This window comes from Ammospiza caudacuta, chromosome 23, assembly GCF_027887145.1.
Source record: "Ammospiza caudacuta isolate bAmmCau1 chromosome 23, bAmmCau1.pri, whole genome shotgun sequence".
NCBI classification, from domain to species: domain Eukaryota; kingdom Metazoa; phylum Chordata; class Aves; order Passeriformes; family Passerellidae; genus Ammospiza; species Ammospiza caudacuta.
This window is the reverse complement of record NC_080615.1, coordinates 1,787,817-1,859,490: the sequence shown is the minus strand read 5'-3', so window position 1 is coordinate 1,859,490 and position 71,674 is coordinate 1,787,817. Positions and strand designations below refer to the sequence as shown.

The 71,674-nt window shown below is 43.2% G+C and overlaps 1 protein-coding gene across 1 annotated transcript; it reads left to right on the top strand.

The window, feature by feature from the left end:
* The first annotated feature begins 35,830 nt into the window (after nucleotides 1-35,830).
* BARX2 (BARX homeobox 2) lies at nucleotides 35,831-68,797 on the top strand. Its single transcript, XM_058819140.1, has 4 exons — nucleotides 35,831-36,132; nucleotides 64,073-64,370; nucleotides 66,725-66,809; nucleotides 67,569-68,797. Exons 1-4 carry the CDS (start codon nucleotides 35,922-35,924, stop codon nucleotides 67,818-67,820), a joined length of 846 nt encoding a protein of 281 aa, XP_058675123.1. The 5' UTR covers nucleotides 35,831-35,921; the 3' UTR covers nucleotides 67,821-68,797.
* The last annotated feature ends 2,877 nt before the right edge of the window (nucleotides 68,798-71,674 follow it).

Below are 71,674 nucleotides of genomic sequence, written 5' to 3'. Positions count from 1 at the left end.
GGTTCTGGTTTCCATCAGCTGGCCTGGCTGTGCTTTGAGATGTTGATGTGAGATAACTGTATCTTTCCTTCCTTTACTTCATGTTCTTCTTCTTTTAAATATTTTTCTTGGAGTGAAATGATAAATATTTAAGAAATCAGTTGCATTTGGAGACTTCTTCTGAGCTTTGTATGTTTGTTCTGAGAAGATGCTGATGCCAAACAGTACTAGACTCTGTTTACAAAATAAACTGGGACCACAAGGAAGACATGTGAAAGATGTGTTTCTGTTCCTGAAAGCTGCTTTGCACTGCTGTAGCACCTTTCCTCCCCGTGTTTCAGGGCACAGCACAAGCATTAGTCATGGCTCATGCCAGATTTCGGGGATGAGTGAGGCAATTCCTGTCACCCTTCTGAGGATGAGTCTCAGGGATGTGAATAACCCAGGGACAAAGGCCAGTCCTTTCTGGAGCAGGGTTGTGGCTGCTTGTGCTAGGGGTGGTGAATTTGGGCTGGGGCTCCGAGATAATCTCTGCAGAGACATGAGCTGGTATGTCAGAATCCTTACAGTGGTTTTGCCATCAAGAAAAAAGCATGATCCTAAAAATATGACTACTTTCATTAACTTCAGTTTTGAGCTAATCTTCATTCCTGCTGGAAAAGCAAGTAACTGAGTTAGGATTGGGATATCAAGTGTGAAATCTTGCCTCTCTTGAAGCCACCAGGCACATTGCTGTTGACAATTGAAGTCAGACTCTTTCCCAAAAGCAGATATTAATGATAAGACCAAGAGATTTCATCCAAGTAACTTCAGTAGCAAATTTGGCATGTATCCCTGTGGGAGGAGAGATAAAGGCTCTACTCATTTACCAATATTCCTACTCATGTTTTCAGAGAATAAATATATCTTTTCCTGGCAATTGGTGTATTGACTCTGTCTGGCTCATTGCTCAGCTGGTCACTCTGTTGTGACAGGTTGTGCTCCATTCCCCAGTGCTTTGTTTTCAGACATCTCAACTCATAGTCATCAGATACAATAGATTCTTTTTCTCTGCCATATTTTCTAGCTAGAGTATTTGTTTTTAAATATGAGAATCCCCCTGACTCATGCAGGACAAACCCAACAGCCTATCTATATTTTTAAAGTTGCTTATCCTTTGGAAAGGAAAGGGTGTGGTGTTCACAAAATGAGATCTATCAGTCTGTGACTGGTTTTTGTACCTCCTACACCCAGGGACTGAGCCATGAGTACTTGTCACTGGTAATGCCACAGCTTGGTGCTGTTGCATGACGTTTTCTAAAAGCAGTGATAAACAGGAAGATAGCTAAACAATGGGCATGTCAGGTGTGATGGTGGTGTGTGCCTTGTGCATGGTTTGAAACAGAGTTCAGTAACTCCGAGATGGTGCTCAGGACTAAAAGCTCCTGGTGGGGAAGACTACCCAAGGTAAAACAGCTGCCAAATTTGAAAGCATCATTGGTACAGACCCATTAGCTGGGCAAATTACTGTACACACACAGAGCTCTGTGAATTCAAGTGACTTCTGTACTCACAAAGATAAGCATTCAGAGTAACTGAGATCAGATTTTTAATGAACCATTCATTTAGACTATTTAGCAAAAAAAAAAAAAAATAGCCTCCTCTGAATTGGTTTAGATTAAATAGTCACTGAATACTCAAAATGCTTGCAAACAGCAGTCTAAATTTGCAATATTCTGTAGCCTTTATGCCAAGAATTTTTCCACCCTTTAAAAATTATTATTATTCTGTCAGCCCTGTGGAGAACATTGTGTTTGGTCATATGAGGCAATGAGAAAGATTAGAAATGTAACTGAATAAATTGATTTTTAAAGCCTTGAACCTCAGAGTTTACAAAATAGTCTTAGTGTACACTCAGTCTCTTGGACTGTGCGTGTGTAAAGGTCAGCTGTGCATAAATACAAGCAGAGCAGAATATTACTTTCTTTTCCAGCCTGTCTCTTTGATGGTCAAATCCACCCAGACGAGTGCCCAGGCTGCCGAATGGAATTCTTCCAGTTATTGAGCTTCTCCTTGCGTGCAAATGTGATGCTGTGTTTGGGACAGAGCAAAACTGTTCTTTTGACTGCTTGCTTTTTAGTCCTTCTTTCATAGTGTCACAAATGTTCCTGGAGCTACTCTGCCATGCAGCATCTGTGAAATGAAGTGACTGGCTGGGTCAATCACAGGCTGTTCCTCCCAGAGCAAACTTCAGGCGAGCACATTCCAGCTGGTGACCTTGGTGCACAGGGAGGTGGGGGTGTGTTTCAGCTTGTTCTCACAATCCCTCTGAGCCTCTTGTGCTGAATTTGCTTGGAGGTTGCAGACTTTCAGTTCCATTGGTATAACCTGGGACAGACCCCCCCACCATGCTGCAGGATGGGTTTGCAGCACCAGTTTTCCAGGCAGCTGCAGGTACTGGCGTGGGTGGAGAACTGGCACAGCTTGCTCTGGTAATGAGAGCAGAAATTGAGAGGAGTTAGGGAAGCAGGGCCCTGCAAGGCTTAGTATTTGTGCACCTCTGTGACTTGCTAAACAAGTGCTCCAAACCTCTGTTTAGTAACTTGACGCTTGGGTATTTTTTCTGCTGAGAGCTGACACAGGGTTTGGGAGGTAGGTGTGAATTAGGACACACTGGTGCTACACCCGGTGAAGAAAGCACTGAGAAAGAACATGAATGTAAAGCATCCTGTGATGAGTAAAGATACCGGTGGAAGAAACACCAGCAAGGCCCTGGAATGCATTTGGAAAAGGATATCCAAGGAACTGTGGGATGGAGATCAGATGTAGGGTAAACCAGCCCCTGCCTTGTTTTTACAGAGACTGATTCAGTACTGCTGCTCCCCACCATATTTTGTGCAAATTCTGTTGTGTAATAATTTGTATATTTATGACTGTGTGTAGCCAGAGCTGCCTATTCTTATTCTTGTCTCTCCTGGAATTGCCTGGAGTGAGTGAATGTGGCAGATTGGAGCAGGCCTGAGGTTTAGCTACACAAGCTGGACAAGTATCCTGTAAGAAGTGCACTGAATCTTGTATTTTTAACTGTAGATTTTCTCCATCTCTAATAGAGAGTGGCTTAACCCCTGATGCAGGAGCTGTAACATCCAGTTGTTGAAATTATGATAAATGTGGCATTTCCTTATAACTGAATGTTTGCCATAGCTTGGCTTTGAGTTGGACTGCTGTAACCCTGAGCAGGTGGGATGAAGTCTTGAGGCTCCTTAGTTTGGCAAAATGGTAAGTTGCAGGATGACTTGGATGGGGGCCTGAAAACATCATGGGGAGGAATCTGGGAGTGAACTGCTGAGATGGGGACAGCTTAAAACAAAGTGACGGCCGTCAGGGTTGGAGCTGGGATGAGATCTGAACTCTGCCTTCCCAGCCACACCCACTGAGTTACATTCCTGCAAGAAGGGCAAGTGAAAGGAGGGGAAGTGAGGGGCTGCACAGAGCAGGTGTCAGAAATGGCCTCTGGTTGCAGCTGGCAGAAGCAGAGCTGCTCTCTGGAGCTGGGACAGACGTGTGGCATTTGAGGAGCCTCCAGGAGAGCTCGGCAGAGCTGTCAAGTGGGAACATGTCACACACCATGCAGATGCTTGGCGGGCTCTGGTTTATGGAAACTTGGGGATGGTTTTTCCCCTCACATGCACTTCAGACATAGCCAGATCCAAGGGAGTTTTTGGGGGGGAGGAACTAGTAAAATGCATAACAAAGAAAAAAGCTCTTCTGTCAAGAGGGCTCACAAGCAAGCCGGACAGAGCCAGACCTCATGATTTTGCTGTGTCTCACATTTCCATGTATTCCTTTTCTAAACTGTAACACTTCATCTGATCATCGTGTAAACCTGATGTGACAAGCTCACCCCTGCACTGTGGTGTTTGGGTTGGTTAATCAGGATGGGAAAATCAGTGAAACTTTTGCTGAAATCTTCAGTGAAATCTTCATCTACCTTAGAACTGAAGTGCTGGCGCAGCTCTTCTGCTCTTCTGTTGTTGTTTCAGAGAACTGATCCCACATTTAAGGAAAGAGGGATGATTATTTCTCAAGCTTTTGTTAATTTTTTTTCTTGTTAACAAATCTACTGTGAAGTTCAGGGATGGGTAGAACTTCCCAGCAGTCACAGTAAGAAAAGCCACAACTGAACCAAGTTCTTTGGCTGTGAACTTTCCAAAAGCTCAGGGTGGTTACTTACATCAAATGCACAAACTGAGAATTCCTGTCTTTATAGACTTACAACTAAGAGCAAGATTTTTATTTTCCTACACTCATCTCAGAGCTGGGGGAAGCCCAAGTTGATCCTGACTTCTGACAGCTGTATAATTACAATCAGCAGCAGTTGCTGCCATAAGATACTGGTGCTAAACAGGAATTAGTGTTGCATATTTATCCAGAGGATGAAAATATCTACAAATATCTATAAATATACTCAGTTATTATTAGAAGAAGTATTTAAATCTTCTAGTGCTTGGGTGTCCCAGATATCAACTGATGGAAGGGAAACCTCCTCTTGCAAATGAGTTGCTGGGTAATTTTTCACCACAAGTTTTGCTGCTGCAGGGTAGTTTTCATGGCAGGGCACTCATTTCAGCTCAACTATTCATCTCATCTTTCACAAAACTTATTTCACAAGTGTAAATGTTTGTGGCAGTTTGCCCATGTTATGTGACCTTTGCACAATGACAGAAAAGCTCTGGAAGGCTGCTGATGTTTTAGGGCACATTCTTTAACAAAACTAATTAATCTAGCACTATATCAATTGTTATTTACATATTTCATTATTTTTTATGGAAAACTACATTTGTTAACCCAAATACTGGGTGGTGATTTGTTTAAGTAAATAAATGATACTGTAGGAATTTAATAATCTTACAATGAAATGTAAGGGTCTTTTGAAGACAGTATCTCCTACTCTCAGCCCTCACAGGCTCCCTGTACCTGGCTTTGGGCCTCACAAAAGTTAACACAGAGCTATAAAGCTGAAGCCTTTAGAACAGCTCAAAACTCAGTGCTTACCTTCACAAAATTTATAGCAAAAACCTACTGAATTACTTAGCAATGATCTAAAATTTCACCCTGCCTTTTGCTGAGAGTCAATTTGTAATATTGCTGCAGTAGAAACCAGAAATCCCACTTATTTTTAAGGGCAGGCTGGACCTCAACACATAATTCTTTTAGACTTATATAGACATTATTTCACTTACAGTACTGCATAAAAACCTTAATCTGTAGATTAAAAAAAGGTTAAGGCTGCAAAGTTTAACCTGAATGAATGGAGTAGAAGAGAGTAGATAGAAAGCTCAGAATATGAACACTGAATTTAACAGCTTTTCAGTTTCAGGTTGATATTGATCTGGAGAGCTTGGCAGATACCAGGACTACAATGCTGTGAAAATTGCTGGTGTTCTGGATATTGGTATTAGCCACCCTGAAAATCTGAAATGGGAGAGAGAGAAGTCCTGAGCACCAACCTGGAATAAATTGTGAGTTAGTAGAAAAAGTTATAAGAGCCGAGCCCAAGAGATGCAGCAGAAGAGATGACACGTTCCAGCTTTCTGTCCCTACAGGGCACCGCAGTTCCAGGGTGAGTAAAGTTCCCCTGGAGAGACTTCTGCAGGAATGGAGCTGGAAGCAGCAGATTGACTGTTCCAGACTAGGGTGCAGCCAACTGAGCCTCCTTTGTCCCTTGGGCACCGATCAGGAATCCCAGATGAGGGGAGGAAACCTCACAGAGAGCCAGAGAGCTTCTGGGGCCAGAAGGGACAAGCTGGGGAGGAAATACCACTGGAAGGAAGGGAGAATTGAGGGTGGCTTTGGGCAATGGGTAGGACAGAGGAAGTATGAGAAATTAGCAGGGAATTTTGCTAAAAGGTTCCTTGGCTGATTGGAGAGAAACTGGCCTCGGGTCAAGTCTGCAGTGCTTTTATGTGATTGCTCTCCCTTTGAGCATCCTGGAATGACAGCTGGGCCAGGCACTTTGGCCTCTGGGCAGCAAACAAGAAAGGCATAAGAAATGTCCCTTCCAAGGACAGTTCCCCAGTATGTCCTTTACATGCCCGTTCAGGAGCTGTGAGTCTTTTTTCCCCCTTGATTCCTTTCTTAGGAGGTGAAGAAGAAGTGCACCCACCTCCCTGTATCTGCAATTTTGTTTAAAAATGCTGTATCATCAGTTGTGGAACTTTTTTGGAACTCATTTATGATATGAAAACTCTCTGGCTGTCCTTGGAACAGAGCCATATGCTACCAGCCCCTTGAAAATACATGTTGAATAAATATGTAGGTCAGAAAACAGAAAGCACATCCCAATTTATTTAGTAGATGGGAGTTTTGTTGCCTAGTGCTCTATCTCTGGGGCTGCTGATCAGTTTTCAAAGGTCATATGGTAATAGCTTTGTTCTTAGCTTAGAGATTAAGGAATGTCACCCTTTGCTTCCCAAAGGGCAGGTGCAGGTTATATAGGGGTAGAACTCAGGGGAATGGCCTTAAGATGGAGGAAGGCAGGGTTAGACAAGGAATTAAGAAGAAATTCTTCCCTATGAGGGTACTGAGGCCCTGGCACAGGGTGCCCAGAGAAGCTGTGGCTGCCCCATCCCTGAAAGAGTCTGAGGTCAGGTTGGACAGGGCTTGGAGCACCCTGGGATAGTGGAGGTGTCCCTGTCTGTGGCAGGGGTGGAATGAAATAGGCTTTAAAGTCCTTTCCCATCCAAACTATTCTGGGATTCCATTATTTACTGGCATTAATAAATAAAAATACCTACCAGGAGATAAGGATGAGGAGTGCCCTGAGAGAAGATTTGCTAACAAGCAGCGTCTTCAGAATCTCTCCCTGTTCTATAAATTGGCAAACGTATACTAAAGAGCTTCTCCACAGTTATATCAAACCAAAAAATAAGCCTGAAATCCTACTGCCCCCAAGCCTTCATTATGGCCCTATTTTCTTCCTCATCTTCCAGTCCTGAAGCAATTTGCCAGGGAGCTCCTCCTGTCTGGCTGGTTTGTGCTGACTGTCTTCCCCAGTTGTGCTCTCTGTAGCAGCCTCACACAACACTGAATGAAATTAAAAACATGTCTGGGGCTGACTGAATCATTCCTCATTAGCTCAGTGGGCAGCAGATTTAGGAGCTAGATTTGCAATGAGCACTTATTAGATTTTGTGTCTTCTGGAGATAGCTAATTTTTTTTAATCATCAGATTCCATGACTTAGCAGCATAATTAGCTATTAGACACATATACTCCATTCAAGAGCTGCTTTTAAATTTTTTTTAATCCTGCTTAATCTAGGAGACTTTCTTTTCTCATTTATAGGGGAGTTTTGCACAGTTCTTCTGACAAGTGCAAGATAGCCAGTGGGAGTGAGACCTGTAATTAATGCACTGAATGCTCAGTGTGAGCAGAAGGCTCTTGGATGAAGAAGCTCTCCTGGCTCTGTCAGGTGTCTGACAAGAGGACAAACACTGTTAGTCAGAATGGTGGAGTCTGTGATATGCTAGGGTTTACACCCTGCAAGTTCATTTAATGTAAGGTATTGAGGACAGGAGGGAAAATTATGTCTTTCCCTATTCCCCTGAATTTTGAGCAGTCACATGTGCTTGATTCTGCACTTTCTCAATGAGATCTGATTCACTGGCTTTCTAGTAACAAAAATAAATTGAGCCCAGTGTCCTGCCCCTTTTTGTAGGTGTGCGTGTGTTAAGGGGGTGATGTGTTAAAGTGGAGTCCAGCTGTGAGACCCTGAACTGTGGGAGGTCCAGATTCAACTGGGGGTGCCAGAGCAAATTCTATGAATGTGGTCACGTATCCTCACTGTGCTTTGGCTTGGCATCCATGAAAAGAACTTAGTAGATTCTGTGGTAAAATGAGAGCCCCTTGGATGCTGTAGTATTAGGGTGTCTTGTTGGTTTGTCACAAAATGTTAAGGGTGCTGGAAGCCTGGAGTGCGGATGGTTGTCCCTTTCAATTAAGTTCTTCTTTTATGTAATGCTACTTGGTTTATTGCTCAGGAAATATCCTTGTTTCTCAGCTCTCTGGCTACAATGGTACCTGCTATTTCTTGCAATTTACTTCGGAGGCGGTTTTCCAACTGCCTCGTGTTCTTGGATCAGATACAACCCCCTTTGATTCCTGTTGTCCTTTTGTCTTTGCTCACTTGGCTCTAAACAATTTGTTCCCTGAACACGGGCCCAGGTTCTCCACTCTCCCATGCTGCAGCAAACCAAACACTGCTTCTGAAGCAATTAGTTAGGAAGCATTGACACACACAAGGGGAATTAGGACTCTTGACAAATAATTTTTTCCCAAGTTTTGTCAAGGATTCTGTACTGCTTTTCCCAAATCTTCCAGTATTAGTTCCAGGACTGAGTGACTACACTTTGAGTGGTGATAGCACACATTATATTTATTTCCAGTTACCTGATCATCCTTCACTCCCTTGTAGTCACAGCACAGGCCACAACACCAGTGGAGCTGCCTGGGTCCTGCTGAACTCAGCTGGATGGATATCCCAGAAGACAAGTATGTCCAGATAGCCATGTTCTCAGGGCAAATAGAAACCTCACTTACTTGGTCACAAGACACTCAAAACATGGAGTGAAGACTGGGGCATTACTGGTACAGAAGGCTGCAGAGTCTGCAGCAGGCTGGCTCTTGAATCCAGAGGTGAGACCTCTACAAATGGTTTCCTAGCGGAGTTTGCCAGATGGAAGTGACCACAAATGGAAAATAATTAAGGTCTGAACAAAACTAACAACTGTCCTGAAGTCCTTGGTGTTATTTTGTCTTGATTCAGACTGAGTCCCTCTCCTATTTTATTGCTATATTCTGTGTCAAAAAGGGACAACCTCATAAATATATTTGGGCCAAAATGCTGTTTTCACTTGACTGTCGCACTTTGGTCCTCATTAACACTGACATGTCCTGGAAGTGGTTTGTGTTCACCCAGCAGCTCTTTCCTTGGCTTTATGGCAGATGTTGCACCACTATCTGAGTCTCAGACAAAAAAAAAACAAAAACAAAAACAAACAAAAAAAAAAAACCCCCAAAAATACCCACAGCCAACCACAAACAAAAAGACACACACACACACACACACAGAGAAGTAACTCTCAAGGCCAGGTTGGATGGGGCTTGGAACAACCCAGTCTAGTGGAAGGTATCCCTGCCCATGGCAGGGGGTGGAACTGAGTGAGCTTAGTGAGCTTTAAGGTCCTTTCCAACCCAAACCATTCTGGTGTCCAGTAGAAACTAATCTGATTGCTGAGATGGGGCTGTGAACAGGCTTTGCTCTTCTCTCTTGGATTATGCCAGTATTTTCACGTGAGTTGAAGTGCTTCCCTGCTCAGGTCAGGTCAGACCTTCCCTGCTCCTCTTCAGGTCTCTGCAAAACTACAGCAGATCCCATCCAATGATTATTTCCTCTAAGTTGTATTTAGCCTTAACAGCCTGAAAATATTTGTCATTTCTGATCTCTTAATATTGCTGAGAGAGGAAGAAAATTGTTAACCCTGTTTTGTAAATGGCCAAAGCTGCAGTGATTGGCTAGAGTGGAGCAGGGACTGTAATCCCTAATTCTAAATTCTCTATTAAAACCCTAATCCCTGGGCTATCCTTCTGCTTCAGGCATTTGGGATGGATGGTGTATAATTTATCTGAAGTGATGCGCCTGCCACTGTTTAAAGCCAGTTATTTTCCTTCTGTCCCTGTGTCAAAGTTGCTTCTTTAATTGCCAAATTCATCTTTTGCTGGAGTGATTAAGAATTGCATCTGATTGCATTTTGTATGTCTCTGTCAGAGTCTGTTCAAACAGTTCAACAAATTCCATGTAGACTCACAGTCTTGGGACTGATGAAGGTTGATGCCTAGACTGGTTAAAGGGGAAAAATCTGAGCATGTGGTTTCCAGCATTCACTGTCTGGTGAGAATCAAAACCTCTCCTCATTTGCCCAAGGATCCTAATTTTTTTGGATTTTTTTTTTTTAAAGGCAGAAAAACACAGATGCTTCACAGAGAATATAGATAGAAAGGAACAGCAGGATGGGGGGGATGTGGAAGTAGGTCAGATACATTGCAGACAAAAAAATCATTATAATTAGGAGAGATTAGGGAAGGCAAGAGCAAACAGCATCAAAAGAATCCAATTTATCAAGCCATTTAAACAAGACCATTGCTTGCAAAGTAAGTTCTCTATACTGTGCACAGACTTGGAGCAAAATGAGAGGAAGGGTGTCCCATGCTGTGTGTTTAATTTAATATCTGGTCTTCCCTACAGCCAGCCATGGAGGACTGAAGAAACCTTATTTAATTGTCATGAGAACAAACACTGCAGAACAGTTATCCACCCTCCTCGCTTGAGTTCTTTTAGATTTTTTCATTTTTAAGCTGCAATTCCCAGTTATGTGTGTAGGTGAAGGATGCAGCCAGGGTAATGGCAGTGCTTGCTGACAGCTCTCAGACACTGCTGCAGCATCAGGTGCTTTACATGAAATAACGATATTCTCGCCTCAAAGGTTGCATTATAAAAGGCAATTAGTAAGGGTGAAGTTATTTCATCTGAGGATATTAGAAACTTGACAATAACAAGTAGATTCTCTTGCTTAATTTTTCGGCAGCTAGGAGCCTGGGAGATGTGACCAACATGCTGTGACTTGGTCTCCTTTTCTCCCTTTTTTTTCCTAGTTTGATGAGCTTATCTGTCCCATGTACAATAACAGCAAGGAAATGGATTTTGATTTGGATGGGATTTGCTTGCCTCATTTGTATCAAGGCAGAAATGAACACTGAAAGCCTTAGCTCTGTAAAACAGAGCATTCTGCTCCGCCAGCATGATGGGTTTTTTTATGTACCAATAGGCCTTGATGTCATCATGGGCAGTGCCTCTTAATTTGCAAGAAACTCACAGCCTTTTGTAAGACAGGCTCTTTGTGGTAGGAATTCTGTTGCAACCTGGGAATCTGGGGCCTGTTTCTGCATAGCACTACTTTTGTTGATGTAGTGCTTTGATTTCACCAAGCTGGAGTGCTCCTTGCATGTTTTTAACACTGGCTTGGGTCCTCTAGACAAAAACCACAACCTCAGAGCTCTGTCATGTCAAATGTTTCTTAGCAGGAGCAAGCATTCTGAGAAATTTAAACAAGATGTGAACTTTTCTTAACAGTGGGTTAAATACTGGCTGAATGTCTTCCCAAATATCTGACTGCTGCTGCCAGGGGCTGTGGGCTGGTGTGCAGCCTGAACCAAATCCTGCAGAACTGCTGACTTGAGCCTGAGCCTGGAGAAGGTCTGGCCTCTTAGAAACTCTTAATTAACAGCACCTTTTATGCCACGCATTAGTTTCCCATTCAGGAGGAATTGGGGTATGAAACAAGCTGAAAGTTCCAAGGGGTGGTTGCCTCCACAGCTGAAGTTACAGCTGGGGCATCCTTAGCCTTCTGAGCTGAGAAGTAAATTCTTTCCTGGGGCTTTTGCAGCAATTTGGGGCAATACAAGCACAGACTTCGGTTACTGGCTGCCACATTGTCACTCTGACAGCGTTGCCTTTCAGGTTCAAGCACTGCCAGAACTCTGCTCTTTGTATAGCAGAAGACTGACCTTTGATGGAACTAACTTGATTCTCCTTTGTTTAGGCAATACAGTGAGTGTGTAGGGAAAATCTCACCCCAGTCCTGTTTTGGGTCTCCTCCAAAGTTTGGCATAAATGTTGAAGCAAGATATTTCTCTTTTCATCATGATGAAACTCCAGATCTTGATGGTTTTATGCATGCTGAAGGCTTCCTTCGAGTCTTGCTACCACAGCTTTGACTGGTTTAAGTCAGTCTGCAGTTTCTGCCTTCAGTAAAATGCTGGAAAATTACACCTGGTAAGATTTTAGTCCCTTATTGTTGTGTAATCTTTGCCTGACAATAGCAAGTAACTCAATCTCAGCAGTGTGTGCTCCAGCACCCTGTGAAACCTTGGGTATGACATTGCAAGGTTTAGCATTTTAAGCACTGCTTTGGAGTGCAGTGCTGAGGATTGATCCAGTCTGATGGTCTGTGGGCTTGGAAGGAAAAGGAGAGCAGCAGGCCATGAAGTACAACTGCTTCTTTTAAATCAGCACACTAGAAACACACTTTAATGATACATTGGAGAGGAATAAGGAGAAATTAGGCATTGCCACAATTGTCTGGATATTTGGACTCTGTTCCTAAATGTGTTACTAACTCCTGTGAAACCCAAAAGTGCTTTCAAACAATGAGATTTCCCATTTACAGAAACACTGGCAATGGTGTGAGGGTTAATTAATGATGAACACTGCATTGGTTTGAGAGCTGCTGGAAACAAAGGGCAAGTCTTGCCATTATTATTATTAGTAGTAGTAGTATTGTTCCATCTTTTATCTGTCAGATTGCATACATCTAGGCAGATGCCTTAAAGCATTATGTGCAGAGGAAAGCCCTCTAAAGGAACAAATTCCATTTTCCTTTGGCTTGGACTAAAATATCATAATTGTGTGTGAAGATGGGACAGCTATTTCTGAAAGTAGATACAAAAGGGTAGAAAAAAAGCTAGTGCAGCACTAGAAAAAGAAGACATGAGAGATAGCTTCATCCAAACTGATACTGAAACATAAATTATTCCCAAACTGGCCTTTTGAAAGTATGCCATAAACATTTAGACATTAAGGAGCTGTGAGACAATGGCTGTTGTTCCCTGAATGAAAATGTAACACCCTGAAGTCTGAGATATTAGCATTTACTGCTCTTCCTTTTTTAGCCTGTAAGTCTCAAAGGTGTTTCATGCATCAGCTGGACACACAAACTCATTTGGCTTTTTCAGGCAATCTTATCCAACTGATCTATAAACTATGTTTCAGAGGCTGGAAGTCTTGACTTGACTGTTTCTGTGGGAATTGGATATTAGGGCTCCTATGGGGATTCTATAGGGTACTTTTAACCTAATGTGAACATGATGAACAGAATTATACTGGTGATTAATGGATCTATAAAAGAGAAGTATTAAACCATGTTGCCCTGCAATATTATGAGTTACCTTTATACATTCTCCTTTCCTTTATCCCTCTCCAGGGCCTCATACAGAACTTTTTAGGCTCTTTCTTGGGCTGCCACCATTTGTTGCATTGCACTACAACAGCTGCGGCATATCTGCTGCATTTTGATGAAATTACTGGAACCGGAATCACCAGTGGTGCAATTATTCCTTATACAAATGATTTAATTACAGCAGTGTGATGTTACAGGGTTAATTAATTGTTGCTTATTAAGTGCTTTGAGACTTTTGAATGAGATGCTATGAATGTGCAAGGGATGATTATTAGTTATTAACAGCAATGCTCCCAGCTATTTGAAGGGTAAAAATAATTTCGTTTCATTATGAAATATTAAATTTGCAGTCTAGTCAGATGCATGGCACATTTCAGGTTGCAAGTGAAAAGCCAAGTATATACTTAGTAGTGACGCAGTGTGCCAAATTTGGCTTGTGGGAGTGGTTCCCATCAGTTCCCTTTGGAACAGAAAAGAGGTGGAAACGCAGCAGGTTGCAGAAACTGGAGGAGGGGATGGTGTGCGAGAGGTTCCTAAGATTTCAGTAAAATCAATAGGTAATGGAAGAATTTGTAGGAATATTGAGGTACAGGTGCTAATTTAATGATTTAGCCATGGTTTTTGAAGAGCATCTACTGCCTTCAGAGCCACCTTCTCCTTTTGAGGCTTTTTCCTAAAAATTTTCTCCACCAGCAGCAGCTTGTAGGCTTGCCTGAGCCCATGGACAGTGTATCTATGTGGAAAATCAGGCTGCCTAAGCTCTGGTATTTATCCTGGCACTTAGGCTGCAGTACTATGTCTAGAGAGATTTTTCATCGGTTCTCAAAATTTAATAACTCAGTGTGTCAAAATATGAGCTGTTCAATTGCTGGAATTCCTTTACTCATTTCAGAGAGATTTCTCTTCCCTTTGCTCCTTCTTGCTACACTTATTCTTTCTCATATTGAGGAATAAACTTATTTACTGATGCGAGAGGAGGAAGAGACAGACTTTTGTCCTCATGTTGCTTCCCATGGAGGAGCACAAAGTGCCTTTTAAGGCTTGTTTCCATACCTGGAAGTTCAGTACTTGTCTCCATCCCAGAGATGAGCCCACTGACCGGGGGTGTTTGTGTGAAGGTTCTGCAGTGCCTCAGAGAGGAAGGAGGAAAACACAAAATGAGTTCTGTGAATCCTGTGCCAAGCAAAAACAACTGACATCATTAAAATTAAAGTCTGTCTCTAGGAAATTATCATGGACATGGATAAGTAGCAGCTCTTCAGGATGCTGATCCATCACACAGGGGAGAACTGGGGAAGGTGTGAATACAGTGCCTTAAAACATCCCCTGAGCGGGGGAATCGCGGCAGTGGGGCTGGCAAGGGTGTGAAATATGGAGGGTTAGTGCCCACAGCTCCTGCTGAATTGCACTGGAGGGAGATCAAACATGGATCTAGGTAGGAGAGAACCAAAGGAGTTGCCAGAGGGTAGAATGGACCCCTGCAGCATGTTTCTAAACTCTTGAACTGTCTAACCAACTTCTAGATAGAGCTGGAGCCCTACAATAGAATGTCTCCAACTCCTGCACACCTTAGGTGTTTGGTTTGTGATTTTCAGTCTTTTCCCAAGTCCCTGTCACAAGAACAGTATTTGTCTTGCCAGCAAGATGCAGAGCTGCCACTTTTCTGCTCAGGTATTCTGTGCAGAACATTCTGAGCACCATGAGTCACTCTGCATGGCTGTGCTGTGAGCTGCATGCTTAATGCCTCCTAAGCTCCTGCAAGCCTTAGTCTTGCTCTGCTGCTGCTGTAGGAATGAGCTTCACATACCCAATGAGGTTCAGGAGTCCTGGACGCAGAACTGCCTGATCAGAGCTGCTGCAGAATACCCAGAAACCCAGAAAAATGTGTGTGGTCTTCAGTTCTGCTTGGGTAAAATCTCCTAGAAGGAAAAGCAACAGCAACAACAACAACAAAAAATTGCCATGTATCTGAGAGCCCTAGATGAAAGCACAGCTTTGGGGGTTTTATTTTGGTTTTTTGTTTGTTTGTTCCATTTTTGTTTTTTGTTTGTTTGTTTGTTTTTGGGGGTTTTTTGTGGGGTTTTTTGTTTGTTTGTTGTGGTTTTTTTGTTGTTGTTGCTTTTTCATCACTGCGCTGTGCAGTGTCCAATTTAGGACTGAATTGTGTCATCTAAGCAAGACAATTTTTAAGAAGTGTGCAAGACTGTCTAAATGGTACCTCCCAATGAACTGGCATTATCCTCTAGGAGGTTTTCACCAGTTTTAATGGACCTAGACCTCTTCCCATTCTCAATGAGCAAATATCTGGGTCTGTTCTCCAGCTTGATGGCTTCGGGGAGCTTAATTTTGTATGAACTGGCTTTATTATTTTGGTTTTATTTATTATTTTATTATTTATTTTTATGAAATGGCTTTACTTCCAGAGAGTGGAGATGTCTGTGAGTGTAAATCCCTTTCCACTTGTAGGAACTAGCTGTGTATAGTTTATGGGACACAAGGAGGATTCAGCAAGTCTGATCAGAGAAACTTCCTGGGGTGAAGCCTTTTGCTGTTTTTCTGTACAACAGCTGGTTCTGCTGGGCTATGACTAGGATTTGAGATACTCCTGCAATGCTGATGATGATAATAAAAATTTCCCACACATCATTAAGTGAATCAAGAAAAAAATCCACCAAAGTTATAGTTTAATCTTTATCTATTCTGATGGTGCAGGTAGGGATTTCTAACTTCAAAAGCAAGAGTGGGGAGGAAGGGCAATTAGGGCAAATTCCATTGAATTCCTGCTTATCTTAGGCTGTTCTGTAGTATGAGATATTGCAAATATTGTAGCAAGCAGAGATGTGCATTTGTCTCACTTACTGCAATAGCCCAAAAATGCAAATGCTTTCTATGCTAAAATTGTTTTGACTCTGGAGAATTGTTCTCTTCCCTGTGTTCTGCCTCTTTTGGACTCTGATTGCCTGTCAGCTAAGGAATGCTTCTAAGCAGAGACAAAGGGGAATGGCATGGTGCCCATCTTTGTGGCTGAAAGACCATTTTATTAAATCTTTCTGGACTGTGCATTTCAATTTCTGTTGCTGCAGGGCTCTGGAATCAGAGCCGCTCAGGCAAAAAGGCCTCCTGCTCCTCAAGGTGCCAGGAGTGATCTGAGGGGAATTAGAGTGGTGGCCAAGGCTTGTGCCCCAGGATTCAGCCACTGATTTTCCCACTGTGGGGGTGTTCAGAGACACAGAAATCCCTGTGGGGAGATGCTCGGTGGTCACGTGAGTCACCAGAGAAACGCAGCCTCAACAGACAAGGCGGAAAAGCAAATTGGTTTTCTACGGATGAGTTAGCACAGCGACTTACTAAAGATGATCTATAAAATTTGCAGGATCTGGTTAACTATTTTATTCATGAAACCATTCTTTTAATATTTGGCTCTTGCTCATGGGGTGGAAGGGATGGGGAAAGCATCTGCAGCATTATGAGCAGTCTTAGAGTGAGAGGGATCCCTTAGCAAGGTGTTGTGGAAGTCTGTTGTCTCCCTCCTGCTTGAGCCGGCCCCTCCACCCCAATCTCTTTATTCCCCTGCTTAGTCAGCAGGTTCTAAAACAGATGAAAGCATACAGCCCTAAAAATGCTGACTTCTCAAAGTACTGCACTCTGTCAGTCAGGCACCAAGGAACAGAAGTACTACCAACACATTCCTCATAGTAGACTTTAATCTCTTTCTGAAGACATACATGTAAAAGGGAAAATCATTTACAAACAGTGATGCTAAAATTAAAAGCTTAGAAGAAATAATTCCTTATTCAACCTGAAGTGGTTGGCATACAGAAGAAAGAGGAAAAAAGCAAAACCAGTCTAGTTTTTCCTTTTCTGAATGTATTACTTTTGTAAAGCTTGGATAAATCAGCTTGGTGTATTAACTTTCCAGAGTGGTGGATGGAGTGCAACCTGCAACCTGTTTTTTTGTGTCTCACTCCTCTTGAGAGCCTTTGCTCACATGTCACATCTCTCACAGTTTAGTATTCCTGGGCAGAACAAACTGTCAGCCCTTTACAGCTGGAATGGGAATAGGTCTTGAGGAATGGTTTCTGGTACTGTTTCCTCCAGGAGTCCCACTGGCATTCCCAGTGATAATAACATACTGCTTCTACTGTTTTCCATTCCATGAGCTGCTCAGGCCCCTTGGCTCAGGGCAGTCTGGCAGCTCAGTGGTGGAGCAGAGAGGAGATCTAAGGCTGCACATCCTGAACTGACTGCCCAGGAGTGCTTGGAATCTGTATTTGTATGTGGGACATTCAGCTTTTTGGATTTATTCCACATGAATTAGGGTTTGGCACTTCCAGCTGCAGAGAGAAGTAAAAGAACCTGGTTATCATTGATTTAATGTTCAAACTTTTTCTGCCTTTTAGAAAGGCTCTTTCTGTGTAACTGAGCTCCCTCGTTTCCCAGAGTATTTTAATTTTAATTGAATTTTAATTGAAGACTCGATTGTACAGTTATACAGGTACAATTGAGTACAGGTAATACAGTAATATTCAATGAAAAGGAGTTTTATCAAAGCAGAACAGAACAATATTGTGGGGGTTTTCTATTTTATTTGCTTTTGTTTTGCTACTTGTCTGAGGCACCAGGTGTTGCCTTTCCTGCTGCTGCCCTTCACCCAGTGGGCCAGGGCTATGCATGAACCACTAAACAATGAGTCAAGAACACTCTGTTATCTCTCTGCCTTCAATGGGAGCTTGTCTTTGATGCATCCTAGCTGAATAGGAAAAAATCATGCATATTCACTGTGGAACACTGCAGCCCAAGCCAGAGAAGGAGCCCAGTAAAAACCCAAACAACAAACCCCTTCTTTGAAATTCACTGATGTTTCTTACCTTCACAACTGTTTGAAGGACCAAAGCTTTTAAAGTCTTGTTTAGGGAAGGCACTAATAGCACCCGATTCTTCCAATAATGCTTCTTTAAACTGTTTTCCTGTTTTCAGTACAAAATCTTGAGGTCCTGTACAAAGCAAGGTCAGTATTCTTCCCTTTTCAGAACTGAGGAAACTGAGACACAGGCTGAGTGGATGATTAATGCAAGATCACACAGTGATCACACAGACAACTACAAGATGTCCTGCTTTTGAGCTAATTGATGCAATCTGAAATTCACATTATTTTCCATAACTGTCATGGTGTGGGAACTCCAGCCTGCATTGCTGTATTAATAGAGGAGCTGTTTTTTCCTGGTTTTATGGCAAAATGAGTCTGGGAGATCCTATGGATCTTTGGGGATGGCAGAGAGCACTTTTTGTAAGAATAAAGCCTTGTCTCACTGCTTTCCCTGGGTGACCTGAGACAGATTCTAGTCAAGAGCTCCAAAAGAATGCAGGGCACGAGCCCCTGACACACAGCTTAGGGTGTCAGAAACCATCCCTTGCTCTGGGCCTCTGAAAAATTGCAGAGGGACTGTCAGAAATGGAGGAATGGCTGGTGTGCAGGGAAGAGGAAGCTGGAATGGTGGGGGAGAATGAGAAGGAAGAGGGCAAGAAAAATATGTGAGCACAACACGTTCAAAGACATTCTTTGGCTTCTTCTGCCTCCTGTGCTGGCTCAGCCAGTGCTGGGGCCTTGAAGACACCTCTTAATCTACATTTCCTTTTCCTCTTTCACTGGGAATGGAAGCTCATGCGTAGTTGACCCTGCTCGCCCCCTCCATCCCTCTCCATTTCCTTTCCCAGAAGTGTCTCTCTGGGATACACAGCCATCTGGCTGTTTATTGCAGCAGGAGCTGAACTCTTAGATGTATCCTTTGGAATTTGGTTCTGGTTTAGTGATTTCTCTGCCATTCCTTTGCATTTTCCATACGTCTCATTCATGCCCCTGGAGCCAGTGCTGTGTGAGTGCACTCTATCCTTTTGTATCCCACGCATCCTTTTGTATTCCTCTTTGACCCAGAACTTCTCAACATTCTTGTTTGGTTTCTATTATTTTTACTCTATTTTTTCTCACGTTTCTCTGCTTCCTGTTAGCACAGGGAGCACCATCCCACTCTGAAACAGTGAAATGAGGGTAGGCATCAGCCTCCCTCCAGCTCTAATCCTTCCACCCTGGGTCAAGACAGTGACCTCAGAGGCGTTGCTGGAGGCGAAAAGGGAAGGTGCAGACGATTAAGAGGAAGTTCAGCTTTAAAAGCTTTTAAAGTTCAGCACTGGGATAATCAACAAGACTTCTTAGCCCTCTCCCTTTGTGCTATGAGTAAAATGCACAGTACAGTCTGCTTAACTCCTTCACTGCCAGAGGCAAAGGTGTTGGTAAAGAGATAGGGAAACAAAAGGAGCATCTTCCATGAAAAATCCATCTGTTCTGTTTTGGTAAGAGAGCACGAGATACTGAGAGTATAATGATGAAATAGAAGTCTGTCCTGGGTACTTTCATACTCTTTTCCTCTTCCAGCATTCCTCACAAGAGAATGTTAGCCATACAGCTGCTGGAAATCGATTTCTTGATGGGTTTCTCATGAAGGAAAGGATTGATACTGAGAATGAAATCTTCATTTGTGTCTGGTGATGAGATAAATTATGCCTGAACCTTTCTCTCACAGATCAATTCTCTGATTCTTAGGGATGTCCTGTGCAGGGCTAAGAGTTGGGCTGGATTATCCTTGTGGGTCCTTTCCAGCTCATATTCTATGATTCTCTTAGAATGTTGTTCTAGGCTCTTTCAGTATGTAAGAGTTTTCCCTTTTCATTTCATTCCTCTTGCTGTAACAGTGAACTTACCGTGGTTGTTTCCTTGTGCTGGACGCCATCAGGGCAGGGCTGAAGGTGCAGCTGATGCTCCTGTGCCATCACAAGTGTTCCATGTGCCAAGGAGCCCTCAGGGCTGGTGTGCTGGGGTGTATGCTGAGGAGGTTGAATAGCCACTGAAAACTTAACAGTGGCAAAGGATATGGAATAATTAAACAACTGTGTCTCATTGCAGCTCATGGCAGCTTCCAGATGCTGCTGAAAATGATTCCAGATGTGTTCTTTGGAAGCTCTGGCTGTTGAGAGCACCCATGTCTTGGGAGGGTGAGAACACATCCTCTTCCCAAGATGCACGTCGCATCCCTGCCTTTCTCCCTTAGACATGAGAGGTCAGCAGCACTCAGAAATACATCCACAGGGCAAAACATTTCCCTGTCCCTCCAGTGCCTCTGGCATTCTGAGAGCCTACAGATGTGCCCAGCTGTGCAGTTGAGCAGGGCACAAAGGGTTGTCTCTGCCTGTCACCTGTAAACCCTTTTCCTTGGGCCCACTGTGTCCCATAGTGGAGACACGCAGACCAAAGCGGCCTCAGTGATTCTCTCGTCTGTCAGCACAGGGCAGGAATTTCTCCTGGTTCGCCGCATATCCTTGGTTTTCCTGGCCTAATACCTCCCCCTGCTGTTTCCTGGCTTTCTGACACTCGGCATCCAGCCCCATCCAGCTCTCCCCGCTCCTGCGGGTAACTCCGGTACCTCCAGAGCTCCGGTGGGGCGCTGGGGTGGCAGAGAGCAGGGCCGGGACAGCGGCTGAGGCTCATGGGGCGGGAGAGCGGCTCTAAGGGAGACCGTGGGCTTGGCTTGAACGAGCTCCGAGTGGGGAAGGACTCAGAAGTCAGAGCTCAGCTCTGGGAACCCCAGACTCAGGAGCTGAAGGCCACTCTGGTACTGGCTGCAAGCACTTCTGTGTTTCCTCACCTTTAGGACAACACCATCTCCCCATCTCCCTCTTAGTGCTGGGTTTAAGCGATTTCTTAAGCTTTGCATAGTTGATTTTTTTTTTAAATGATAGTTTATGCACCAGTCCCAGTGTCATTAAAATTCTTCTTTCGTCCTTCCCAGCATGAACACTTCTAGGCTGAGACTGGCTTATATTTTAGTGGTTTTAAAGTAACAAATGTAATGTGTGCTACAATTATGGGAGAATATAGGGAGGAAGAGGGGTGTTATTGGTGTTCATTCCAGCCCCTTCACTGCACCATGCAAACCACCCAGTATGAAGCAGGCAGGCAGCTTTCCCAAGGCATGTGCAGAGTAACAGTATTGTGTCTGACTTCAGCCCAGGACGTGGCAGGGGAGGAAAGGGTCTTCATCATCTGTGAGGGTGCCCCAGAGAAAAGGAATAACATTAGATCTTGGTGAAAGGGACCATTTTTATTGCACAGGGATTCAATATCCTGCACAATGGATGTTCATCCCAACTGGGTGCCAGCCTAGTAAAAGCACTTAAAAAATCTCCAACTAAATGCACTACAAAGCAAAATAATAAGTAGAAGTTTTACAAATAAAATGACAAACAATCTTATTAAATCAGCACTTAGATGCTAGAGCTGAATGCATTCAAATTAGATGTAAAACTTTGATGTTGCAGAGGCATACCTCAGCAGACTTGTGAATTCCATGTTACAGGTGCCATCACATGAAGGCTTTGTGCATGGTTTTCTAAACGTGCTGTTTCACCTCAGAATCACCACCAGAGCAGTCCAAGGACATGTGCCTTGAGCCAGTGGATAACTTTTTGGTACGTGCCTTGACTCCATGAATGTGCTGCCATTGCTTGGTAGGAGGGTGGCTGGAAAAAAGGAATGAGAAGGCCAGGCTGAGAAGGTTCAGAACACGTGGCCTGTGGTTCTGTCCGTGGAGGGAAGTGGCTGATGGTTGTTGCATGAGCCTGGGTAGCTCTGTCTGTGGACATTTGTTTAGAAACACAGTTACAACAGTAACACTACAGTGCCCCATCAGTTACAATGGAATCGGCTCTGATGGTTTCCTTTTCAGCTCTAATGTATGGCTATAAACTAACCTGTCCTTCCAAACCCTAAATGAGCCTGTGCCCACCCAATGTTTTCCAGTGCTTTTAGGAATATCTTACTTTGATTGATGGAAATCAAACAGAGCTGAGTCTTGTGTGGACTAAATTGGAAGGAAAACCATTAGTGTCTTCCCTTCTTTCTCGGACACAAGAACGTGACTCATGAGGCCATTCCTGTCTGTGATGAAGAACTATCCAGAAACATGGATATACAGGATAGTCCTGATATTCCTGATGGGCAGGAACTGAGGATAAGGCTGGTAGTGACTTAGGAACAGAAGGAAGGAATGACCTAGATTTAGGCAAGATGGTTTCTATAACAAGTGTAAAATACTCATCCCAGGCTCATTCCCTAATCTTCTATTCCCCAGTTTTTATGGCATTTTCTATCCAACACTGTTACTGTGAGCTTATTGCTCCCTAAGTGTTTTCATAAGTCCTTTGAGCGGAAGGATGCAGACTTTGGCTGTGATTTTATTTGGTTCAGCTGGTGAGCCTGTCCTTGGCTTGTCAGGAGACAAGGGGAAATGCTCTATTTAGATGAGCAGAGCTCCTGCAGGGAAGGACTATGACACAAGACATCTGGTTACACTTGGAATGCTGCCGTGAAAATCACTCTTATTTCCCTGGACAAATCTCATCCTTCATCTTTGCCTCCAATTCCCCGTGTGTTAAAAAAAAAAAAAAAAAAAAAGGATAATGTTGCCTGATCTGTGAGTGCTGGAGAATGAATGGAGAATGAATCCACAACTACCTGCAGGGCACTCAAAGGCTGTGGAAGCAAGCTCGAAGAAAAGCCAGCCAATAAAGAGAGCGCTGAAGAACACAGGTTAATGCAGACCATTCCTTGGCCATGGTACAGCTCAATATTAATGACTCATGGTCTCGTGCAGTGTGAAACAACACCTTGGTTTCTGACAGAACAATAGTTTTATGTTGCATCCTGTATTCAGTGTTCCCAGGCATGTACAAGGAAAGGCAGTTTTATGTTTTATACACGTTTGCTTTTCAACCGTCAGAAAGATTTAATGGGGGTTTATTTCAAATCTGCAGCAAAGCCAGTGTTTCTTCCTGAAGATCAGTAATTAGATCCTGTGGCAGCACTTAAATATTTTGGTGGTGGGTCCTTTAAAAACATCTTAGATTAGATAGTCAGATAGGAATGCACGATAATAAACTGAGCAGACAGGGCCATGTGCTGAGTTACTCGTTATCACTTCAATCCAGGCTGAACACTAAAAAGACAGAAAAGTAAAGTGGGCTTCTTAAAAGCAATGCTATTTTTTGCTCTCCTTAATTGATTATATATACTTGTTACACCAGAACAACCCAGAAGACAGGACATGGAATATGTCATTTTATCCTTTCCTGTCTTTTGCTGAATTCCTAAAAAATTGCTGCTTTGAATAGATATGATGATTCTCTGAAAGTCTAAATTATGTTCTACTCAAAACTTTATAAATAGGCCCTCCATGAAATAGCAGTTGTGATGGCAGTATGTTTCAATGGATGTTAGTGGGAGCTCTGCTGCCTCCAGACACAGGATTGGACACTTGTAGAGGGGAACCCGATCCCAGAAAGGCCCTGCGGGATGCCATTCACAGTTATGATTAGAAATGTCCCAGGAATGTGTGGGGAAGGATGAGTGCACAGCCTGCCTGAGGTAGTGCCAGCATGGTCTCCAGCTCTCTCCGCAGGAGCCAGATGGCATGGTCTCTTTTTCCCAGTGATTTTGATTCGATAAGGTTGCCTTTTCCATGTGCTCCACAGTAACAGCTCCCTCAGTCTGGCTGCAAAGGACCTGGGAGAAGGGGAACATCTGACTCGAATCTTTGCTGTGGGATGCTCTCAGGATTTGCTGCTGACCCTGCTCCCCAGTGCTGGCATCCAGCACCATACTGCAGCACTCCAGCAGCACAGGGACACCACACTGGATCTTCTCAGCCTGATAGCCAAATCTCCACTCCCATCTTTTTCCAGGCTCTCTGGCAGCTAATGAATCATTACAAGAGGCTTTCCTTCCTTTTGCCTGTGTAATAAATTTAAAGCCTTGAGATCACTGTACAAAGACCAAACAACACTGCAGCAAGAAAAATGTAGTTCTGAGGACTAAATCAGCCAACAAGTTACTGCCTGAGTATAATTTCTTTGACTATTTGTCATTACCTCCCTATATGCTTTAATTCCTTTTTTCCTTGACATGTGGACTTTGTGATTTGTCTGACATATTTACCTTTGAACTTTATTGAGAATGAGCCCTAACCCAGTCTTGGATTAATTGAAAATACATATTTTTAATTTAAATCCTGTTTTTAAAAGAGACTTGCAACTGCAAATTTTGCCAGAAGGTGGAACTGAAGCTCCATCTCCCAGCAGCTGCTCCAGCACAGCTGACAGGAATGCACTTAAAAGCCTTGGATTCAGTTAGTCCTTTCCCTCTTTCTCTCGAGGCAGCTGCTGGAAAGAACTCTGGCTAACATTCCAAGTGGATTAATTATTCTGTTAGATCCGTTTCACCGAAATCCAATGATCTAGACATCATATCAGGTCTGAAGGGACTTTTAGTACTCATTTAAGTAATGAAGATTTTACTATTACAGATACTGCCTGAAAGCTTTTTTGTTCAGTCTTTTGGTACTTTAGTTTCTCAGCAGTCAGAGTTTATCAGGCAGAGATGTGACTATATCTAGTAACAGAACGCAGGGAGCTGGTACTTTTAGCAGAGTGTCAGCACATTTTGCAATGAATTATTGGGTCATATTATTCAGTGAGAGCACATTCTGGAGGCATTGATCAAGATGCAGACCCTGCATATGAGGTTGTTCCTTTTCATCTGTATACAGAGTTCTCCAGAGAGCAGTTAAAGCAGAGAACAGCAACAAAAAGGGTGTGCTGCGACTTTCCTGGGGTCGCAGTGCAAGTGGCAAGGGGCACAGCAAGAATTGCAGCCCTCTCCTGAAACAGAGTTCTTTGCAGACAGCACTGTACCTTCCCAGGGCACAGCAATTAAGTTTATTAATTGTTCAGTTTAGCAACAGATCCATTATCTGTTTTTTACTTCTCTCTCCTCTCCCTTCACCCAGAATCTCAAACCACAGCCAATTCAGTACCTCTTTTTGGGGAAGAGAAGTGCTCAGAGAGGCTCACAGCCTTAAATGTAATGGAAACATTTGCTAATGAATGAGCCCTCGTTATGCATGTTACAAGGAAACACTTAATTGACAGTGGCCACCAGATAACAGGGTTTAATTAATAAATCTCTGTGGCGTCACATACACCACAGGAAGGGATTACAGGGGTTAAAGTGTCTGTCTGGTGGACTTTTATGGAGGAGTTGTGTTGCCTGTCTTTTACCATGAATAACCCACGTGTCTGTGACCTAACACTTGCAAAGGGAGGCTCAGTTGGTTCTGAGAACACGGCAGCCCCATCTGGGTCTTTGAACATGGCATCTGAAGCACACCAAAGGCACACTTGTTTTCTTGCCTCTCTAGCCAGCATCTGGGTTCCTCTGCTGCTGTCTATTCTGCTGCACCCACGGCCCTAAGTTGGACAAACAGGCTTCTCCAACTCAGCAGTTAATGACTGGGTCATTAGTGCCTCAGACAGGCTGTCACAGCCACTCCCCTATAGGAGCACGCTCCCAAAATGGGGACTTGATAACTGTATTGATAAAATAATGAAGCTCTGCTGACCTTTCCCCACTAATACAGTGACTCCATACCCAGTGGGGAACAAGGCTCTGGAGATCCCACTGCAGTCTGTTAGGGACTATGGATTACTGTCACTCTGACCTGCAAGCTGTTCTCCACGTTTGCTGTGTGATGTGAAAAGGTCACAAGGAGTCCAGGACTCCTGATCAGTCTGTTTTTTGGTAACATCAGAAGATTCCATGCCAATGGCAGAGGCTGGAACAAGGTGATCTTTAAGGTCCCTTCCAACCCAAGCTATTCTGTGAGTCTGAGATTGTCAACCTTTTCTATTTGCATGCTCATTTTAGAGCTGAAAGTGTTTGTTCATGACACACAAAGGGGTAACATTCACAACCACCACCAGCCCAGGAACACTCACCTTTCCCACTCTGCTCCTCAGAAATCCCTGCAGAGGGGTCAGAAAGCAGCAGCTGCCCAGGTCAACCTTTTCTCAGGAGAGCTGTACCTCCCAATATTGGCTGGCCAAGCCCTGTGGAACCAAACAGAACCAGCCCCATTTATCCCAGCCCATGGGCCAGGCAGCACATCTCCTGTTACTCCTGTGTGCAGAGTGACAACTGGGCAAGAGGGGAACAGAAGCTCTCTGCCTGAAGTGGTGTCTCAGACCCAGAGAGCCCTTTGGGACATGGCAGAGTTGTTTGTTCTCCTACACACAGGAGCATCTTGGAGAAATGTGGCCATACCAGTTCTGCTGAGAACAATTAGGGACAGAAAACTCTTTAACCTGCTCTCTGCCGTCCCAGCAATCAGTTGTGGCTTACCAGTACAACCCCAGTCACTATCCTTTGCCTGAATGAAGATGTCATTGTCCTGCCTTTAGTATAGATACTTAAAAATAAATTAAAAATCACACTAAGTTGAAAGGAGCAACTCTTCTCAAGGATGCAGGTCTTTATTGTTAACCAGTTACTTATTCAACCAAGAAAACAGTTGGACCATAGAGACCTAATTAGTAATTAGGTAATTATTCTCAAGCTTTGCCTTATCTGGATCACAAGACAGATCTTTACCCTCTATCAGTAAAATCCCATTGCAGGCAATGGAACAGGAATCATCTGTAAAACTGGATCCTGTTCACAATCCCAATATTTTGGAAGAATGGGAGTTTTCACACTCAGGTCTGCAGAAACATCTTACTGCAATTACTTTATTGCTATTAATCACTATCAGGGTATGAAGGAGTAGTAATAAGTTGAAAAGAAACATGGTTTGCTGTGAAAAATGGTGTACTTTGATTTATTCTCGGGCTGCAGTTGTGTCATTTCTTTCTGTTCTCTTAGAGGAGACTTTCCATAAGCCTTGACCTTTGTTCCACGTGTTAATATACCTACCTACTTTAATGCTTCTATATTAAATTCTTCTAGGTTAGGAGCTACAGCTGTGGTAAACCATGGTTTTCTTTAATACACAAAGCACAGAATAGGACACAGAGACAGACAAAGACTAAGGAGTCTCCAGGTGCTCCCCGACCCCTGTAGCTTATAAGGAGATTTCCTGCCTACACCAGGGATCCATAGCTGATGAAAATAAAATTTTGTATGAGCTAGAAAGACTTCAGAAACTAAGTGTTAGAACATTCTTTTTGCAGTGCTAAAAATACATTCATGAGAAATTTAGAATTGAGAAAAAAAGAGCTCTGTATAATAAAGAATGATCTATAATAATATGCCCTTACTATAAGAGCTCAGACCTTTTTTTTCTTCATGGTATCCTTCTAGGCCAACATTGTGCAATTATAACCTATATAAACTTGTTTTACATTAGCCTTGTCCATTTTAACAGTTGAAACACTTTGTTTTCAAGTGCTGACATTAACAGTGAGCTGTTAACACAATATAACCAGCAACCATAACTATTACAGCGCTCTTAGACTGTCCTGTCCCCTTCTTACAGGGACACTTAGTACAATGTCCCCTTGTTATTGCTTGCAGGTGGAAGTGCAAGGACTTGGACATCTTATGAAAAGGGGAATATGAACTTTCCTTCTGTTTATTTCTCCTTTTTTCTTCTCTTCCTTATAGCCAGAAGACTTTCACAGCAGAACATGAAGTCCTGACTGGGGAAGGAAGGTGTTGCCCCAAAATGAGAGCATAAAATGGAGAAAAGTCATGAAGAATTTAAATGTAAAATATTAGTGCAATTAAGTAGGAGCATCTCTGGAAAATGAAGAAATGCTAATGGCAGATTGGTGGCAGACAGGGAGCAGGGACAAGCTTTCAGGCTGAGTCTAGAGACCCTTCTTTTGTGTGTTAAGGATACTCTGCAATTGCTGCTGTTGTTTCCTCCAGCAGGAAAGTGGAACTTCATCTACCCTGGGAAATCTTTGAAATGGGTGGAAGGCAAATGAGAACAATTCTGCCTTGCAAGCAGACACGATGAGGATCTGTGCAGTCTGTGTTAAGCCCTGAGTGAAAGACACTGCTCAGTTATCAGCTGAGACAGCTCCCAGCAGCTGTAAGATCCATGGCAGTAAGGATTAAAGTCTTTCAGAATGCCATTGGAAAAGGACTGGGGAGAGCAGGCAAGGAAATATGCAATGGTGAGAAGAAAAACAGCTCAGGGTCAAGCATAAAGCTGAGACTATGGGCAGAAAGATGGGACAACTGTGTTAAGGGACTTGGGGTGCTCCTTAAATAAGGGGATTGGACACACTGGGCACATACACCAGTTGTTTGATGTCCTACTCCCCCCTTGCGCTGATAACACACTGAAAGCTCCGGGGCTTAACTATTGGCACCAGGGTCTTAACAGCTACGTGTATTTGAACATCCTAATTACAGGGAATGGCAATGGAATTAGAGCTGATTCCTCCCTGTTCCTCACTGGCTGGTTTGCCTGATCCTGAGGCTGGGGTCAGGGCCTGTCTCTGCATGGAGCTGGGATTACCCAAAAATCTCTGTCTGCATTGCGGGGAAGGGAAGTGAGGCAGAGCCTGGAGCTGAGCAGTGGCAAAACCTGACAGATTGCAGATTCCTGCAGGTGCCTCAGTGCTGTTAAGCAATCTAGAGTGTGACAGATTTGCTTCCAAAGTAGCACTGGTACAGCCAGGTCATTCTTCAGGGACAAACCTTTTAGTCCAGGGTTGCTCTGAAGGTTTCAGTGTTCTGAGCAGTTCTGGCTGAGCTGGGGCTGAAGAAGCTGAGTGCTTTGCAGGCAGCCCCACTGTCTATGCAGAGTGCCCTCTGCAGCATTACCAAACCCCTGGAGCTGGGTGCTGCCTCCCAGCTGATGTTGAAATACTCAACTGCAGCAACCCAGGCAACAAATCCTTCTGGGAATGGCACAGTTCTCCAGCTGTGGTGATGAAATTGGTCCTGAGCTCTTACACAGGTAAGGATTCTATGACTTTGTGGAAGGTCGAGGAATGACACATAGGGAGCCAAACCAGGCACTTCAAATAGGAGAGAGACTTCTCTGTGTTTCAAGCCCCAAACCCTGCCTTGGCTGGCTTCCACATACACAGTCAGCCCTCTGCCTGCTCCTCAGGAGAGTAAATTTGGCCGGGACCTCTGAAAAGGGCTTCTCACTGTAGCTGAGGTTTTGCTCTTTCCTTGTTTAGAAGGAATTAATCTATTTATAGGCATGATCAGGCTCTTCCTCTCTGTCCTTCCCTTGGCATTAGGCAGTGTCTTTCACTCTGGCCTTACCTGTGGATGCAGGAATGCTACAGTTCATTTTGGTATGCTGTGTTATTTATTGAGTCCCAGAGCCCCTGTGTCTCCTTGTTTGTCCTTGTATTAATTAAGTACAAGTTTATCTACAGCAGTAACTGCAGCAGCACAGCATCTGGGAAGTGAAGAGCAAGTCCTGGACTGTTCCAGCACACTGGGATAACTGGGCTTCTGGCTGTCAGGAGGGGAAACTTGAGCAGTTCCTGTAGGACACTCAGCCCCTGGGCTCTCTGGCAATGGGATCCTGGTTTCTCTTGGATGACTGTACAAAGATCTATCTGCAAGTTTGGATTGGGGTCCTGCAGAGCCCAGAATGATGAAGGATGTCTAGAAACCATTAATAAAGATTAGAACTTGATGGCATCAGTAACTCCCTTTGGGCTTCTTGCAGGCTGAGATAGTGGCAGATTGTCAAAATTACTTAACGTCCTGGAACACCACCCATTCCAGTATGAATAGGTTTCTTGTGTACAACTCACATGATTCTGGTGTTTTCCTGGTGTCTCTATGGAGACTGGAGACATTCTTCTGGTCTATTGGTTGGGAATCTTTGCTGCTTTCAGGTAAATTGTCTTATAGACATAAAGAAAGCAGAGATAATCCTCTGAATAATGAATAAAGCATCAGTCACAGAACACCAAAACATCCTGGCTGTTTTATAGAAGGAGATGCAAATATTTTGATTTTTTCTTTTTAACACACTACCAGCTTGGCAGAGATTTAGCAAGACTTGTGTAAAAATAATTGGCCTTAGGCAAAGCTGGATGAAGCATTCACATGTGGATCTTCATCCAAATGAGGCTGCAGCATGGATTAAAGAGTGAAGTAGTGTTAGATTTGGGAAGCCTTCCCTGCCAAAAATTGGGGGTGTTTTTTGAAAGATGTTCCAATTCCAAACACTCATTCTCATGAGATTAGATACTTCCCTTCACAATTGGCTCCAGTCCCTCTAGGAAAATGAGTTAAACGAGATTGTTGTTACCTTGGCCATATTAAAATAGTTGTCTCTGTTTTCACTGGCATCTCAGAGAGGACAGCAATGTGGGTAGGAGGAGGATGATGACTGGACACTTCCTTCCTTTTAAGGGTGGGTTGTCACAGCAGCATGGAATTCATTGGAGAAAGGGGAAAGACACTGTTTATTGTCCCAGGAATATTTGGGATGACAAGTAGGGGACCAGGTGCCTCTGTCTTGCCCAAACTGGACCCTCAGGTGGCACAGAATGTTCCTTTGCATTCCTGGTTGCCACTCCCAAGCTCCTTAGCCCTAGTTTAAAAGTCCAGAATGTAGTCTCTAAGCTATAGCCTGGAAAAATAAATCCCACTTGCTGAAAGATGGGCTTGGTTCCTTGGCATAGCCTCTGGTGTACGTGGTGTGTGTGCAACCCCCAGAAAATCAGAGACACCCCATAAATACCTCTCTAGAGGCCTTCAGTTCTGCCAGAGGGTCTGTCTCAGGATTCATAGTGACTTATTCCTTCTGGTTTAGTTCCTTGGTGCCCTGTGCAGTGGCATAGCAATGCCCTGGGAGCTCATGGAAATACTCCAACTCCAGTGCCACAGTCTGGTTGCAGGGTTTTGGTAGCAATAGGTAGGAAGGAGAAGCTGCTCAGGTGTTGTGTGTCCTGCAAAGAGGAAACTTGGAAAAAAATTAACACACTGTCTCACAGCCCCCCAGTGTGCTGTGGGGGAAAAAATTAGGTCACAGAGGAAAATTCTGGGATTTAGATTCTGCTGTGCCTGGAGAGTACAGGATGGTGAGTGAGATCTGGCTTCTGTCCCAAGCATTAACAGAGGAAAACTTTGCCTCAGTTTCTCTGCATGTAAATCTGAGGACATATCTAGGTCTCCTTTTTAAGAGGTTTTGCGAATGTGCCATGAACTTTACGGCTTGTGTGTTCTAAGCCTGCTATCAGCACTGATAAAAATGGCTATTAGCTGTACTATTACTTTAAATCAGAGCATCTTAACTAATTTGGGGACTGGCCAGTGGCTCCAGTCACATGATGAATACCCTTATACTCTATTTCTAGATGACTCAAAGTTGGCTCTAGGCAAGGGAGATTAGGTTTAGGGCTTGAGGCAGAGCAGGAAATAAAACAAAGGTGTCCCAATAGATAGTTCAGCTTTCAGTATAATTTTATTGAAGAAAGTAACTCAAGCTTTGGTTTATTCTGAGCATGTCAAGGACACCTTTGTAGTGTTGCTGCCCTAAGCGCAGGGCTGTCCATTAAGGGACAAAATTGGAGCCAGGAATGGTTTGTAACCACACAAATGCTGCAGCATCACAGTGGGGGGATAGGGAGTAAGAGGGGAATCAGTTTGACTCAGAGTGAGGCCTGATGACACTCAAAGAGGCTGCAGACAAATTTAAGGTGACAGGGAAAATAATGTAATTGAGGATTTGAGACAGGCTCCATAGCTTTGGCAACTGAAAAAAAAATTCTAATGAGACTGCTGTACTTGGAGCAGTCATATTCCATAGTCACTTAGGCCAGGAGTGAAATTTGGTTGTAAAGATAAGCTGGGAGCAAAGAGCCCCCACTAAAGGTGATGGGGGTGTGTGAGCTTGTGCAGTCACTGCTCTGCAATTTCTGTTTCCTTGGCTGCTCAGAGGTACCATCTTATCATCTGCAAAGAGGTGAAGTTCAGGATCAACAAACACTTTTATTTCTTTTCCTCCTTTCCTCTGCCTTTGCAAGGCTTTCCAGGAGGCGGGGAGGAGACCCTGCTCAGAGGTGTCTTTCTCTCAGTGAGCATTTCTGTCAGGCGAATGCAGAGAACTGAGGGGCTCACTTAGCCACCCATCAGGTGGGTTTTCCTTCTGTGAGCATGTGTTGGATGTCTGACACTCTCAGTGGCTTAAAAAAAAATCTTCCTGGGCAATGCCCTTTTCTCTGGCATGGGGCAGATACTAAAAACTCACGTTATTTATGTCAGGCAGATGCTGAGACTTTTTACTCAAAGAGATTTTTACGCACTGAGACCTTCATGCTGAGAGGACAAAGCCTCTGGATTCCCTGGAGCAAAGCATTGGCCCATATTGTGCCTTCCTCTTTCTAGCCACACATTTGATTTTTCTATACTGGATCAAGTGTCAAACCCAATATCATGCTGAAAAAGGCATACACTTGAGATTAGAGTGTTGGTGTTTAGCCGGATTGGTTATGTCTGTACAGATCTGTTTTCAAAGGTGATTGCATTTCACTGAAAAAGGGACTTTCTAGTGATTAAAAATGGTAATGGCAGGGGCTTGTGAAAGGTATCTTTGCCCTTTCGATATAGAAACAGGAATTCAGACAGAGCCAAGGCACTTTCAGACTTTGGCACTTTAATTCATCCTGCCCATTCTGTCAAAATAAATTTGCATTTTAAATTCTTGTGGAAACTGGAAGCTGAAAACCCAACAGATAGAATTCTTCTCTTCGGGCAAACAATTCTGGTGTGCTCGGCAATGTACAAATGCAGCAGCAAAGTGATCACAACCAGCTGACTCTGCCCTAAGCAGAGCCACTTGGGTACTACCTAAATCACAAATTTAGTAATACAGCAGCAACTTAATTCCTCTTCCCCTAATCACTGTTTCTCAGGGGAATGTTTTTGCTGGGACTAACAAGTCAACTCAAAGGTGCTTAATCATTTTCCCAAGGGGTGCTACACACTGGGGGCTCTGGCACTGCACACAAAAGGCCTGGTAGCACAAATTGACTCCAAATTAAAACTAGTTGTCTTCAGAAACCCAAGTTTAAAGAGAGTGCTTCCATATCTCTTCTGATTGAACACAATTACCCTCATGGACAATCTATTTCCAGCCCTCTGGTGCTGGGCTGATCTCCCTGCTTTTCCTTAGAAATTACTTGTTACTGACTGACAGACTCACAGCAGTTCTATTTTCCTCAATTCTGATTTCAAAAATGCTTTACTCAGTAAAATGGAGAATCGTGTCCCTTGGATTAATTCCCTTTTGGAAAAGGGCAGAAATCCTGGTCCCTGGCTGCCCAGCTGCCCTTTGTGGGTGCAGGTAGCAGCCTGGGGGACACAGACTATGTCAAATCTGCTGCCCTCCAAACCCTCCCGAATTCGCCTTCCCCTTCCCAGCCTCCCGGCCGGTCCCAGCTCCCAGCCACAAGAGAAAGCTCAGGGAGAAGCATTATCAGCAAGGCTGTCCTACACGGGAAGAGTCCTGGGGCTCCAACAGCTGCTTGGGGTTTGAGTCCCCTTGGCAGATGTTCGCTATGCCAGCCATTTCATTAATTTTGGAAACAAAACCCCTGGTTATTCCTGACCAAAGCAGCCCCTTTTTGATTGACAGACAGTGTGTGTTTCATCTGACATAACCCACCGTATTGCTCTGGCCACTTACTTTTAAAAAACCATTAATAAAAAGAAATTAAGTGTCTAGAGATGGGTTAGTGTGGGCTAAACCCACCTGCCAGTTCATCTGCTTGGGCTCAGGTGTGGGCATCACATTTCTAGAGTATGGACAGAGGTGCCAGCCACACACGTCTGGGTATTCAGCCCTTCAGATGTGAGAAAGAAACATTTAAAGACAGACAGTTTGCTTCCCCTCTTGATTGCTGGGCTGGATCTAGTCAAGCTCCTGAAATACTCTTCAGGAAACATTCCTCTGCTGTATCAGGTTTTTCAAAGTCAAGAAAAGCAGGATAAATTTGAAGTGGGGATAGGGTGGGCTGCAGCTCCTGGCCGGACCCTGAGGAAACATAAGTAGTAAAATGCCATTTGCTGCTGCTTTGGGGCTTAAATCAGTGGCTTGCTCAGTGTTGCTTCCAAAATATCCTATGTAATAATTATCAGCAAGTACTAATTGCTGAAGTAAATGTTGCTGGTACTTACTTTGTTTCCTAAAAAAAAGAAGAAAGTGTCTGAAAAAGAGGAAGAAAATATGGTCCTGAAGTGGTGTATGTCTGAATGAAGAGGTGAGTACTCATAAAACTACAGTCATAACAAAATCAGTCCATCTGCTTAAATAGCCATAGTTTGTTTAGGAATTAAAGCAGCAGTTTAAGTAAATTAAAAAGAGTTATAATGTCGTGGAGGTGAGAAGTTCTTGAACTTCTAAGTTGTTATCGTTCTAGGGAAATCCCTCATCGGAAGATCACTTTAGTTTCTGTAACTAAAAAGAAATAAAACCATTTCCAAACAATTTATTTTAAATGAGAATGTCATCCCAATAGTTTAAAATTAGCAAAACACTTTGCTTTACATTTGTTTCATTATAATTTGCTGTGTTATATTAAAAAAAAAATGTAACGATGTTTTAAGAAAAAAATTTCAATGGCTGTATCGAAAGTCCGATGTATTCTTGCATCTGACTTCCAGTTCAGTGTGTGGACAATGCAAGCGTCTTATTTTGATTTTGAGTCTCTATAAATGAACAACCGTATTGCTGAAGTTAAATGAAACTTTGAATTGAAAAAAGAAGTAGTGCTTTTACAAAAGAGGTTAAAGATAGTTTACAGTGTTTTGAAGGATTAAAAAAAAAACAGTTGAAAAAATAAAAGTGGTTCTTCGAATCATTGATGAGAGTTTGAAATGGTTGTTGCCTTTTGCAAAAACAGATTGAGTTTTCTGTTATTAAAATAAGTTTGCTGTCATTTGGATTGCCAAAGCATGAGAACCGAAGAATGTCTGATAACCTTTTGCATATTATATTTAAATCCTTGTGCGAAACCTGCAAGTAATATTTTTTGGAGGGTGGTAAATCACCCTAATGAGCCTCTCTTTACCCATTTTAAGTTAGTGAGCTGGCTGGGCATTCTGCAAAACTTGCAGCAACCATTTAATCCAGAGGATTCTTCCTGATACACCTTTCTGTAAGTAGGGTGTCCTGGTGATTCCTCTCGCAGGCCACAGAGATGAGAAACAAAATTCAGCCCACAGCCTGGTAGGAAAACTTCCAGTGCGGAAACCGCAGCACCCCTCAGCAGAAGGGGCTGAAAGCTCAGCTTTGCAAAATTCCAGCTGAACTAAGCAGGGATCCGCCAGAAAATAATCTCAGACGTGGGATCCAAGTAACGCCGCTCCAGAGAAAAATAACTGCTACACAGTGCTCATAGGCAAGGCACCTATAAACAGGGTTTTTTCCCGTCTGCCACTCTCCAGCACTCGGCGGCTCGGGAATAGGTTTGACGCCGGTCGGGGAAAGCTGTCGCGGCCGGGGACGCGGCACTCTCCTCCGGCAGCCCGCGTTTTAACTTCTGCAGATAATTACAATCCAGAGAAGAGGAGGAGGGGGAGAAGAAAAAAGCAAAAGGAAAAGAAAAGAAAAGAAAAAAAAAAAAAAAAAAAAGAAAAACGGAGGGAAAAAAAAAAAAAGCCACACACCCCAGTATCTTAAAATAGCGAGCAGGGAGGGGAGAGGAGCGGCGGATCCTCCCAGCGCGGCGCAGGGTAACAATGGTGCTGGCGGGGAGCAGCGGGCGCCCTGATTGACAGCCCGAGCCTCCTAAAAAGGCCGCGGAGCGATGGGAGAGATGCTTATCGGCGGCTTTATATAGCGGGGAGCCGGCGCCGCGCAGCGCGGCCCGAGCGGCGGGGACAGCGTGGCCACAGCGGGGACCGGCTCGGGGACCGGCTCGGGGACCGGCTCGGGGACCGGCTCGGGGACAGGCTCGGCGAGCCGGGCGCCCATGCGAGCCGGGCGCGGCTCTGGCCGCCCCGCAGGGGTCCCGCCATGCACGGTCAGCCCCAGCCCCAGCCCGGCCCGCAGCCCCCGGCGCGGCTGCCCGCGGCCGGCCGGCCCAAGGCAGGCAGGAGGCGCTACAAGACCTTCATGATCGACGAGATCCTCTCCAAGGAGACCTGCGACTACTTCGAGAAACTTTCCCTGTACTCCGTGTGCCCGTCGCTCCTGGTCCGGCCCAAGCCGCTGCACTCCTGCGCCGGTAAGCGTGACGGCAGCGGGGATGCGGCGGGCGCGGGGCCGCGGCTCTCAGCGAGCGCCTCCTGCGTCTCCCACTGCGGCCCCCCAAACCCCGCCGGAACGAAACCCGGCTTCCACACTCCATCCCCGCTCCCCGGGTTTGCCAGCTCTGCGATCGTTGTTAGTTACTATCAGTAACTATCAGCTATCAGTTAGTTATTATCGCATTTTAGTTACTCTCAGTGTGTATTGGTGGGGTTCAGCCCAATCCGGGGTGTGCATTGGGACCAATGTATCAGTGCTAGTGAGTCCTGTAGAAATCGTCCTTCATCTTATGCACGTTGAAACCTCCAGTGTTTTTTTTATATGTCTGTGTGAGTACAAAGAAATTAATAGAAATATTCTGAAAAAAAAATCCATAGAAGCACAGTTTTTCTACCCTAAATTTTCTTTTTCTTTGAAAGAACATAGGTTATTTCTTAACAGCAAAGATGGGAAAATACTTGTAAAGATTTTGCCGACGCCACAAATAAATACTCACAAACGGCTCTGCCTTGCACAGGCAGCACAATGAGCAATCGGGTCTTGACCATGAGCATTAGAAAATTTCACAAGCGGACTAGTCTAATGTGGTCATTTAAAAATCCACATTAAAAGTAAAACCAGTATTTTTAGAATGCATTCCAGATTTAAAAAAAATATTTTTAAACATCCCTTTTTCTGGTGAAGCAGGCAGTTTTCCAGATTTCTGCTCTTCCCATAAGGCCATACTTCCAATGGTGACACATAATGTGTCAAGAGAAATGAGGTGATGAAACTGCAACTTAAAAATTCATTCTTCAAAAATCTTATATATTGAAAAATATTTGTGAAGGACTAATTACCAATAAAAATAATACCTATTTCAAGGTCATAGAATTACATTTTTCCTCTTTCTCTTTGCTGGAAATGTTCATTTTGCCCTTGTATTAGGTTGTGTTTAAAACCTCAATGCCTGTCCTTTGGCTTAGGTTTGCTGGTTTAGTTTGAGATTTTTTTATTGCTGAATATAAATAAGAAGGATCTTTTCAGCTCTTAGCAGAGCTGTGCTGATAGAAAACTTGCTGTTAGCGTACCATAAGAGTTTGACAAGTAGAGTAAATCCTTGCTCCAAGCATAAGTCTTCCTTCAACCTCAATATTTATTTTGTAAATACTAGTTATTAAAGATCCAGAAGGGATTAGGAGGCTGGATCAGAATTAAGACCCATGATGACCAGCTTTTGGGAAGAAGTTGCATGGACAATTTGATCCTCCGTCAACATTTATTTCTTCCAGCCGATTTGTGCGTGATATCCCTTGCCTTCCCTAACTAATTGCTGACATATTGTATATAAGAACTAGTTGTTAATCAAGATATTGCTGACAAGGGAATTTTTGAGAGCTGATCCCTCACTACTGCGTAGTGAAATTCCGTGCTCGGCCAAAACGTCCTGAAGGGGTTTGGTGTGTGGCAGTGACGCACGGAGCGCCTGATTCTGCCTGCAGACCGCAATCCACCAGGGTGAGGACACCAAGCCTCTTGGCTTTTCTCTCTTTCTGTACAGAAAGAGGAAGAATTAAAAAAGAAAGTTCCTTTAGCATCCGAAAGGAATATTAACCTCGATATTATCAGTGTCCAGAAGCATGTACAATTACCTCAGCATAAAAGTTATGGTCTGAATGTCACCTAATAGATCCTCGGGATTTTGGATGGGGGAGGTGCTTCCTAGCAGTTGGTGTGACTCCCACCACCCCCCATGGGAAAAAAAAAGGCAATTTTTTTAAATACATACTTCTGGGTCAAGTGTAGCAAGCATTGTCTTTGCAAGGGTGATGTATATTCAGTAAATAATCATTAATAATCCTCGTATGATTCAGCAGTGGATTGAGAGTGATGCTAGTGAGTCTCTTGTGGTTACTCTTCAATTAAAGACTTATTTCCCTTTGTGCCTGGAATCTTTAATGAATTTGCCCTCAAGGTTGTGTTTCTAGCCCAAGCTCTGGCCTGTCCCTATGTCAGTCCGGGTTGTGAATATCTGCTTCTGTTGGACTAAGCTGTATGGAATTGCAGCATTTGTGAAGCACAGAGAGAGATTTGCTTGTGGAATTAAAATCACAGGGGAAACTACTATCAAGTCCACAATTCCAAACTGTCAGATTCTAAGGTGTATAGGCATAATTCAAGTCTTATGTGTATGAGGCAATGGGAATTTTTTTTATGAAAGGAAACTATTGGCTAAGAAATGATATCTAAATGCAAAAAAGATATCTAAATGTGAAAGAATTTGAAAAGTGCCCAGTATAAATCTGTAACTAAACTAAAATAAAGTAAAAAACCAAACCCACAAAGACACATACACAGAGTGAAAATAAACAGAAATATAGCACTATAGAAATACTGTATGGCATTTAACTTACTGCCTGAGTTTCCTTTTACTCCGGAGTTAATCAGGAAGGGAGGGAGCACTTAGTCTCTTCATGATCTAAGAAAATGCGTCTTAACCTAAACCACAGAGATTTGTTACTGTACCATCATAGCTTGGACTTGGTAGTGTTTGAAACTGATGGAGTGATGAGTAATGAGTTACTCCAGCTGAACATCTCCTCAGTGGCTTTTCTCAAGGCAGGAGTCAGGGTTTGAGATGTTTTCATGGGCTAAAGAGTTAATATTTCTTTCATCTTGGGTGAAGTCGGAGAAGGCTGATATGCCTTTATAATTTATTTGGAGCTGAAAGACATAAGATGTTGTACTTGTGCAGTGTGTGTGTTCAACAACATCCCCAGTTAAGCGAAGAGAGATCAGAAAACTTTGCTAGCCCAATGGAAAAGTTTTTCTTTTGGCTCTAATGAATTGCTGAATATTTAACTGAGTGCATCTGAATTGGAACAAAACAGATTTGTCAAGTAGAGGCAGAAGGTGGTGGAAGAAGCATTTGGGACTCTTCTGGTGAATCTTGAGGCCGAAGATGGACATTTTAGTTGTGAGGAGCATTTGTGAGGTGTAACGCAAAGCTAATGCAATGTCGCTGGTCTAATGCAATGTCGCCGGCGAGATTCACATTGAAGAGAGCTTCAAATTCTTTTTTTTTTTAAAGAAAACTGCAATTCCCCGTGAAAATGTTCCATCATTAGTTTAAAATTTGGTATATGAACATGTATTTTTGTTTATTGAGCCAAAAAACAAGGCTAAACCAGTACCAAATCTGTACCAAATCAGTACCAAAATGCTAGTCTGGCTTCAGAGCCATTATGATTAAAATTTTAAAGACTAGAAATATTTTCAGATGGTGATTAATGCCACTTTGCTTTAAGACTTTTTGGGCTGTGATGGCTGAGTGAAAATAATATTTCGCTTGTTTCATGATACTTATATTTTTATTGGCTTTTCGTATTATGTCACCATTGATTAATTTGTATAAATAATGATATACTGTTCATATGCTTGGTTTGTTACGGTGATTGCTGACGATTGCTTTTTCACTGAGCAGAGTCCTATAGGAATCAATTTTCAAATTGCATTTAGAATTTAATTTTTCAATTAAAAATATTTGTAGGCATGCCTACTCCAATTCTAATTTGTTTCCTCTATTCGTATTATGTTGGTTTAGTGATAGATTTAGATTCTAATTGCCTTATTGGTAGTTTTGGGCATGGTAAAGAATCAAAGGACACTGTCAGTGTGTAGTGTTACAAGGTCAAATTAGAAAAGCTACTTATTTATCAAAGAAACTAAAATAGTTTGAAAATGAAAACTAGGCTGGGGCGTGGAGGAGAGTAGTGTGCAATCCCTGGTCTTAGTGGAATTTGTGACATTCTGTGTGGGTAATCAGTAATATCGGTCTTGGATGGCCTTTTTAAACTCTCCAAATGAATTAAGGTGGCTGGATTAGAAAGAATCACGTTGTTTTCAATTGCAGAGTTCAGTTATTTCAGCAAAGTTGGTAATACAAATTGTTAATTATCTGTGATGTGTATTCATTTGTACCAGGCCCCATTCCAGCTCATTAAAAAAACCTCAAATTTGAATGTATCTTAGTGGTTTATAATTTAAATCCTAATGAGCAGCAGAGTAATTTATGTCTATGCCAAGGTTTTTTACTAGTCCATGTCTCAGGTAGGGCTGTGCTGATTTCTCTTTAATTGCTATACCAGAACAACACCTTGCAAGGTAAAAATATACCTTGGATCAGTGTGGCTCTGTTTATTTTATGAGAGAATTGATATAAAGATATACGATATAAAATATTCACCCATGTTTTAGGGGAGTTTTGCTGAAGAGGATTCTACTGTTATATGTATATTTAAAAGTGCCGTAACTTCAGAAGCGCATGCAATCTTAAGTTTCTCCACTTGTTTTTTTGCTTTTTTGAAAATTTTTTTCTCTTCTTGCTGGTCTGTGCAAAAAGTTTCCTGTAAAGAACATTAATAATTATTATTACTCTCTCTTTTGAAATAATTGTTGGGATTTTTAGTTTGGTGATCAGATTTTTTGGTTTGTTTGGGTTTGTCGTTTTTTTTTTTTAACTTTAAAACATTCAGGATTTGTGTGGTTGGGATTTTAATGTATGCAAGTGTCTAATATAGAATTGTTCAAATCTTGAATTCTTCTCTTCCAGTTCCATGTCTGTCCTCTGTTGTTTTATCTTAGGATGAACTTGGAAGCTGGTTATTCCAAAGGGGTCTTTTGAGCTGTCGTTTTCCTCATATAAATGATGTTTTCTTGATTAAATTTAGCGGTACCTGCAGCCGCTGGGGCCTTTGGGGAATCATTGTTTTGGAGACAAACGATGAGGTTTCGTTCTTCGGGTCATCACCCCGTCTCCTCAGCCTTTTTAGGAAACCATGGTGAGAAAGTAGATTTATTGTGAATTGAAATAGCTCAGTTTTTATGTGCAAACTCACAACAAAAGATTCCTTCTGATTATCTTTTAAAAGGCCATGATACAGGCAAGGCTTGATTTTGCTGTGGAAAGTAACTTAAAATTGGGGTGGAAGCCATTTCTGTTTCTCAAATACCTGCTGAATCTTTTCCTTTACATTGAGCAGATTTTGTTATGGAATTCCTGGGGGAAAGCAAAACACTGGGGAAAGGAAAAGGGAATCCATGTTGTGCGTGTGTTCCAGCGTGGGGAGAAATGAAATGCCGTCCATTCACCGTGCTCCCAGCCCGGAACACGACAGCTGGGTAAATCCCGTTGAATAAAGCTGATGTGGAGCGGTGGGCACCTTCTGCCAGGCTCCCTGGGCCTCGTCCCACATTCCCCGAGCCTGGCATCTGCACAGGGCTGGGATTGTCATCCCCGGGACGCTGCCGGGAGAGCCGCGGCGTCCCGGGCAATAGCGCACGGTCTCAGAAAGAGTTTTCCTTCTGGGCTGTGTGCAGTGAGTGCTCAGGAGATCCACGTGTCTTAAATGGCTCCTGAGCCCATGAAAAACCTGTGTCCCAAAATGTTGAGGAAAGCAGGCGAAAATGAATCTGTGTGTTTATACAAGAGGTGCCAGCCTAAATTGCAAAGCTGAAAATGCCTCTCTGTGGAAATCTGCATTGCTGCCAAGACTGTTTGGGATTTTTGCTGGTTATTTGTAAAAACATATGAATAATAAAAAAAAGATACTTTGAAAACTACCTGTATTTATTTGGTTTAGCTTACAAAAATCAATAAAATTCTATATTGAGTAGCAAAAAGTAAAGGCAAAATCAGAAAGGAATTCTATTAATCCTGAGAAATACAAAGTGCTTCCTCTATAGATGTCTTTGATCCAGTTTTTGTGAAGCTATTGAGTATTTTTAATAGATATAAGATAGTTCAGAGATAACATTTCTGCCTAGAAATGGCAGAGGATGCAGTCACAGTTATGCTGCTGTCTCTGAGCATTCCTCTGAAAACCCAGAAAAGTCAGGATTTCCTGTCAGGACTGTGTCCCTGGTCCTGTAGCAGGATTTATTCAGCTGCAACATTGGGAAAGTCGGAGTTTTCTCAAATTGTCCAAAATTCCCTGTCTATTATAACCCTACAAGGAAAAGCCTCTCTGTAGATGAGGAGCACTTTATCAACTGAGATAAATGAAACAAACCTAGGAACTGAAAGTGGATTCCTCTCTAAGTGCTGTAGACTGGACACAGCAGTTAATTTTAAGGAGCCTAGTGTTTTTCAGGGTGACCATCTTGGGTTTAAAGTGTTTTGATGTCTTTAGCAGAAAATCTAGTTCAGAAATACCCAAAAGTGGCGTATGGGGGATAATAATAATGAGCTGGGTGATGATAAATGGATACTTGGAGAAATGCCTGTTATTTTTTTCTGTTGGATTATATGCAGTACTAGATGTGGCATTTCAGAAGGAAACCCAAATTCAAATCTGGATTTGAAAGCAGATCTCAGGACTGAGCAGAGAAATCTGTCTCTAAAGAAATTTCAGTGCTAGATATTAAAATATCTGTAAAAAAAGACTGACTTTTGCTTTCTTATCTCGGTACTGTTAATAGCGAATAAAAGGATTTCATGAATGCAAAACTACAGTGAACAAACCAGAAGATCACACCTCAGTGATTGCAATAAAACCTATTGTGGCAAGTAATCAGCATTGTGGTTGTGGTTGGGCATGAATAAGCATTGTGGAGGAATGCTATAATAGGAGGCATTAATGAATCTGGGATTCCACTGGGAAAATTGACACCTACGCCTCATTTTCTAAAGCCTCACAGCTGGCACTGAAGCACAGTTTAAATCCATCTGCACAGTGAGTTAAGTTTAAATGTAGCACTTTCATTAAGTGTCCTCAATTTGGCCACTGCTCATGGAGACTGCACCGTGCAGACTGAGTGCCATAATTATTTTGAGGACTTTCATTTAACTTGCTTCTGTAGAAGGCAGGAAAAGACCATCTCATCCTGTAGAACCAATGATGCTCAGCATTGCTGCCTTCAGGACAAGCTGGGCATGAACAGGGGCAAAAATCCTCCCTGGGGAAGGTGAGGCAAAGGAGCCGAGACTGTTTGGAGCTGATGTGTTGTGTGGAGCTCCTGTCACTCCACCAGGCTTGGGGAGAAGAGCAGGGCAGTAACTAAGGAGACTTTGTATTTTTTCTCCTGTTGTGTTGAGCAGTACATTTCTCTGCCATCTGGGTGCAGTGACAGACAGCTCCCCAGATCACAGCTCTGGCAATGTATGGATTGGGGCGTTGATCCACCTCCAGGATGGATTTTCTGCTGATAGGGATGTTGTGAGCAGGTTTGGGTGATGGAACAAAATTTGTGCCTTTCCAGTGCAAAGTCACTTCCACGCCTTTGGTGCAGGCCTGTGGGGAAAGCACATTTGCATGGAATGCAATGGATGGCAGAGCCAGAACTGATGGTTGAGTCAGGAACTGAGCTCTGGAGGCACTTGCTCAATACAGTGGCGTAAGTTTTTTCTAAAAAAACCGCTGGGCTGGAGAAAGGTTCTGCTCTGATTGCTCAGAGGATTTAATTACTTGATTCTGATGATCTGTTTCTTCTGCTCAGCCCTTGGTAAGCTGTCCAGTGTTAGAAGTGACTGCAGCCCTGCTTGGAACCACTGGAAACCTGGGTTTGCATTTGCAGGCTCTGTACAAAATCTCATCATATCCAAGTGAAAATAGGAGAAGTCAGAAAAATTGATCTTTTGGATTATTGGTAGATTGAAGAAATAATCTTTATGTGTCCTTTTCAGTTAAGAACAAAGAAAATGTTATAAATTTAGCTTGACAATGGAGAGGTTTAAAAAGTAGGTGTATGTGTAAGGTCAGATCAGAGAAAATACTCGATCAGGAATGAAATACTTCTAAAGGTTGAAGCAAAACTTTATAACACTTTTCTTTTTACGAGACATTTGGCAAAACAGTGAAGTTACTTTCAGTATTGCAAAATTTTATTTATTTTTCAAGGAGAGAAAGTTAAAACCAAACTTTTTCAGTCATTCCTATGTAAGAATTGCTCCAGCTAGATTGCAGAACCCAGAACATTTTCAAAAGCTTCACTTGCTAGGAAGCAACACTTCCTTGGAAAATTTGGGACCTATTTTTGATCTCACTTGTATTTGTGTAAAGTCTGTGATAGAATAGGATCACAAGGACAAGCTAATGGGAACTGAGCAGTAGAAGTCTGGTGTTATCCATTATTTCTTGGGTTCCCAGGATTGTGGGAGAATTTAGCTGAGAGATTTCTAGCCCAGCATTCCCAAAGCTACATTTTAATGACATCTTTAAAAATACAGAGGTTTGGTATTAGGACCTGGCTAAGACAATAATATGTAATATTTTCAATTTTCCAGTATTTTCCCTTTTCTTCTCATGCACCTTTACATGCATGAGAGGAAATTCTTGGCCAGAACACAGCTCAGAGCAACACCCTGATACCAACTGCAGGTATTTCAGGTGTTTGGGAACAGGTGAGATCCATTTATGTAACTGAAGAGAAAGATGAAGAACAGTCCTTAAAAAACCCCCATCTTTCTGAATATGGACCTCTGTACTCATATTCAAAATCTTTGGACTGCAGGTAGCACATCCAGAATACTTAAGCTCTGTCTAAGACACGGAACCTGAAAGAAGAGACAAATTTAATTTTTTTAATTTTCTCTCTTTCAAAAAATCACAACTTTTTTTTTTTTTTTTTTTTTTTTTTTTTTTTTTTTTTTTTTTTTATGAAAGGAAAAAAACAGTTTTCCACAACTTCCCATGCAACAACATTACAATTCCCTTTGGAGATGCAATAACAGAAAATTTGCAAATATATGGTCTTCTCCTAGCAACAACCTTTCAGTGACCCTAATGTGTTTGGATGTGTATGTTCAGGTCTTATCTTGTTAATTTTTTTACATGCCAGTGGTTTCTATTCATGTAGTTCATTGTCTGACTTCAACGGGACGACTTGCAGAGAAGGGGTTGAGTTGGAAGTATTTATATTTGGCTTGTATTTTGGATAACCTTACTATTAATTTTTGGGATTTTCATCAGAATAAGAGAGTTTTCCGTGTAATCAGTCAGTCATCTTTAACTACTTGGCCACCATTTGCCTTTGGATATTTCTTTTAATTATTATTTTGCAAGTCACAGAGCAGTTAATGGCTGTGTTTCCTGCCAGTGAGTTGTTTGTTTTGGTTTATTTTTCCAGACTGGGATTTATTTCACCTTACAGGGATTGAATTTCATCTGAATTTAATTTTAATAGACATCTTGAGAATTAATGTTGAAGCAGCAAGTTCCTGTACCTTTGAGTGTGCAGGTGCCTTTTGCCACATCCAACGTAGAGCTGCCTATGTTGATCCATTAAAAACCAGAGCTGAGCTGTGTAAGAACAGAAGGATTGAAGCCTTAATAAAAACATGTCCTTTTCTTTTAGAAGATAGAGAAATGTGCATTATATGTTTATGGTTACTTAAACACGGTATTCTATGACAGATTAACTTGTCATCTTTGAAATGAAATTATCAGTACTGGTACTTTATTATGTATGTTGCACATAACATGATATGCCTTATGGAAGGCCTAGGGCTCTGGATGGTGTTTCATTCTGTGGCTCAAAGAGGAAAAATACTAAAAGAAATAGAAAACAGTAATGTAATCATTGATAGAAAAAAATTATGATAAGTCTAAAGCAAATGGGATTTTTTTGGCCAAAAAAAAAATTGTAAGTGTTTGTGAAAGCAATTCACTTCACCCTTCTGCCTGTTTGTTCCAAGCCTCCTCTTGACAGCTTTGCTAACAGTTTATTTTGTTCCTGTGGTGACTAAGCCATGGAGGAGCTGATATTTGGAGGTTTCTGTGGATAGTACCAGGAGGTTTGGGACTCAGCTGTATTGAGCTCTTGGCTTTCCTCAAACAGGCCTGGTTTAGGTGGCTGCATATGGTGAAATTCTCCACTGAGGGTCAGGAAGCCGTGCCAGAAGTTAAAAGTGTTGGTTTCACCTTGTTGCAATAAATTACAGAGCAATCATAAATGATAGGAAGGAGTTTGATGAAGTGGGTGAGGAACAATTGATGGATTACTTTAGTTAAAATTATTTAGAGCCCAGTCCAACTCCCACTGAAGTCAATTAAATCGTAGCTGGATCAGGGCCAGAATGAGTCAAATTCAATTATGCCTTAACTGTAAACATTTGAAAGCACATTGCTGTAAGGTAGTTTAGCACTTAAATTACATTAAAACAAAAGCATTTATGAAATCCTGACTGATTTTATTTTATTTGTACAGCCCTATTAAAAGCCTTTTTCTTGTGACTGAGACAGAGATCTCTTTGGCTGGTGCCTAATCCCCAGAGCACCTGTCTGTTGTGAAGAGATGTCCCAGCCATTGGTGCTGTAAATGAATTTGTCCATCACAGACTTGCTGCTGAAGTGATTGCATCAGAAGAGGCAGCAAAGAAGACTGAAAGGAGATTGTAGAAATCCCACTGCTGTTTCATCTAATTGTCAAGATTTTGAGAGTTTACTTGTGTAAGCTCATAAATTAATGAAACTTTTACATGAGCTGATCCCAAATTCCAAAGCTGGAATGGTTATGGGTATTAATCTGTTTCTCAGCTGAACAAATTACAGCATCCAAAATATTATTTAAAAAGAAATAATCTACATGATAAAATGGAGGATTTAGAAATGAGTTCAAGTATTGCAGTGTTTTCACAAAATTGGGCAGATTATCTTTTAAATCATTATTATCTTTTAAATTGTAATTCACATGGTTCCTTTAAGTCAACTTATGTATTTTTATTACAGTCAGGATTGATTCTTTTCATGTATCAGCTGAAATTTTCTTCCTTGTCCATTTTCCAGCAGAGGGAGCAGCTCTGAGTTGCAGGTGTAAGGTTTCCTGGCTTGCATTTGTCTGCCTGTCTTGGGAGGTCAGAGCTCCACATCCCAGGTGTCATGCCATCAAAACCTTGGGCTGTGCAGACAGCAGGGAATGTCTGTGCACTGGGGTCATTCCCATCTCTGGGTGAGCTAAATTCAGCGCTGCACAGATGATCTCCCAGCTCATGCCAAGTCTGCAGGTGTGGGACTGATCTGGCTTGGTCTCTGTCTTTGTAGCGGTTGTGCTAAAATTAAAGATAGGGCCTGGTCCTGGTTTTCATGGCATGACATTGCTTTGGCTCTGTGAGAGGTTCTTTGTGGAGGATGGAGGTGCTGGACATGTGTGGAAATGGAAAAGATGGATTTGACTGCATGCCCAGCTGGCATGGGAATGCTGGAGTGTCTCACTGCTGTGTACTTGGCTCCATGGACTGGGCTTTGGTCTGGAAAACTCAGTTTGGCAAATAATTTCCTTTTCTTTTGTGCTCGCACAGTTTTTGTAATTGTTTTGTCCTTTCTGTTTTCCATGCTTTCTATTAATAGCAGGATCAATTAATTGCTCCCACTGTCACATTCTACTGAGTTGGCAACTATGAAATAGAAATTTGGCCTTCAAAGAAGGGGAAAAATTATACTCATCCAACAGTTTTAATCAGGAAAAAAGGACAGAACTGTGATAAACCTTAGTACAGGATTTCTGTGGCACATACTCAACCATGGAAAAATAGGAAAAATACTGTTCCTTCTCTTCCCTATCACAGAGCAAAACCACTGCCAGGAGAGCAACGAGACACTTTGGTGGCAGCTGGTGACTCTGGCTTTAATATGTTTGAAAAAGCTGATTTCTGTGACCCAGGCCTTATTTCTCCCTTTTCAGTATTAGCACAATTAATCATGATACAACTTGTAAAAATGCATTAAAATAGTTGGCAGCTTTTTAAAACCTGAGCATTGCTGTTCCCACCTCACAGGCACTGCTCAGCAAAGCCTTGGCTCAGCACCAAACTCACCTTTGGGGGTTCCTTTGGGAAAGCAAACCCATCAATAATGCTCTCACCTGCTCGTGGTTTTTATCTCTGAGCTTCCACCCACAAAACAAAGGTGATGCTTTCCTGCAGTAGATTACAGGACAGAAAATTCTTTTGGCAGTGAAGGATACTGAGAAGCCTTTCATTCATCACAGATGGATACTTCAGTTGAAGAAAACCTTTCCTTTAGAAGAAATACCTTGGGAAAACTCCTGACAGTTCTTCTACTTCTAGGAAGTAGAGGCATTGCAGAACTTCTGAGTACTTCAGGTGTGATTTTGCCCTGTGCAGGGCTGGGAGTTGAACTTGATGAACCTTGTGAGTCTCTTTTAACTCAAGATATTTTTGGATTTTAACTCCTTGCTGATGATTTGCTGGGTTGTATCCCACTCTTCTCTGAACCTGTCATGCCTATGAAGCATTCGCTGAGTATTTCTTACATATGGAGTAAATGATAATGGAATTGCTGCCACCACCCATTGCTGCAATGTTAATTAACTGAAAAATCCACCCAGAAGAAAGTTAAGTGTTCATTTCTAGTACCTGGTATGTAGCTTTAGTGTAATTTAAAATATGGTAGACTATTAATTTGTCTTCTCAAAGTGTTTGTTTTCCCCAAAGCCAGTCATGGGTCACTTGCCTCCAGTAATTGATACCAACACTGGAAATATTTGTCCAGTTGATGACAAACTGAAGTGGTTGACAAATTATCAACTCTGGTTAACCTGGGGCCAGTTTACACCTCAGGAGAAAATTCAAATACACACCTCATCTAGTTTTTCTCCACAAGAATTTTCTTCATTGAGGTGTTTTCACTTGTTACAGCTATCAGTAAATAGTGGGGCTTAGGTACTTTTGCCTGCTGCATGGGTGTCCAAATACTGCTTTTCTCAAGACCTCTGGATTTTCCTTGTGTCCCCACTTATTTTCTCCTTGAAGTCAATAGAAGTTTTGGGTGTGTAGAAAAAGAAAAGGAATTGCAATTGCATCAGACTGCAAATAAATGACCATTTTCTGGGCATTCATTTATTTGGCAGCCTGGGACATGCTGTGTAGGCAGCAGGGATAACTGAGTGGAGCTGGGTTTTGCAGAGCCCAGGGAAGAGCTGAGCTCTGCAGGCAGCGCTTTGTGCTTGGGCCATCCCTATTTGGCTTTGTCCTTGAATTCTTATGTGACATGGAGCCAGTTGAATTCCTCATCCTTCCCGTTTTTTAAAGAAAAATTGTGGTCCTTAACACACTAGCATTTTAAATTCCTTTGCTAAGAAATGCAAGAGAAGCCCAAAGTCATATGGTCAGTCGGGACTGTGTATGTTTAACTGTGTTCTTCATGAGTATTAATTAAGTCCAAGTAAAATCCTGTTGTTTTTTCCCAGCAGAGGGAATTCTGTAGGAAGGAAGAGGCTTCTCCACAAATCACTTTAAGATAGGTGTTAAGACAAAACCGTGTTTATTACTTTGCAAGAGTTTCAACTCTTTCATCACCATTTTTTATCCATCCTTTGTCTCTTACTGGATTTTTACACTCGGTCCATGCCCTGTAGGGTTCTTCAATTTGCTCTTTTGCTATCTTCCTTCCCTTATCTCCCCTGGGCTCTTTGTTCCCTCAGCACAAACTGCACCTGAGAATGTGCGAGTTCAAGTCGAACTTTTGAACCCATGATGTCAGGTTGGTTTGGAATTAAGCAAAACCTGTTTGCCTATCCCTCACTGCAAAAGGGTTAATCCTCTAAACTATTGAGAGACAAGGGCAGGGAATTGTGAAAGGAGCCCCTGTTTTATAAGCATTTGTATTGCCAGTTCTTGAATGCCCATAATAAGCAGGTTGTGCTGTGATTAATGACTGTGTTTTACATGCTGACGATGGATGATGTGTCTCATTGGAGAAGCCATTTATTTTTATTCAGGCTTCTCACCCCAGCAGCACTGAAAATGAGATGTTAACATCCTGGTGGGAGTATATTTCATTCTCAGCAATTTAATGAAAGGTGACCCACAGAGAGGAGAAAATAATTTAAATTTGCCTTTCCCTTGCCTCCTTTTAATGTGTGAGAAGACAACTCATAAAATTATTTTTTCATACGGGGTTTTTCTTTTTCTTTCATGATTCTTACTTTGTTCCCTCTGAATTGGAAACAAGTAGGAATGTGTTGTCGTTCTGAAACTTTATGCATTTGAAGGGGCAAGTTATTCAAGTGCCTTAAACTTTCTGATTTTGTTTCTGATTTTGCTGCAGTTTCAATTGCCCTTTTCCCTCTACTTTGTCATTTTGTATGTCTAAAGGATGTGATGGTAGAGTGTGGTGGTTGGAATACACAGAGTGGACACAGAACTCACCTTTTTATATCCATATGGATTCAGCATTGCATCCATCTAATGTCAAGTCTTTAACTTCGGTAGAATGGCTTTAAGTAAGGAAGAAAAAGACTTTTAAAAGTACTTTTTAATTAATTGGAGAAAATCTGTTTCAAAGCAGTGAAACGGGATGCAGGGTCCAAGCAAATCTTTCAGAAGCTCTCCATAAAATGGAAGCCCTTGGATCTCCTTCCCTTTAGATCTCCTGGGATGGAAACAGGGACAGCTGTAGGCAACGCATCAATACTTCAATAGAGAGGAAAAATAGGATTTTAAAAAAAATTAAATTTGAAACAGTTTTTCATATGAGGTTCACCAAATGTGAATTAAAGGCTCTTTTGAGAATTTAAAAGCTCCCTCAGAACTCTCACACCATCGCTGAGCAGAGCATACCAATTCCCATGATGGGTCAGCAGTGTTGGGTGTTTTCATCAGAGAGCAGTAAAGGCCAATAATTGCCTAAATTCTCTGGACAGCTTAATAACATCCCAGGTGGGATACAGCCCCTATTTCAGAGCTTAATGAAAACACTATCAGTGTAAAGATTTTGTCTGTCTGCATGTGGAAATGCCAAATCTAATAGGTGTTTCATCCCAGCACAGCCAAATCAGAGTCAGGTAGTGGTGAGATTTGGGAGATGCATAAAATATTCCCTGCAGAATTATTTAGATCAGCATCATGTTAAAATTGGCAGGGATGGCTGATCCTGGGCAGAATGTCTTTCTTGGGTAAAAAGAACTTTTTTAAAATTGAGCATAAAAAAGCTATTTTTGTTGGAAAAGCCACACACTGTATCTGTGCCTGTTATTGGAGGAGTTCCCCTGGAAACATTACTGCTTGCACAAGAACAGGACACATGCATTGCTTCAAAATTAACATACATATTAATGGCACATTAAGGAATTTCATAATCGTGTGACACAAAAGAGAATTCTCGACACAGCACTCATGGAATGCATTAATGCAAAATGTCTGCAGCAAGCTGGGAGACAGCAACACCTCTGCCTCCTCTCATGGCTGCTGTTGAGTCCTTTCCAGACCATATCACTGGTGTGGTTGGTGTTACTGCCCTCATTTTGCATGCGGGGAAAACAGAAGTCCAGTGGGATTCAGGGAGTTAACTGAGACTGACCATTAAGGCAGTGCCAGGATATATTGTGGCTGATGTCCTCTTTCCCCAAAATCTACATCCAAGTAAACAGAACTTTGTTCGTTTGGTTCTTTTATAGGACAGAGTAAAGTTGGTGGGAATGTGACAATATCCCCATTAGCCTGAAGCTGCTTCTTATGCTAGTGGGAATTAGCACTTACACGTGAAGAGAAGAAAGGGCCGTGTTGTTTTTTGCCTGTTTTGTAACTGGCATTGGAATGAGATGATGAATCCCCAGCATCCCTGTGGAACTCAGCAGCGTCGCATTTCCCGGTGACGGGCTGTAGGAAACTCGGAGGAGAATCCATGAATGAGGGTGGGTGATAACCAAAGGTTTGATTCCAAATCTTAGATTGAGGGAGGGTTTTCCATTTGGATCCCTAAATTTTTGACCTCGATCCCTAAATCAGAACATTTCCAGGGACATGTTTGTAGTTCTGGATTGAAGCTGTTTGCAACAGTTGTCCTAAGATTTCTGCACATAAGGGCATTAATTCGCAATTAAGGCTGAATTTGAGCACTGTAGAAACCTAATTCCATCCATTATGATTAATTAGGGCCTTATCTCCACCTGAAGTCTAATCTAAATTTGTCTGGAGATGTGAAAACAGTGTTTCTTCCTATCAGAACAGAAAAAAATCACACAGACGAACGTTGGACATGAGTGAGGGCTTGCATTTGGAGATCATCAGATCATGGAATTCCAGAATGGTTTGGATTGGAATCTCATCCAGTTCCAGCCATGGGCAGGGACACCTTCCACTACCCCACTTTGCTCCCAACTCCATCCAGCCTGGCTTTGGCCACTTCCAGGGATGGGGCAGCCTCAGCTGCTCTGAGCAGGTGGATGTCACAACAGCTGGAACATCTGGCACATCCTTCTGTCAGGGCTGTGGTATGGATGCTGGGAAAACCTTATCATCACTTTTCTGGCACATACCTGCTTTCATCTCTCCAAAGTGCTTTGCAACTCTGAGCTGACATTTTTCTCATGGAACTGCTTATTCTGTATGTGTCCATTTGGGGACTGCCCATCCTTGAGACATTTTCAGCTTATTTTTTGAGATTAGATGAATTTCTGTAATAGTGAAACTTGATTTTGGTTTCAGCTGAAAACCCCCAGTGTGCCACTGACCTTGGAATGAACACAATGGGTCTTGGCTCCCATCAATCAGCTTGCTGGGAGACTGGGGTATTACTGGTGGGAGCATCCACCTCCCCATGTCCATATGGGACACTCATGTCTGCAGGCAGAGGTGGAACCATGGCTGATGGTTCTTGCAACATCTTCAGCTCATGACTGACTTTATGTAGTACAGAGAGTCCTGAAGTCAAGGAAGCTGCTTCAGGAATGAAGTTGCCAGGACTGACTTTTATGCTGTAGAATCGTTGGCATTGAAAAGTTTCTGTAACCTGAAAATCCAGCTGTGTATTTTCCCCCATCCAAAACGTGAAAGCTTAGTTGTCCTAAATTCATTCTCTTTCAGTTAAGATTGGATCTGTAAGGTGACATGGGTGTGCTGTTACTTGATGTGAAGAGGATAAAAATAGACATGCCCTGTGCTCATGGAAGCTGTGACATAGTCAGCTTACTCAAACAAAAAGATCAGGTTTGGAGGAAATCCTCTTCAGGGTGCTCTAGATTCTGTTAACAGGGTTTCAGCTTCCTGGAATAACACTGGGATGTCCATTATCCTCAGCTTTGTTCCCTGTGCGTGTCTCTCCTCCTTACCCCAGCCACCAGAGCTGGGTTAAGACCACTGATCTAATTGTCAACCACAAAGGACAGGCAGGCTGTGAACAAAACCTGCTCATGTATCATTTGCATCCTTCTAAATTGCATTGTTTGTGCAGCTGTTCAGCCAAATTAGCCACAGAGTTTATTTTTGTCCATAGAGGAAACAGAGATGGGTTTTCTCTGTGTTAGGGCAGATGCAAAATTAAAGAATCATATATGCAGCTCAGAGAGACCAAGCTCTCTCCTAAATATATCCTGATGAGGGAAAAATTATTAATAAAGCAACCCTTGAGATTATAAGCCACAGCTATAAGAGGGAAAAGCTTTGCCAAGATGTGACAGATCCATTTCAGGTTAACACTGGCACTTGCTGAAGTCCCCCTTTCATTTCAGCAGGGAGGAAAAGAGCAGTATGTGTGTATTTTAAACACTGATCCACTATTCTGAGAAGGAAAAAGTGTTTTCCAAAAGGTCTATCAGACAAAATTTACACAGTCTGGTGTTGAGAAACAATTGCACTCTCTTTCTTCCCATGTGTCACTCTCAGCAGTGTGTTTTAGAGCCTTGGGAAAGGAAGAGGTAGTGATATTTATGGCCAGCTTTCTGCTGGATCTCACACAAGGGTGGGCTTGAGAAACCTGAAGAGTGCTTTTGTGTGCACAGCCAGTCAGCTGAGCAAGGCTGGTGTTTGCTTATGGATGCTGAGATAATAATTACAGAGCAGGAAGTGAGGGACTGATTGATTTATGTGTCCATGGCATTGTGTGTTTGAACTTGGCTAGGAACTGTGAAATCCTCAGAGAAGGCAGAATCATTTGTCAGATGCATGAGGATGTAAGAATGGCCATAATGTGTTGGCCCAAGGGCCACATAGACTCAAAGCTCGGGCAGTGGCCAGGGAGGGATGCTTGGGGAGCACAACAAAGCACAGGACAGGACTTACCCTTTTATCAAACTCCACTCTCTCAGCTAGGATGAGCTGTTTCACCAAAGTCCAAATCTTATTCCTTGACCAGTGACACCACCTGGACAGAGCAATCAGTTTGGCCTCTCCTAGTGTCCCATGATGTCTGGTCATGTCTGTCATTGGTAAATTGTTGCAGCTTAAGCTGAGACACCCTGAGGGTTCTGGTGCTGTGTTCCCCCTCCATCCCCAGTAGCCAAGACCAGAAGCTTCCTGTAAATCCATCCCTTAGAGCTCTTCCATTCTCTCATCCTTTGGCTGCTTCACATGTGAAGTCTGGGTCAGTGGATGGTAAGTTCTAGTGCTGAGCCTTCTCCTCAGTAATGGAGAGAACTCTGGACTGAAGTATTTAACATGACTCAGTTCAAAAGAAAACAGTTTCAAGTTGAAGTTGGCTTAGTGGACCCAAAGTGCCCCTTGGTGCAGATTTGGGCAGGGAGCTGGCAGATTGTATCCCCGAATTTCCCTGCACTACCTGAGTGTTGTTGTTTATGGAGATGTGCTGGGATTGATGTAGCCCAGCCTTAGAACTCCCTCTGAGTCCCAGCAATAAGAGTCTGGAATGGAGATTCACTTCCAAGCCTGCCTTCCCTTGGGAGCTGTTCAAAGTCACAATGGCCTTGGGCCCACGTATCTGTTGTATTCATATTGTTGTTATCTTATTTCTAGAGTCCCATACCTTCTGAGTAGCTTTCTCACAAGCAGCTCTTCACAGCAGTGTTGCTCCTGCTTCTTCATCAGGGCTCCTCCAAAGCTCCCTCTGAGGGGCCAACCCACCCCCTTTTATCCCAGTTATCTTCATTGGCCACAGCTGCCACCCAATTAAGGACATCACAGCTGCAGCCCATTTAGAGCAACTAGGATTGGGGCAAGGCCACTTATACAATACATATATTTTACTAGCACTTCTACTAAATGTATCCAATAAATATTAAGGCAGATCTGCTTGTGTTCAGAGCACCTCCTTTCCCACTGAGTAGGATTTAAAGGGCTCATCAGGTAAAGATGGGGAATCCCAGACAGAGACCCTTTTGTGTAGCCTTAGACTCAGAGCACCTCTCTGAGCTGTGCTCAGGTTGGCTGGAGGGGGCAGGCTGGAGTCAAGGGGGCCTCCATCCAAAAGGCAGGTTGTCATTTGAGTATGTGAAACAGAATAATTCAAAGTACAGAAGTGGTGTCTGTTTTGATTCATTCTCTGCTGATGAAGCTGCAGTGCCATTACATTTGCCACAAAGGATTTCTTGAGTGCTGGCCAAATAGATTCTTTAAATGCTTCTTTAAAACAAAATAAATCTTCTTTATATATAAATTTTGCTCCTCACTGAGGATCTGACAAGGTCCTGGCATGCTGCTCTGCTTGACTGACAGCCTGGAAGAAAGGCTGCTCTGTGCAGGGACAGCAGCCTTTAGCACCAGGTGCTGCTGGCTTGTGTCTTTCCAGCATTTGGGAATAAACTCAGTGGCTGAGCATTGTTATCCCAGGATATCCCAGTGATTGCCCCAGGACAGCACAGCCAGGCCTTTCCACTCCAGCTTCAAAAGGTGCATTACCATCTCCTCCCCCCCAACAGCCCTGAACAAAGCCAGTTTGTGTGAATGGTGATCGCCAGCCCTGCCAGAAGATCCCTAGTGCCATCCTTCAGGGATCTGGCACCCTGGAGACACTGCTGCTGTAAGTGGGGTTTGGATTGTGCTTTTAAGATGGATAATTGTCCCACATCCAGCCCTGTCCAAGGCAAGGTGCCTGTGGCAGCAGGGAGTGAGACAAGTCTTGTTCAGGGAGGCTCTCAGGCTTCTCAGCTGTTCAAGGCCAATTACTTACTGTGTGCAGGGCCTTAAACACACAAAAAAGTATGATATGAATATCAAATGTCAATAAGTAAGGATTAGCTATTTTTCTGTTGGTTTTTGTGGAGGCCTGCAGCATGCATGCTGTGCATCATTCAAACTTACTAATTGCTGTTATTATTGAGAAGAAATACAGCAACGTGTTGATAAATTGCTAATGGGGACAGACTTATAACAGAAAATTTGGATCCTACAGAGTTGAGAAAATTTCCCCAGTGGCTTTGAAATTGGGCTGAGCTCAGCCACAGCTCCAAGCGTCCCAGACGACAGGGAGCAGCAGCTGGAGTTGTGTGCAGCTCCAGTCATCCCTGGGAAGTTGTACTGGGATTTGCAGAGTGGAAGATGCTTTGGGGAGGAGCATCTTTTGAGTCAACCTCCACCAACATCAGTGATTTCGTTTGCAACAGATTTAGCTAAAACCCTGATCCCCTCAAAAAGAGTGATTGAAGGGAAAAGGGAGGGTTCTCTTTGGGAAGGTTAAACATGACTCCTAGTTGAGCCCGCCTGAAAATCTGAAGTAAAATATTGACATTTGATTAGATGCCAATTTTCTCTCCCATTCCCACTTGGCTCATACAGAGGTGTAGACTCCTGAAGAACTGGTTTCAGTAAGAATGCCTAAAAAAAGGATCATTTTCCCTGTGCTAAAATTAGTTGCTCTAACTTCCTTTCTTTTGTTTTGTCATTTGTTTTCTTTCTGTGGGCACATGCGTGTGAAATCCTGGCTCCACTGAAGCTGATAGTTGTTTTGCCATGGACATCAGTTAGGTCTGGATTTTTCCACGATGAAGAGAAGCCATTTGCTACATTTTTTGCTGTGTTGCTGAGTTGTATTTAATGTTTGCAAGACTCGTGGTCCTTGTCAGATTATTAGGGTTCATTGAAGTGGCAAAAGAATGTAGTGTACCTGCAGCCTTTGCTTGAGGGGGCAGTTAAACTTTACTCCAAGGAAGCTCACTGGTGTTATTTTAGAGTATCAGCGGTGTCTGTTCATGTTCCAGTTCTGCACTTAAGATTTCCGTGTTGATTGCTCTGCCTTCCAGTTGCTTCCGTGACACAATTCCTATGGAAATTTTGTCTCTCTGCATTTTGGCTGAGTCTTAAGACTATTTTTGGAAGCTCTCAAAATGTCCCAGAAGTGCCCTTCACCTCTGCTCTTGTGCAGAGACTTTAGGTCTAGCTTAGCTACTGCCATTTTCCACACATATCCAAAGAAAGAGAGCAAGCAGAAAAAGAAACCAAACCGCAGACAATTCTCCTCTCCTGAAACAAGGCTAAGTCTGTCACTGAGCTTTGAGGTGCTGGAGAGGAAGAATGGCAACAAAGAGCATTTTCAAACACTCCCACTTCCGGGATTCCCATTTAATATGTAATAGTCACAGAAGAATCTGCTTATAGAGCTGAGCTATGGCACTTGTAAAGGCTCAGAGGATTATCTGCAGGTTTTCCAGCTCTTCCAATACTAAGAGAGGTATAGGAAATCTAAAAGAGTATCTGAGGGTTGTCTTTCCTAAAGACTGGAAAGGATGAGAAAAGAATCAGTGCCTGAACTGGTTGATAAAAAGGGATTCTGACAAATTACTCGTCTCCACTTTTCTGGCTAAGCTTTGTTTGAGAGGGATGCTAAAAACATCTAATTCCATACCTAGGTACCCCCTCTAGGCTGAATGGCCTTGCTCAGGGGCAGCTTAGGGAGGCTTTGTTGCCATGCCTGGACTTCAGCTCTGAAGGACTGTGTGTGCCAGTGTGTTCCAAGGGCTGCTCCATGCAAATACATGACTCAGAGCTGGGAAGTGCCAAGCTGTCAGCGCTGTGATCGCAGCCTCATTAGCCCACCTCTGCCCAGGCCATAATTGGCTCAGGAACAGCCATCCCCTGGCATGGCTCTGCTGCTTCCCATTCTGGAGATAGCAGAGGGATCTGTTCCCACCATGCTGCATAGCAGAAACATCATCCAGGTCATTTTTTAAACTTGGGATGGAAGTGTTCATGACAGTGCTCAGTGGGCCAGGCACCTTGGAAATGGCTGGATCAAGGAAGTCTGAGAGACCTGGCAATTCCTCTCAACCCTCTCCTAAGCACTTGTTCCTGAGAGAATGTGAATTTTTCTGGTATATGCACAGCCTTTTGCTGTTCTTTCCTTTCCTCTTGCCTTTATGTCTGTATCAGGGTGCTTGGTGGAGCACAGTGTTGGTCTTGGGAAGAACCTGATGCCTTCTAATAGTTAGAAAGAGTCTCCCATGTCTGGGGAACTTCTCAGTGCCTAAGGCTGGTATAGAGGGAGTAGAGAAGGTTTAAATTTGATGTCATCAAAAATAGATTAAATAAGGTCTAACCTGAGTGCAAGAATTGCTTTCCTGCCCTCAGTAGTGCTCCTAACGGACAAGTCAGGTGCTGCAGATCTGTGTGCTGCCTGAGGAAGCCCAGCAGAGGAACAGAGCCCTTGTACAAGGGTCAGGCTGTGGTCTGGCAGCCATAAAGCAAAGTCCCACTCTGACTGAGGGGACATCATGTGTCCTGCAGCACACACTGGGTACCTGACTGCTGTCTTTAATGTGGCTCCTGGGCCACATTGAGTTCCTGGATTGTGCCAGGTCCCTCATGCTCTGGATGAGGTGGTAAAATCTAGCTGAGGTCCATGGAATTGGTATTGTTGGAAAATCTTTGCTATCTATGGTGGAAAAAGTCTATGTAATGCCCTCTCTACTAAAGAAACAGTTCAACTAATTCTCAACGTTTCCACACTTCTTTTGTTTTCCTTACTTCACTCAGGGATCACTTATTCCTGTCAGGAGACTGCCTGCTCCTTCAGCAAAATGAACTCAACTCCTTGGTTCCCTTTGTTTTGACACTCAGGAGATGAGAGATTTATAGACCTTCCTAAGTCGTAAATTCATTTTCTTTTATTATTTACCTTTTGCTGCAGCCCATTCTGAGTGAGATTCATTCAGCCTCTGAACAGGGCTGACTTGCCAAGAGGAGCTGATCCATAAATCTTTCCTTCCTTTTTCTTTCTTGCTTTCCAAAACAACATTTGGAAACTAAGTTTGCCTGGGAGGAAAACTGTTCCTCCATTGCCGGCAGTCAAACCGTGCAACTAATTAGTGCTTTCCGTTTTCTCTTCCTTATTCTGTGTCTGTTGGGGTTGAAATTAAGCCAGGGAGGAGGGGAGGAGGGGTAAATAAGGGGAAAATACTTGTTTCGAGTATTTATTTTTAATTACAACTTCTGCAAGGTGATCTGTCCAGTGGTGGTGTATCCACTGTGTCTTAGGTAGTGATCAGAAGAAGTTTAAAATAAATTTATTGGAAACATTCTAGAAGGTGAGTGGAGATGGTTTCAGGTTGGTTTTCTTGATGTAGCATCTTCTTGTCGCTGCTGAAAAAAAAAAAGACAAATAAATCTTTGGATACATCAAACCATGATAGGTTTTTTGCAGAAATATCTGACATATAATTAGGAAACAGGACTCCAGGGTTATCCTGTGTGTGGCTTGAATATGCCAATTCATGCCAAGGTGATGTGGGCAGTCCTTACTACAGATCTGTTATTCACTGTACAGTGGCTGCCAATGCAGATTTAAATAGCGAAGCAAAATGTTGTCAGATCATAGAAAATGCTCTACAGATCCAATGTCTTTTTTTATTTTTAGCCCTTGGTTAGTTTTAGCAGCAGTGGCCAGATGTTTGCTTTTTGGGGTGGACAGAAATAAGAGCGTTCTTACTGCTTGAAACTGAGATTATTCAAACCCTTAAAAAAGAACTACAGGAAAAAATCTGTTGTTAGGCAGTGCTCCTTCAGTAGTGCATAGTATGAAGTATGGGATCATACTTATTTTTCCCAAATATTTGAGAAGTATTCAGCAGCAGAGTGAGCCCAAGAATACCCAAGGCTTTGGGGCGATTAAGATTATTCTAGTAGATAAAACTGGGACTTTTCTATAGAAAACCACATTGTCAGAGACCATTGTCCCTGTGAAGAGCAGTGAGACCCCCTGAGTCCTAAACCACTGGTGGTTTCACCACTGGAGTGTGGGGTCTCTTGACAGTTTCAGATGGAAATATTAAAATGCTTTAGGTGTTTTTCTAGAGTAGCGAATTCCTCATTTTCTGGTTTATGTGGGCATCTTTTGCGTTTTCATGTACAAAAGAGCAGTGGGTCAGAAAAAGTGCTCACGCAACAGTGCAGGTGAGAACGTGTTCAGTGCAACCATTGTGAAAGGCAGGTATGGAAAGAAAGAGCTCTTCACTCCCATTCATCCCAGTTCAGGAGACAGAGCATGTCACAACAGTGCTGAGCAGACAAGAGCTGCCTGCTAGCATTTAATTTGTTGAAGATTAGGAAATTATTCCATTCTTACAATACCATGTCAGTCTAGAAGTACCTTTGAACTCTGGGGGATGAAGAGTTTAGATCTCACCTCAGATTTCATGGTGTTTGGAAGGCAAGGCTTTATCAGGGTGAGAACTGTACAGATGGTTTAAGGGGAGTCATGTTAACAGTGTACCTAGAGACTGTGGACGGGCTCACCTTCAGCTGCTTTGAACTTTGGGATCACTAGATCCAGAGCTGGACACTGAACTTGGGCTTCTTTCTCTGGGAGCTGAAAGCTGCCTCGTGCAATGCAGAGGGCAGTTATTTCTGGTTTGCTCCACATGCAAGAGGCTGCTAAAGCATTGCCCCCTTCTGACCTGTAGCTTTCTCCCCAAAAATATCTGCAGCCTTGACGCTCATGTCTTTTCTAGATGCCATCTTTACTTCTTACTCTGTGCCGCATCCATGCTGTGTCCTCACCAGGCTGAGGGCACAAAACTGACCAGTCTTGTATAAGCTGGGCTGATCATGATGCTTTCATTATTTACAGTGGTTTCTAAAAGCCCTGTCACAACTGTTGGTGTGAAACCATAAGCAAAGGTTACTCTTGCAAGCACAATGATAAACAAATACACGACACTTAGTGTCAACAGCCTCACAAATCTGTTCAGCGCCTGCAACTCAAATCAGCTGGGCAGTTGTAAACCACGACTTGTGCAGAAGCAGCACCATGGTTTCAGAAGGGCCGTAAATAAATTTGTGACCTGACGTGGGCTCCAAAAATAAGCATGTGCTGAGCTTTTCTAAGTGTTTGACCAGGGCACAGCTGCTGGCTGCTAAGAATTTTGGAAAATGTATCCCCCCCATTCAGGTGCTCAGCACTTGAAAACCCAGACCCAAACAACTCCAGTGTGATCTGCTTCTCTAATAACCACTCTTGTACCCTGCAAAAATAGCCAAGGCCTTGCTGCTCATCTTGAAAAGCAGTTCTTGTAATCCAAATCTTACCTGACTATTATAAAAATAACCTGAAGAGACTTTTCTCTGCTTGATGAAGGCAGATCTTATGCTCTGGGACAATTGTAACCCTTCAAGCACTCCACGTGCTGCTGCCATGCCATACAGAAAAGAAAATATCCCTGGTTGCTCTGATATCAAATAACTTTGCTGACCTCCTTTGAAGAGAGTTTCTTGTAAAAATCCTTTCATCCAGAGGTGTCAGTCACTTGGAGTCTTGCAGGGGTTTCTGAGCTCTGGTGATTTATTATTAATGAGTAAATTTGTGCTTTATGGAGAGCCCTGCTGGAAATGTATGGAAGTACAAAAGTATTGATTAATCAGTGATCTGGTGCCAAAAGCTACCCATGAGTGAGAACAGGAAGGGGCTGTGGGATAAGGTTTGGAGCATGAACCTGTGGAGGAGCAGGAGCTCTGTGATGGGCAGGGTTGAACCAGGACCCCAGAGCAGTGGATAAGGGGATGTAATAAGACTGGACCTGCTCCTTTCTGGAGTAAGCTGAAGCTTAAGTCTCGTGATCCAGAACAGGGTAGAACTGGGATCCAAGAAGTCTGTTGTTAGCCTGAGTGACCAAGAGCAGTTGTGTCCTGGGGCTGAGCCCAGGACTGCTGCAAATGAAGACATCAGCACACAATGTCCTCATGAATCCTATGGCACACCCAGGAACACCTCTTGTGGTGGAGGTGACCTCAGTGTTCCTTCACAGGACTCTAGAAATTGAGAGACCCTTCAAGGAGGCAAGAGTGGATGATTTTTGGGCAAATTTGGCTGAAAGAGAAGAAATGATCCGTTCTATGGGTGGGCCAGCAAGTTTTTTGTTATTCCACAGTGTCAGAAATGAAGAGTGGTAGGTTGACGAGAAGGACATAGGCTATGGGAGCAGCATCTGCTTTGTGTTCTGTCTAGCTGAGTGGTGTCAGAGGGAGCATAAATACCAGCATAGATTTAGTGTGTAAAGCAAAGGACAGAGGTGTAAAGCAAAGGACAGCACACTCTGTCCTAATTTATGATCTTTGAACAGCCACTGAAGTTGTAAATCAAGGCAAAAATTCCACCAGGTTGCTCAGTGGTGCTGTAGATCAGCACAGTCTTCAGCTGAAAAAAAACTTAAAAAAAGAAGGTAGGTAAGGCTTGACACAAGCTAAATATTGGTTTGGCAAACCTGATCTCATCTCTCAAATGATTCCTTGGTGGTTTAAGTGGAAAGTTTTACATTTAATGGAAATACTTTGATTTTTAGGGTTGCAGAGGTGTGGAGGAGAAAGCAAGACTGAAGCCCTAGTCTGCCTAAACCCCAGTCTGTAGTCACAGCTATTCAGAGTTTTGACAATTGTTTCCCCAGCTTGCTTTTTAAGGGGCTGGATTTTGCACAACTTGCTGTGGTTGAGGAGAGAAGCAACGATCAACAGCCTATGATGTTCTTTGATGTACCCAGCTCACCTAGGACCTGGTTGCTGTGATCACAGCCCTACAGCTGGGGAGAGGGCTGAGGAATACAGGTCATCAGCAGGCCAGGCTGGGAACTCCTTTCCTCCACGGTGTGGAGTTACTCACCCCAACACACTCATTGAGGTCTTGAGATCATTATTTTCATTAGTGGTGATTCATGTGAAGGGTTTCACAATCGGGCCTGCTGGTGTAATATGTTCCTTTCCACAGTCCCATTTATCTAAAGATCTCCAAATACTTTGTGTACATTAAATTTTAATCCATGTTTTACCATAAGTGATGTAGGTAAGAAGGATTGTTTCTATCTTGCAAATGAGGTAAAATGAGGTACAGAGCAAGAAAGTGAGTTGCCCAAGACTCTGCAGGTTGTATATCTTACACTGAGTTTACGTTTCCCGTATGTAGCTCAATTTCCCTGCCCAAACTTTAAAGGAACATTCAATTTCCTGGGGCTAAGGCTGAGCAGGAATTTGCTATGGTTGTAAATCAGAAGGCCTGATGTGGATCAGAACTTCCTCTAGTGTTTGGGAATGTTTGGATTTGTCATCCCAGAACAGCCCTGATCTGAAAAGATTGGAGCAGAACTGGTTTGTTTTTAGGGCTGGTATCAACTGGGTGGTGTAAGATGCAGCATTCAGTCAGTGAAGAACTCTTGGGATGTATTCATCCTCATCTTCCTGCATGGTCAGTGGGATCAGTGTGGGCAATGGAGGGCGAGGGTGGTTCTGATGCAGTTGCCCATTAGGGGATGGCATGACCTGTGAACCAGACTCTGTTGTCTATTACCTGCAAGGGCAGGGGACTGTCTCAAGTGAACCCTGTCCTAGTTTCCCCAGGGAAACAAAGTTGGGAACAGAATGGGGATATATTCCATCCTTTGCTTGGAGTTCAGTCTCTTGCAGTAATTAGACAGATGATTTCAATGGTTATAATATCTCCTAAAAAAGGAGTGGAAAGGCAGTCCTTCCTTTCTCTGTCCTAGGGTTAGGGTTAGGATTAGGGTTAGGGTTAGGGTTAGGGTTAGGATTAGGGTTAGGGTTAGGATTAGGATTAGGGTTAGGGTTGAAGTTAGGGTTCTCCAGCCTAAGAAAATCTGTGCAGTTTGGGAGAGGGAATAGGTTTACAGAGGGGAATATTCTTGCTTGTCCTTTAACAAGCGAATGGCAGAGCCAGGAAAGCCCTTGCTGTCTCCCTCCTCTCCCCTGCCCTCCCATCGCTCAAACACATCTGCACTGATGTGACCTCCATCTGCCTGTGCTTCCTCCCTGCCAGGCTCCCCCTCTCTCCGGGCCTATCCGCTCCTGTCCGTCATCACGCGCCAGCCGCCCGCGCTGCCCGCGCTGCTCCCGGCCGCCGCCAGCGCCCGCCTGCTGCCAGCCCAGCCCTGCGTGGGCACCCCGGGCACCGAGGGTCCCCCCGGCGAGGCCCCGGGCAGCAGCGAGTCCGAGGCAGAGCAGCCCCCGCCCCGCTCCAAGAAGCCGCGCCGCAGTCGGACCATCTTCACCGAGATCCAGCTCATGGGCCTGGAGAAGAAATTCCAGAAGCAGAAGTACCTCTCCACCCCTGACAGGTAGGTTGGTTGCTCACACCAGGAATAGGGATGAGCAAAAGGGATGTTCCAGTCCTGCTCAGCTGTTCCACAGTGAACATTCCCTGGCTGGGAGTGCTGCTTCTTGCTCCACCGAGTTGCCTCTGCCATTGGCTGCGGCCATGGCAGGTAACCTGATTCACATTCAAGGCTGCTTCTCCTGGGATCAAAGGTGACACAAATAGATAATATCAGTGGAAATGTCAGATCATACACATGGCTGGGAGCAGTTCTCCAGGCTCAGAGATCTCCTCAGAGAAGAAGGATCTCTGCCCTTCCAACTCCTGCTGCACACTTGCAAAACGATGGAGCCTATCTCCCCCTGGGATCTGCTGGCTCGTGTCTGTGTGGTCATGGTATCTTCAGCTGCTCCTGAGCTGGCTTTTATCCAGCACCTTGGGCAGCAATTCAGTGGGAAGATACATAAGTTTGGAAAGCAGAGCCTGGAGTTGTAAGGTGCCTTGCAAAGGCACAGGCAAGTTCTTAGGCACTGCTTGGTACCACATGGGCAAACCAAACTAAGAGAGATTTCAGCTTTTTTAAGGGCTTTGAATCCTACTCTGAAAATTTAAATAATGGTAAAATGACCCATCAAATTCCTAGGAAGTTTGTAAACCTGGAGAAGGTTTGAAAGGTATCAGGCCCTACACTCCACAGAGGGCAGTATCCCAATATTTAAATTGATTCTGAAGATGGCATTTTCTGCTCCTACTGCCTGTCACCAAATTGCTGCAGGCGAAAATTCCTGGTCATAGCCAACTTGCCTCATGGAGTTTCAGAGTTCCTGCTATGCCTGCACTGACTCCTCACAGCTTCACATCACCAGATGGTTGACACTTCGCTGAGGCACTCAAGGCTGGTAATTAACAATCTCATATGACTGTTCCTTGGCTTCATTGAGGACGATGAGCCATTCCTGCCCATGTACCACTTCCCCTGTGTTTGTTTCCTTGGGTTTCCAGGCAGTGCTGGTTGCACTGAGGTATGTGCCAAGAGATGGCAGCTGGTTACAGGTGAACCAGGTGTTACCAGACATGAGCACTAAGGCACAGAGGGTTAGCTAAGCCAAGCTTCTGTCTGTAAACTCATGGCTGAAAACCTGGCAAAGCAGTGAATTGTGATCTGTGTTCACTTCTGCAGCTTTTGGCCTGGATAGAAGATTGTAGCCCTGCGAGGGCACTTGAAACCCCTGGTTTATCATCAGGGTGATAACTCTGACATGTTCTTCTCTTTACAGTAATGGTGTCTTAGATCAATGGCTTCAGATGTGATGTAGTGGCAGAACAAGCCTGCAGGTCCAGAGTGAATCTGGAGTGGGAGAGAAGCATGAATCCTTGAGTGTGAGGTGGAGCACAGAGAGCTGGGGTGGGGTATGTGGGTGTTTACCAATGTAAATCTGGTTGCCCAAGGAGCCCAGGTGTAACAAAGCTTTCGTTATGAAAAACTTGGCCTTGACAAATGTGTTTGCCCATCCAAAGGCAAGGAAAAGTCACAGAATGCAGAATACTGTGGAATGTGGCTCTGAGTTGGATCTGTCCCACCTGCAGGACTTGCATGACTCTGAGGGGCACTTTCCTGGCGTGGCTGAGGATTTCCAGCTCCATCCCTTGTGCAGCTCCATTACAAAACCACCAGATGCATGGTGCTGTCACCTGTGCAAAGGATCAGGAGCTACTCTGAGCCACATTTGCTTTATATGCTGGGCTTTAATATAGAAATAATGAATGGGTTCACACAAACTTGCATGGGTTGGAGATTTGTGAAGGATGAATCAGGATTATGGGCTGTCTGCCACATATACCCTGCAGCTAAACATACAAAAAATAAATTAAATTGCCTCAATAAAGAATGTGTATTAAATTGATAGATTTAGATGTACTGCTATTCCATGAGAAATGGGCAAATACCACGATCCCCATTCTGAAGGTAGTGAAGGAGAAATATGATACAAAGAGTGGCTGATGATGTGTCTGTTCCCACCTGTTTGCTTCAGGCACCAGGGACCTGTTTTTCAGGGATGTGATGTACCCGTAGCTCCTAATTTATGGGCAAACATGGAGCATCAGCAGCTGGCGTGGAGCAGGTTCATGTCTCAAAGAGGACAGACAAACCCTGCCATGTCTAGAAAAGAGAGCTTGTGAACACCTGCATCTTCCATAGCAGCATCTATCTTTGCATCCTAAATTCACGAGTTTTACCACTTTTGTGTGATCATTCTTGAGACAAATGATCAGAGACACTGCTGGATGCTCTAACAGTGTGGCACTGCCTAGACCTGGCACCTGAGCTCCTCTTGGCTTCAGTAAACTCATTTTGTTGTCTGGTTTGTCTCCCAGGCTCGACTTAGCCCAGTCCTTGGGGCTGACTCAGCTCCAGGTGAAGACGTGGTACCAGAACCGTAGGATGAAGTGGAAGAAAATGGTGAGTGGGTGCTTGTCATTTCTCCAGGGCTCTTAAATGGCTCCTTGCAAAGAACAGAAGAAGCTGAACATAGTGGAGTGACTTGCGTCTATTTATACCAAATTTTGTTTTATTCCTGATCATTTCTCACAGAGATGGTCTCTTTTTTAAAAAGTGTTCACACTGCAGTACATGTGGTGGGCTAGAGGGGACTAAAGGCAGTAGGAGGAGGACAAAGCAAAGAGGTGAAAGAAATGAGAATAGAAGTGAGGGAAAAACCAAAATATCTCCTTCTGCATTTTTATGCATTCCTGTGATCTCAGTGCTTCTGAGATTGGTTTTGTGCATAGAAAAAAAAAGACTGTGTTGCTCTATGGAAACAGAGAAGTTTTGAGAGCTACTAATTTTTACTTCTCATATCTTTGTTTCACCTTTCACTTTTTCTCATCTTCATGGTCCTTTTCCAGTTAAAATGCTTTTTTATGAAGGTCAGCCACTCAATAAATGCTGGTGGGAACATGATGATGCTGTGACATTCTCTAGTGGAGGTGTCTATGTTTTCTGATTTGGGAGACAAGGTGCAGTTCTAGGCTGTTCCTTTGGATGCATGTGGCACCTGCAGAAGTTACTGTCACTTCTAACAAATTTGGCATTGCCTTGGATATAGATCTTTGGCTGGAGTGCCTCGTTGCTGCAGGAATGGTGTGTAGAGAGAGGGAGTTAGACACAGGAACAGGATGTCTGAGTTCAGAATCCTGACAGTTCATCTCTTTGCTCCAGGTGTTGAAGGGTGGACAGGAAGCTCCAACGAAGCCCAAAGGCCGTCCAAAGAAAAACTCAATTCCCACCTCGGAGGAGATTGAAGCAGAGGAGAAAATGAACAGCCAGGCTCAGAGTCAGCTGCTGGAGGGATCCCAAGCCTCTGAGGAGCCAAAATTAACAGAGGAAAACCCAGAAGTCCTGTTCGAGACAGAGAAGTCTCCAGAAAACATACCAGAGCCTTCCTCAGAGGAGACTACACCATTAAGTTAAAAGGGAGAGAAAGGAGGGGAAAAGAAAGGAATAAAAAAAAGATCAAAGAGAAAAATCAAAACCAAATATATATATGTATATATATATTTAAATATGTATGTAGTGGTGTGAGTGTACATATATATATAAATATATATATATATGTATATGTATGTAGACCTTGTGCATAAGTCTGAAGATTGGTCACGTTGTGCCTTTGGGAATCAGCCATCACGGGCCAGGTGGAACGAAGACACCCCTGGGAGCGGTGCCAGCCTGTTCCTCTGGCAGGGGCCGGAGCTGTCCTGCAGGGAGGGCTGGAGCCGGGACATTTCCAGGGAAAACCACACCAGGACAGCTCCTGGAGAAGCCTGGGGCTCTCCCAGGCAGTGGCTGTGCTGGAGGGTCACTGTGTTCCCGTGGCTTTATCCTTGCCTTGTGTGGTGCCAATGGACAGAGAGCTTGGCCTGGGCTCAGATCAGGGATAGCCAAGGAATGGGAGCTCTGACAGCACCATTTCCTTGTGTAACCAGCACTTAATTCTGTTAGGGATGGGCCTGACTTAATCAATTTTAGGAAACAGTTCAGACTCCCAGGTTTGCTTTGGCCCAGTTAAGATCAAAGCTTCCGAAGGGAGATCCATACCTGGGTCAGCTCCAATCGCCTCTCCTTGGGTGGTTTGGGTGCTGTGTCTGTGAATTTGCAGTGATGTGGGATAAAACTTGCAATGAAATGAGCGTTTGGATATAAATCTGCTCCAAAAGCTTTTGGGTGCTTGGATCTGGGACTTTTGCTTTAGGCCCACTTCTAATTTTTATAGGGATTTTTTAAATGAACTGTTAAATGTTTTCAGGGTTTGGGGAAAATGGTGGATTTCCAAAGTTGCTGCAGGAAGCTGGCATTTGTTTAAGATGTGTGCCAGGAAAAGATGTGCATCATGTTTCATAGAGTCTTGTTAAGAGTGCATTTTGCCCAAAGGCTGCAAGAGATGTATTAAGATAACCTTTATTTTTTAATTAAAAATAAAATACATAAATTAAACAGTTGTTGCTGTTGTTTCTCTTCCAGAGATTCTCATTTCAGAGTATCAGGCAGAGGCTTTTCTGGAATAGGTTTTTCTATTCCAACAAAATCTGGAGGAAATAGACATCATCAGATTTTCCTTAACATCACTCTACAACATGCTCTGTGTAAACTATTTGTAGCACTTGCTGAGGGAGGTGAGGGTGTTGTAAATGCCACCTTGTCACTGGGTGAATGTGTCAGAACAAGGGCACTATTTTCTATCACCTCCTCCAGTTTTGGACACATATTTAGTGGCTCTGTGAAGATGATTTCTGAATATTCCTTTTTTGGGATGGCAAGGATTCACACACAGCTCTCGAACGGTTTATCCAAGCAGTGTTGAGTGGGGAGAAAGGGATTCTTTTCCCCCCAGTTTCTTGCTCAGTGGTGTTTGGTAGTGTCTGATTCCAGCTCTGCATTAGCTCTGGATAATCAGGTATCATAAAATAGGTATTTGGTAAAGGACTTGTGCAGTTCATATCCATGGTTGAGTGTCTCAGCTTGGCAAGGCTTTTCCACGGCTGCCATGCATCCAACCCTTGCTGTTGTTTGTTCTCCATCCAGCCAGTGACTGAAGATGTGCTTTAAAACTTGAAAACAGCTTTCAGAAAGGTAAAAATAAATAAGTCATATAAGCACAGTGGTGTTTGTGGGACATCCTGTCTTAGAACAGTGCTAATGTTAAAAAATGTGGGTTTCATCTTTCCTTGAAGAAATGAATCTGTATAATCCTGCCTGGGGACTGACTTTTGAAATGGCTTAATAGAGAAATACTTTCCAGGTAATCCTCTTTGTGCTGCTCACTGTGTATATTTACAGTGTGTGAGACAGAGATTACACTTTCATGTGGTGAAACTCCAGCTTCAGCCAAGCCAGGGAGGGATGCACTCCACTCCCTGTGTGTCCAGTGCACAATAATCAGCTTGGAAAAGGCAGCCACTGGTGTAAGGGCATCGACAGGTTTGCACCTAAATCTGAGCCAAATGTACCAGAACTGGGCAACACTCATTGGCAAGGAGCTTAGAAAATACTTGGGGTTTGTTACCTTTTAGGTCCTTTTTTATTGTGTCACAGTGAACTAGAAATGGGATGAAACATTTCCCTCTTGCCTGTTCTGTTGCAAACACAGGCTGTGAACTGCAAAGTGTTTCCTCTGTCATTAAATGCATCAAAATTTAGTTGTCTTTGAACATTTTTCTTTCACAGAGCCCAGACATGCTTGTGACAGCCCCAGTGAGAGGCAAAGGTGGTGAGGCAGGATTTTGCTGGAGCTGTGATGCAATGTCTGAGTTGTTGCACATTCTTTATCTGTGGATGTCTTTTTTTTCCCTCTTCTTTCCAGAATTGTGCTGTAGTTCAACCGTATCTATTGGACTAGAAATAACATTTAATTTTAAAAGGCCTATGGCCTGTTTATACAGGAATTAGATTACATGGTCTATGAAATATGTAATCAGCCTCTATTGTTCTTGGATAGTGGCATCAGCACTCCTATCTCCACAGAAAATGCTTCCACAAGTCTCAAATGCTGCAGTACTCAGGCAGAGTGAAGAGAGCAACTGAGTGGAAATCATTTGTCTAATCATGAGTTTCACCATCAAGTTGCAAAAAAACTCTGCAAGAGTTTCTACTCAGTTGATGTGTCAGCCTGAACAGCTGATTACATTGAATTTTGGGTGGTTCTAGAAACAAAAAGCTGACTGTCAGGGAAGGCATCAAAGATATTTCAGCTTGTCGAGTCAAAGTGAAATATTTTGTAATGAATCTGTTCTCTTCCAGGCTGCATTGGACAGGGCTTGGAGCAACTTGGGATTGTGGAAGATGTTCCTTCTCATGGCAGGGACTGGGACTGGATGAGGTCTAGGGCCCCTTCCAACCCAAACCATCCTGGGACTTTTTAACTTAAAAAAACAACCCAATCAGAGATGTACAGTAAACATAGCATTTGGAAACTGCAGTATTTTCTTCAACCAAAAGGTTTTTCATAAAATGGATAATGCATTTGCTGGGGTTTTTGCAGTTGTTACCTACTGGATTTGTCCAATTTGAAGAATCTAAGAATTAGATTTACATAACAGGATGGGGAAATAAATGTAGAAACAGGAAAAAGCATCACTTTCTTGCCCTGAGATAGGAAATAGTGTGTGAGGTTTCTTTGCTGTTCAATGAAACTGATAAATACAAGAATTCAAAATTTACAAGAGTTTTAATGATAGGTTTCTGAGTCCCAAGGAAAGCAAAGTTGGCCATTTTCTAACAAAGTGTAAAGTTTTACATAATGGCATTTCCCACTTCCCAGATGAAAATAATTGTTTCTGACTCAGCCCCACTTTACAGTGGGAACAGTTCCAGTGATTTTTTAATTTTTTTCCCCCTCATTAATCCCATTCTAATAATTTATGAGTCAGTCTGGGTAAAAATGCAATTCTCTTGCTGTCTGGGCTAGTTTTTCATTAGTCCACAAGACAAAAAAGGTGTTTTTATTCCTCTTTTGGCTGAGTAGCAATCTTAACATCTTATTTTTCAACACGATTATTTAAGTCCAGAATTAGCTCTTGAAATGCTCTCTGCTGCTTCTCACTCTGAATTACTTTCACTGATAATCCTTTGAGTGATCATGGAAAGCACATTCAGAATGTTTTGGATGGAGGGAGAACAGCAGGGAAGAAATGGGGAAACCCATTTACAGCTGCAACTAGAGTAAAATTACAAATTCTAGTAGAACTAAATATAGGGATTCCAGCTGCTGTTGGGAGACAAGTGCTCCTTTTCCTCTTGCTTTAAGGATTTTTTTCTGCTTTGGGCTTATT

Bases quoted from the DNA above. Each gene is read 5' to 3' on its own strand.
- BARX2 (XM_058819140.1), top strand. From the start codon at position 35,922: ATGCACGGTCAGCCCCAGCCCCAGCCCGGCCCGCAGCCCCCGGCGCGG. The intron at 36,133-64,072 runs GTAAGCGTGACG...CCTCCCTGCCAG, and splicing joins GCCGCTGCACTCCTGCGCCG to GCTCCCCCTCTCTCCGGGCC. The intron at 64,371-66,724 runs GTAGGTTGGTTG...TTTGTCTCCCAG, and splicing joins TACCTCTCCACCCCTGACAG to GCTCGACTTAGCCCAGTCCT.